Source organism: Euwallacea fornicatus, chromosome 6, assembly GCF_040115645.1.
Source record: "Euwallacea fornicatus isolate EFF26 chromosome 6, ASM4011564v1, whole genome shotgun sequence".
Taxonomy (NCBI): Eukaryota; Metazoa; Arthropoda; class Insecta; order Coleoptera; family Curculionidae; genus Euwallacea; species Euwallacea fornicatus.
Window position 1 is genome coordinate 2,838,741 of NC_089546.1, and position 72,089 is coordinate 2,910,829.

General features: G+C 34.1%; 1 protein-coding gene and 1 pseudogene across 1 annotated transcript; one reads left to right on the plus strand and one right to left on the minus strand.

Moving 5' to 3' along the window:
• Window positions 1-35,315: 35,315 nt before the first annotated feature.
• LOC136339668 (histone-lysine N-methyltransferase SETMAR-like) lies at window positions 35,316-36,488 on the minus strand (annotated as a pseudogene).
• Window positions 36,489-56,076: 19,588 nt separating this feature from the next.
• On the plus strand, window positions 56,077-56,664 carry LOC136339749 (uncharacterized). The gene has a single exon (XM_066283199.1). The coding sequence runs from the start codon at window positions 56,077-56,079 to the stop codon at window positions 56,662-56,664; it is 588 nt and encodes a 195-aa protein (XP_066139296.1).
• Window positions 56,665-72,089: the final 15,425 nt, after the last annotated feature.

Genomic DNA, 72,089 nt, shown 5'->3' on the forward strand with positions numbered 1-72,089 from the left:
AATCTGCTCCTTCTTCACGCTGTTGTGAAATACATTCTGGAGAAGTAAACAGGAATTTTCAAGGGTGCGTAAACATAATTAGCTAGCCATTTACATGGGAGTTGGATAAAGTGCAAAAATTTTGCTTCAATATTTATTATTTAAGATTTCAAGGGAACTTGTCAGAAAACTGCATTAATTCATACTCAAAAGAGAACCAACAGAATGCCCTACAGTTCCCGATGAAGTATACGGTAAAACAACAGGTCTCCCAGTAATATCTAAATCACTTATACCAGAAATATTATTATGATTAATTCTTTATTTTACCAAATGTTCAATATATGTGACTGTGCCTAAAGATTTAAACTTTTTCACTTTTTAGATTTTTATCTACTATTACTCACTAAACTTCCTCAATAATCGTAGATAAGAAATTATGGCCCTATAACCCCTATAAGGGAATATGTGAGGAATCAAGATGTCATAAATATTTCAAAAATATCAGTAACCTTGCAACATGCAACATGCTCCGTTCTTTATGATCCTATGGTCATGTTCTTTATAAAATTTGATTTTATGAATTTTCATTTCACACCTGCAATACGAAGCGAAGAACGAAGAGATTATAAGTCACACTCCTTTCTCGTTTAAATACGAATGAACGCATTTTTATAAATTGGTTGAAACCTGTTTCGAATAACCTCTAAGCCTTAATTCGAGATCGAGAACGTATATTTTCTTGTTCGCACCCTTATAACGTATGCTCGATGAACATTTGCTATACATATATTATAAGATGGTTTGAAGGGTAAGAATGGGGCCTCAGAAATCGATCCTCTGCCAAAAAACATTAAACGCAATTGTGAGTACTCTCCCGATCTACTGAAATATCTAAAACCTACGCGAATAGTTCTAGAATTAACTTCATTCAGACACGCCTGAAAACTTCTATTTTCAGGTCCATAACGTGTTTAATTGCCCCTATCACGCATTGGCTATACACATCTCATAAGTTGATTGTAAGTATGAGAACGGAGCTATATCATGGGGAATAGTTGAAATCGGTATGTGGGTGCAGATTGAAAAGTAGTAAAGTTGGAAGGCTCCGAATTTGACCTAAAATTTTCATTTTTTTTATATGTTGAAAAACTGTATTTTCTTGGGAGTACAAACTAAAAATAAAAATTTTTAAATTTTTCAAAAGGGATAAGATAATCTCCAAACACGTTAAAAAATGGCAAAAAGCATCCACCGATAGGGGTTCTCTACCTTCTCGAAAGCCGTCAGAAACTGTAAATCTTTCCCTATGTGCATCTAAATTTGTTAGTCACTTCACGCTGTTAATCATTAGTTCTCTTTTTTTCATAATTCTAATAAATTATACAGATTTCTTTATAAGATTTCAATCATTTTTTCATGAACTTGACTTCTTCATATATGTATTCAAAGTATTTATTCTTATATACACTAAGACGATATATCCATGCAAATACATAGAAAGAAGTGAATACTTGTCTTGAATGCCCAAACTCGCAACTGCATACTTTCTGTTGTTGCTTGTTTTATTTATTTTACTTTTTGTAATTTCTTTAGTTAACTTCAACAAACAAATAAATTTAAATTAGGAATACAGAACAAATCGAAAGTAATGCAACATTGATTTCACATAAAAGATCAATTGAAGTAGTAGTGTTTACTTGCAAGTACCGCAGTACCCTAAATGTACTGTAGATATTTTCACTATGATCTACCTGGGTAAAAACTGTTATTTTTGCACTCTTTCCATATATATTTCGAAATCATTAATCGAAATAAAATATTTAAAAACCTCAGTTATGTCTTAAATAAAAATAATTTCTCTAGAAATAAACCAGCCTTAGCATATATTGAATGTTTTCCATTTCCCAGCTTCTAACATAGTAAATTTTTGTATGAAATCACCAGAAAACGTAATATATTACATAAAAATCCTTTAGACCGACTAGAGAGTGATGCATTTAGCTTTAAAACGCTATTCGCTTCTAAAATTTGGAAATAGACCAGCTCGTTCCATGAGTAAATTGTTCATGGAAAAGAATATTTGTTTCTACCGGGGGAGGATAATAAATATTTTAATATTCAATCAAATCCAAATGCTATCGAAACTCAAAACTGCTTTCTGCTTGTTTCTTATTTGTATGTTCAACGAGTGATTTTATGCCAGAGAAGACATAACAAATAATGATCCCCCGAAGAGGGCTAAAAAGTGCAATTTTGAAGTATCCATGGTATGGCTCCGAAGAGAGTAACGTGTAATCAGGCAAAATGAGATGAAATTTTCTCCGTTAGCGACAGAGAGGACGTGTATATATGAAAACCATTTTCAATCTCGATCAAAACTGAATTTTATTCTTTCCCTTTGTTTTTCTTGTCTGACGATATTGGAAATTTGAAGAAAGGGAGTTTTTTAATGCATATATTTCGATTTTCGCTCATCTTTGTGTGAGAATTTCTTTGATTAGAAAAAGTTTCAGAACCTAATAAAACCTCCCCTATCCGATAAAAATAGGCAAACACAGCTAATGTTCTAAATAGAGCTCTGGAGTATGCTCGAGCAATCGTAAAGATAGACTTGTAGACTCCTCCAAGAGCACTTTGATAGTTTCCGGCCATTGTGAGATATGCCCCCTAAGGAGGCGCCATAAACACCGATCAAATCCGGAATCGGTTTAAACTAAGAATACAACTAGAGAGGGAGTCACAGATTTTCAATTCCGGCTTCAGAAAATCCCAATAATTCAACCATAAAATCCACACTAAATTTCTTAGTGATGTCTAAAAATTTGCTAAAACACCTTAGGTAGTAACTGGAGAACTGGAGCTAATTGAAGAAAACTTCTTGGAAATTAACAGTTACCACACCCTGTAAGTCCAAGTGGGAGTTGCAAGTACGTTAAAGTTACCCGGGACTCGTTTGATATTTATGGTCGTATAAGAGAGTTTTTGTTATCTAGAACTGCATAATTCATTCCTTATTCCCTGTTGTTTGTTTCAGGCGCGCAAATCCGCTCAATCTGGCAATAAAAGCTAGAAGAATAGAAAAAAGTTCTGAAAGCAGCTGAAACCGAGTTTGGTGGAGTTTATAGGGGAATTGGGAATGGGGGCTGAAAAGAAAGTGTATTTCGTATCTCAGTTGTGGATCCAAAATTAGCTGAAGTTCAGGCAATTATTTATTATTTTATCCCTTAAATTACTCGCTTTTCGCGGATTATAGCAAGCTAGGGGTTGGCACACACATTTACCCCAAAATGTCAATTTTGAGTGAAGTTTAAAGGGGAAATACAATACTTTACAGTCATGCGACGATGTTTCTATGCCCTCAGAGAACATTTCTTAAGTAGAACGCTGAAGTTGAAAATTTATACGGAGAGTTCCTTGTAAAAAAATTCAATGTTTTGGTTCTTCTACATTCTATGGTTGGAGATGATACATGACGTCTAAAATACTTGGAATGAATGAGAATTGGATTTCTTTCTGGTGAAAGAAATCCAAAGCTAAGTTCTATGGCTTTCGAAAAAAAAATCATTTTGGGCATTAATTTTGGGGTATCGTAAAATTGTTTTTATTAGACTTAAATCTTCTATCAAAGTATTATTATGTATCCGCATTCCTACTTTTCAAAGTATTCTATTACATATGTACATATAATAAATTACACATGTAGTATATAAATCTAGTTCTTCATTTTTTCCTTATAAAACCCCATGTATAGTATGCCATTTCTGAATTTTTTAAGAAATTCTGAACATATTTCAACAGCTATTGGAATTTTTGTGCAATATGGCTACTAGAGTGGCGTGTTAGATCGCCCGATCTCACCCTTATGGACTTTTTCACGGGGTTACCTAACACATACGGTATAGTTAAATAAGGCCCACAATATAAAAGAGTTCAAAACTAAAATTGCTCAAAAAACTCAGCAAATACCTCCTCAATTAATTAGAAACGTTCTCGAGAAATTTCAATTGGGGCTTGTTTCTAAAACCGTTGAATTTTGACATGGATAGGTTATATAAATTATGTCTAGAATTTCTCATAGGACTCAAAAATGTTATATTATACATGGAGATCCAGAACAAAAAATGAAAGAGTACATTTATATACTACATGGGTATACCTGCATGCATGTTCGCTACGTCAAAAAAGACACAACTGAAAGTTAGCGTTACAGCATTTTCATGAAAAATATTTTCTTTAATTTTCAATGAATTTATGTGGGACTTTTGGTTCTCCATTTATATTATACATATACAATTTGATTTCGAGTTGTATACTGTATTTAATTAATACAAAGAAATTCAACACTCAGAAGTGTAAATATTTGATATTAAATTCGAAGCCCCATGACTTCTTTACTCTCAGAGTCAAAAAGTTCCGCTGGACTTTCTAATGTAGTTCCCTTCTTACCCTTCAAATCACCTAATAAGATGTCTATAGTAGATGTTTCTTGAGGAGGTATAAGGGTGCAAAAGGGAACATTCGCCTTCTCAAGCCTAAAATTAAGTTTGGAGTTTTCGAAATGAGGAGAGCTCTAAAATTAAAACAGAGAGTTTTTGGATATTTCAGTAGATGTGAAATGCGGTTTTCAATATTTAATTTATTAACGGAAAATTTAACAATTTGAAAATTAATATAGAGTGTTTAAATTTCAGGTAAAACAAAATACGTGTGGCTTATGAAAGAGTTCATTATGCATTTTAATTATTTTTGCATAGACATAACGCTGGAAAGTTGCTTTTTTTATATAATTTTATTTAGTACAGTCGACGTTCTAACGAATGTAAAATTAAAAAGTTTCATTTTTTACATTGCAGTCATTGTAGTATACAGGGAGGCGCATCAAAAACGAAACAGAGGTATTTTCAGGAATTTGAAAGTTAACTTTCGAAAGGTATTCGGACACCTAAACTTTATATTCGAGAGGGACACATTATGAACGTACACTCGCTCCTTTCACATCAATTCCCTAGCCGGGGTAACTTAAACCCTTATAATCTTAAATGAAAAGTAGGATCGAGTAGTACCTTGTTTGAAAGGTCTTTCGATTCTTTTTATAACGATCCCCAATTTGACAAATTTTGATTCAGCAGTTTTTGAGAAATTTGAACAAAAGGTGTATCATCTGATATGCATTAACAACGTGAAATTGGCAATAACTGAGGTAAAAATATCATAAAGCAGGTACTTTTAACTCCTTTTTATTTTGATAAATAGATAATGCATCGTTTTCATATTTTAAATTCTTCTACAAAAAAAGAAGGAAAGGAAGTTGTTTGGCACGCACTCACAAAATAAACGCGTCTTAAACTACATGCATAACTCCATGTACGTTTTGCACATCAAAAATGGTTTATTCGATTGCAGAAAGAGTAGAAATCATTCAATTATTTTCTGAAAATCATCAGTGCTCCTAACCGTTCAATCAGAATCATGAAGATAATGAAGAGCAGGGGAAGTACATTTTGGAATTAGTTCTTAAATTTCGTCAGACCGGTTCTGTAGCTAATAAAAAAAGAAATGAATTCCAGAAATGAAGAAATCGATGTTGCGGTTTCAGGACAGGTTCATCTGGATGCCATATTAAGTACTCATCAATTGTATAATGTAACTGGAGTTAGTCGACGTACTATCCAAAGAATTATAAAGGGCCATCATTTTTGTCCGTATAAGAACCACTTATTCCAAGAATTGAACGAGAATGGTTGTGATCACCGTTTGCAGTTTTACGAACTTACAAGTGAACGAGCAATTGGAAATAATAATTATTTATTTAATATTTGCTTTTCTGATGAATGTTTGTTTTTCTAAACAGTATGTTGAGTCGGCATAACTGTCGATATTGGTTTGGTGAAAATCCGAATTTTTTTTATGTGGTATATTCCCAGCATCCAGAAAAATTAAACGTTCGGGCTGGCATATTTGGCGATCATCTTATTGGTCCTGGTTTTATCCGGAAATCTCACTAGTGACATATACTTAGAATTATTACAAAATTCCATTGAAAACTAGTGGATATTGCGGCAAGATGGTATCCCTTCCCATTACGCATTACGTGGCCAAGAGTATTTAAATGGGCGGTTTCCAGATCGTTGGATCGGAAGGAGAGGCGCTATTGGGTGACCCCTACGATCTCCAGATTTATCACCTTTGGATTTTTTTCTGTGGGGTCACTTAAAACACAAAATCTATGCAACTTAATCGAACTCTTTAGAAGACTTTCGCTAAAAAATAATAAATGAATGCCATCAAATAAATTCTCAAATGTTCCAAAATGTACGACAGCACTTTAAGCATGACCTGTGTTATCGTCTAGAAACTGGTGGTCGTCACTTCTAATACTTAATTAACTAATTAATGCGTAGGTAAATATTGGATGTGTGCTTTTTCAAAATTTTCTTCCATTAATAAATAAATAATTTATTCTGTTAAATAATTTGGTACTTTAGATTAATTGTTTTTTTTTTTAGGGTAAGTTTGTTTCTCCCAAGTTGTTGAAATTATCACAATTCTTTCGAAAAACTAGTCAAAAGTACTTGCTTTATGTTATTTTTACCTCAGTTCTTGCCAATTTCACATTATTAATTCATATCAGACGATGCATCTTTTGATAAAATTTCTCAAAAACTGCTAGATCAATGTTAGTCAAATTGGGGATCATTTTAATAAGAAACCAAAGATCTTTCAAACAACGTACTACTCGACGCTATTTTTCATTTAAGATATTTGGGGTTTAACTTCCTCTAGCAAGATAGTTGATGTAAAACCAGCGAGTATACGTTCATAATGTGTCTCCCTCAAATATAAAGTTTACATGTCCGAACATTTTTTGAAAATAAATTTTCAAATATCTAAAAACGCCTCCGTTTCGTTTTTGATGCACCACTCTGTATATGTAACACGAAAATTCACCAGAGAGAGAAATCGATTGTGTACAGTACAATCTCCAGTTACCGTTTCAATCACCATTGAGAGATAGAAAAGATCTCTTCGTCTATTACTTTAGCGTTTTTGATAAGGTCCACTGCAGGTGTGGACAAAACATCTGAAAGCACTTGCACTGGTCCATGGTTTATATGTCCAAAATATATCTTCAATAATATTGGGAAGGTAAGAGAAGAGATTATAAATCCAGGCAAAATTGAAAGAAGTGTACATATTTGAGGTTAATCTTTAGATGCCAGTATCTTTTGATCGTTAGATATAGAGATTTTTTTTGAGCATCACAATGTAATTTTATTATGAGATATCAAATCGTGTTAGTACATCTGTAGAATGAGTTACGAGGGTGAGTTCTTGGAGAGTGATGTTTTTCGCAATAAGAAACCATCTTTAACATTTGAATTTAATTTTTAAATATTCCATAATATGACTATCAAAAAAAAAAAAAAATATATATATATATATATCATGAGGCATACTAAGATAGGCACGTACATCAAGTATATGCATATTTTATTCTAGAGTTAATTTTAAGCAAAAATGTTCTTATAAATTTAGATCCACAGAAGTTTTGTTTAGAATATATAGACCGATTAAAGTTGATTTTGAATTTTTTTTTAGAGTTTTTCAAAGATGGTACTGTCAATTGGTAGACTGAATTATATAAAAAAAGGGGAGAATGTTGCTAATTTTAGAGTACGATTTCTTTTTTTTTATGCTTCAACTAAGTTACCAAAATATCTTAAAGATAGATCGTAAAATGTGTAATTTTTTGGAAATAAAATAACCTAACATAATTTTCTAATTTATTTTTAATATGTAAAAACAACATTGAATTAACAAGAGATTGCATCTAATCTACTATCTAACTTAAAACACAACAAATATCAATGCCACAAAATTGGTTTTCAAAAGTTTGGTCGCCAACTTTTATCGCCCTGTATATCCTACAAAAAGCCTCTGTGGAATTAACTTTATAGCAAATTCTTTGCTCAACATTAAATGCAGAATAACATATTTAAAGTGTGTGTCCCTCCCCTTGAAACATGCTGCATAATAAAAATCCAGAAATGCAGAAACGTTGCAGCATTCCAAATATGTGCAGTTGATGGAGGCGAATTAAAAGTATGCAAAGTAGAAAAAGCATCTTTTTTGTAGCAAAATTAAAATTTTGAAGCGTCTTCAAAATGGAGTTGAGTCATGAGGTAGGAGAAGAGTTTTTCGAAGTCGATCACATAAGGTGTTTAAAATTCGGTAAAATGGTCTAAAAATGTTTCTTCTATATCTTTTAGAAATGGAAAACAACACTATGATTTCTCTATTATAGAATTCGTTTTATGCAATGTTTCAAAGTTTTTTTGATGATAATTTAATAATTTAACACGGTTGCATTGATTTTAACAAAATTTTACTCAATTTAGGTGTATCGAAATATTCAAATGAGACGATTAAAGCACAAAAAAACTCTGAAGCAAATATTTCAAAACCTTATTAAAACTTGGTTAGGTATCATACGTATGCAGTGCAATAATAGTTATAGATTCCGTCAACATGTAGGTATGCAATATCGGAGGAAAAACCACTTTTTCTATCCCAACAGAAATTTTTTAACGATAAAAGTTCTATACCTGTTTCAATATCTGTTATTGTGGTTACAGTTGTTACTTAATAATGAAAAATCCGATTTTTAATGTAATACAGATATTGTATGAATTTCTCAAAATTTTCTCTTTTTTTTAAAACTTTCCAAAGTTTGAACTTAACATCGCGGGGATTCTTAAAGCATTTTTGAATAATATCTGAAATTAACCTAAACGATGAGGATCGAGTTTCCACGTAGTCGTCAGCAGTAGCTCAAACCACCGATGTCCATTTGTTCTACTGATTCCGACTGCTGATACCTAGCCGATGAATTTCCCATAGTTCCAATTCGCGATTGCATAATAGGTTCATTCTCTCCATGAATGACAAAGCTATTTTCCAACCAGCGGAGCATTTGTGTCAATCATTGAGTGATTAACGATCAACTCACTCAAATTGAAACTTTTTTAGCATATGGGAGCCCTACAACACTTAGTAAGTTCGTACATAGAAATTGGGGAGAAAACTTCAAAGAAAAGTTTCTTCGAAGACACGTTCTTGCAGTTAAAGTTCCTTCGGGGTGTAAATGTGCCTGGCAAATGTTAATCAAACGCACTAATTAAAAGATAAAATCTTCACATAGTGAAGATCCAAGGAGAAGCGGAAATGAAGGAAAAAAATACGAAGGACGAAGTTAAGAAAATTTTGAATTGGAGCACCCTTAGGATGTTGCTGTGTGCGTGATCAATCGAAGGTACTGAATCAAACTGAGAAGTGTGAAATATCGAAGACAAAGAGAAAATTTAGAAATAGAAACGGTATCGGACCACAAATTGACGATGACAACTTTCATGTATTTTATCTTTTCTTAAAACTTGACGAAATACATTATAAATCGAAAGCATCAAGTTCTGAGACTATAATCGGGTTATAGTTTGTAAAAAGATCCAGAGCAATATCTTGGCAAATTTACGGTTATGGATGTCGACGTCCTAATTCAATTCAGACGATGGGTGCAACTGCAGCCATCGTGGCTTGAAACTCTATTAGCAAGTTCATCGTATAGAAAACCCGAAGTTATTAGCAAATTAACTTTAGAACTTGCCGTTACGGTACATTTACTTCCACGGATGGGGCTGGTGTAAATTGTCAATGAGTGGTTTTAAAATGGAGAAGATGGGAAGGCAATGCGGCCCGTGTAATACAAACCTTCATAACGGAGGGTTGAATCTCCATTTTCCATAAATCATGCCTTCTTTTTATTATCAGTTGATTACCCATGGCTGACCGCAAAGGCAGGTCAAACCCATACAAATTATTTTCTATATTTTATCCGGTCCACAACCTGTCGACATCCGAATATAAACGATCTTATTTACAAAAACAAATATTTTCGTTTCCAGTCGCGCGAGTCAACACAAATTCTCGTTAAAAAATCATCGGCCAATGATAAATGACTTTCTGAATATTTAATGCTGATTAAAAAGGGTTTACAATTATTAAAATAATAATTTTGGCCCAGGGACTAATTGGCTTTTGGATTAGATTAATATTTGTTTTAATTGATTTTTTGTATGTTGGGCTTTTTGTTAGACCAGTAATTTTCGGAAGGCTCGTCTATTTTGACGTTTCAAATGGACTGAGCATTTATCTTCGGATATAAAAACTAATGACCAGGTTAAGCGATGTTTAAAGATCAATTAGAGATTACGGGGTGGCTGGGAAAGATTAATTTCATCCGCTATCCTTTAACGCGGCTTTCAACGATACGTTAAGTATGTATTTTTTTACACGTTTGGCAATTTTTCAAGTCAGACATCAAATCAAACAACAATATTATGCAATTAATCTAAATTTTAAATAAATATCATTGTGATAAATTAAACAACATACAAACGAGGGTGGAAAGTTTCCTTACTGTCTGTAATCCCTCGGCTCCGCAAGGTCGTTCCGCAAGATTAGGTCGATCCTTCCAGGTTACCTTTAGTCTCAAGCTAACTTTGATGCTGGGCCTCTCGATAAACTGTAGAATCTCTCGTCAGAAATGAAACACTTTGCACCTCGTTATACGTAGAGGACCAAAAGTCCCGCATAAATTCGTTAAAAAGTGGAGGAAATATTTTTCATGAAAATGTTGGAACACGTTAACTATTATTTTAGTTGTATGTATATTTTATGATCTAACAGGTATGTACAGTGCTAACGGGAATACGAGGGTTACCCATGTAATTGATACATGTACTTTTCAATTTTTTTCTTACGAAACCCCCTTTTATATAATGATACTTTTAAGTTCTTTGATAAATTTCAAACATATTTCATGTAACATATTAATGTCTAAATTCCATAATTATTGAACCATTTGCTCATTATGCCAATTAGAGGGGCCTCCTAGATTGCCTGACTTCACCCATCTGGACTTTTTTATGGAATTTTCTGAAACATAGGGTGCATTTAAATGAGCTCAACAACGTAGAAAAGTTAAAAAATACAATTACTTAAGAAGCTTAACAAATACTATATTATTAAATAGAATTATATAGAATTTAAATTGCGGGCTGGCGACTGTCAGGATGCCAACAGGGCATAGATCGCACATACAATACATGAAATTATACCACTTTATATTGTTATTTTTTTGAGTATTAATAGTTCTGCCATAATTTCTATTTTTCCTATTTTTTTCAAAACCTGTTGAAATTAGACATGGGTACGTTACTTGAAATATGTTCAGAATTTCCAAAAAAACTCAAAAACGTCATAATTTACGTAGAATTCCATGAGAAAAAAAAGTACATTTATCTACTATATGGGTACTGTACACATGTCTGTGACTTCAAAAAATGCACAACTAAAAACAATATTTCACGTGTTCCAGCATTTTCATGAAAAATATTTCCTTCAATTTTCAGCGACTTTACGTGGTACTTCTGGTCCTCTATGTACAATACGGTGTCTCATTAACCATTTAACCCTATCTAATTTCTTTATTTTTGACATTAGAGAAAAACTAGACTTCTATTTTAGGAGAAGACCTTAAAAATTGCCTCTTTGCCCTTGCCTTCACGATCCGTCCCCTTGGACGTGATATAAACTTCTTTATTTTAAATCAGACCCCCAATTTTTTTCAAATTTTCGGATTCTCGTTCAATTTTAAAGTTAGTTTATATAAGGCGTTCTATCTTTAAAATGTACAATTTTTGAATTATTTCGAAAATTTTAAAATTTTGACAACTGGAATGTCCCACAAAAATCTGTATTGTTTCCTGACTGCTGCGTATTTCTAAATCGGATTTTCCGGCTAAGAACTGACGTAATAAGCTACGTTTTGTCGTGTTCGAGTTTGAAAAATGGTCTTAAATAGGCCTCCCAATTTGCATGATTTTAAACGTCAATAACTTGCATATTTCAAATGGAATGTCTTAACTTTTTCAACGGGATCTTGTTCAAAAATAAAAAATCTACAAGTTTTATTAACATGACCCTATCCCTAATCCTGGCTATTTGTGAGTTTCCTAAAACCGTCCTCTTTTGTAAGTCAAAACTAAGTGTTAACAGTGATATTATGAATGACGTCCCAAATTTTGATTTCTGAAAAAAAAACCGAAAGATGACGATGATTCGAAAACTTGTATAATACATTTTTTGTACAATTTAATGCTTGTATTTGTCAAAACGGCTTGCAATATCGTTTATTCCCAAAAAGCGAAACAGGATATGTCTGAAATTTATTTTGAATTTGATAAATAACTACAAAGATGTAATAGGACGTATCGTAAAAGATTTCCCGATCTTTCTACATCTAGATTTTTGCATTCTGAACACGATGCCATCGACAAAATTGGGACATTCTATTTGAAATAAACAAGTTATTCACGTTTGAAATCATGCAAATTCGGAGGGGTATTTCGAGAGTTGTGGAAGACTTTTTCTCAAATTCAAATACGTCAAAACGCAGCTTATTAGCTCCTCGTTTAGTCCTGAAAGGCCGTAGCGATTAGGGAACAAAACCGATTCTCGTACGACATTACAGCGGTTAATATTATTTAATTTCCGAGAATAAGTTGAAAACGGTAAATTTACAAAATAAAATACCTCACATAAACTGACCCCAGAATTTAATAGTTTAAAAACTCCAAAAATATTGGAAATTCTATTTAAAAGATGGAAGGTTAAATCATGTGCGGGGGCACGGATCACGTGGGGAGCAAGTCAACGCAGCCATTTTTAAATTCCACCCTTAAAATGAAGGGGAATTCCCACTTGATCCTTTTTACTAATGCCAAAACTAAATAAATTAATTGGCGAGTAAATAGTTAATGGGACACCCTCTACATTATTAATAACGATGTCTATCATCAGAATTTGTGTTAAAGCTTCAGTTTCAGATGTCGCACGTATTCAGCTGTGCTGGCAATTGCAACCAAATATTTGTCATCTTATACTATGTATGCTTTAAAGGGTTCGTACTCCGTAAACTTTGACCCATCCCATATAATATATTCTACCAGGGTATTATGCAAATGCCTTGAAATGAAAAACGAGTCTTCCCGCCGTCCCTGCCTAATTCATAAAACTTTTTCGGTTTATCCACGTTCCCTCCTTGTGTACCTGTGGATTAAACGGAAGAGAGTTTATTACTTGCTCCAACAGAGGGGTTACTTTTATCCTATTCAAATTGCTAATTCACACTTCTTAGAGATCACCAAATAATTCCAAAGATTTGTTGTTTTTCCTGCGAGAATGTCGGAGAAAGCTACTCTTTCCGAAGTTGAGACATAATATCTCACATACGGGGAAAAAATTTGTTATCTGACCAATACAAATACACAAAAAACGTATGCCGTTTTTGCTCTCAGGTTTTGCCTTTCCTACGAAAACCTCTCGATTTTTTATGAATCTAAATTCACATACTGAAATTTGTCGCTATCTTTGTCTGAACTTCTCATTACCTAGGTGTTTCCCCCTAACAATTTTTTCTTATCTGTCTCTGCCTGAGATGATCTAATCGATAATATGAAGCGTTCTTTAGGGCCGCACAATTCAGATACAATTTGCGTGACTACGGTAGCCACATTGAACAGTCATAGTTCCATGTATCTTCACGGACCGGGTCTTCATGGTCATATTTCTCCATGGATAGGACCTTTGCGGTCATATGTGTACAAGGTGTTGCCAATTAGTAGACCAATCCGCTAATCACAGATTCCTTGAGCGAAAATAATTATAGACTTTCCTAATGCGACTTTTTCTTTTAACGCTTTATACTCACTATACAGAATGTTGAAGTTGTTAAAAATAATTTAATTTTTTAACCACTTCAACGTTTCCTGACATACTTTAATGAAATTTTATAGCGATTCACGAGCTGATGAGCCCCAATTTTCTTATAATTTAGTTAAAAAAATTAAACACCAAAATGATAGTGTTTTTTACCCTAAAATGTCATTTTAAGGTTAATTCAAGAACAACTTTTTTTCCAAATGGTAACTCTCTATTTTTTTACAGATCTTTGTAGACCTTCAAAAAATGAATATCTTTTATTTAAACAATTTTTTTATTAGACACTTAGGTGCAGAGTTATCCTTGATTTTTGTCCAATTTTTGAGATGGTCGAAATTGTGACATTCTTTTCTAGAAAAGTTTTGCAATACACATTCTGTTTAACAATCATAACAATACTTCTATCTAATAAAAAAAAGTATTTATATGATTTTTTTTATTTGGTAAATTAATTTAAGATCCTTATTTGGGAAACTTATGGAAATAAATGTTCGAAAGAATGTCCTTCCTGGTCCAAATACTTGTTCGAAAACAATTGTTTACTCTGCGTAATATCTTCTTGTGTATCAATTGACACGCATTTTCAATTCTCCTTTTCATGTCGGCTGCAGTTGGTACTTTTACATAAACTTTGTCCTTTAAAAAACCCAAAAGGAAAAAATCTAGTTAGGTCAGATCAGACGACCTAGGAGGCCAGTGCACTGGGCTGCCCTATCCAATCCATCAATCTGGATACGTTTCATCCAGGGCCTTACAAGACATTCTGGAAAAATGAACCGGACAGCCATCATGCTAATACCACATCACCCGTCTAATCGCAAGTGAAACTTTTTTTAACAACTCCTGAGGATTATTACGCAAGAAATTGCGGTGCGTTTCTCCATTCAAGTTTTCTTCAATGACGAAAAGTCCGATTAAGTATTTCCCAATAATAACTCATCAAACATTCACTGATCATCGTCTGTGATGTTTAACTGCCCTAAGTCAGTGTAGGTTTACAGTACTCCAAACATGCAGATTATGGCGATTCACTGCACTGTGGTTTGTGAATGTGGATTTGTCCAAAAACAAAACGTTGGAGAAGACATTTGCCTTTTTAGTTAATTGTTGCTTTGCCTAATAACAAAAATTTACTCGGTTTTTGAAGGTCTACAAGAATCTGTTAAAAAATATGGAGTTGCTATTTGACTAGTTGCCTTACAATTACCTTAAAATAACGTTTTGACTAAAAGTCACTACCTTCGTGACATGTCCCCCTCTTTACCGGACAACTTTTATTTGAAACTTTTTTTATACAACTTACCGCTTTTGAATAATCTTCAATTACAGTTTTAAATGGGACACCCTGTATAGGTACAAGTTTCGTGTTCCATTACGACATGCGAAAAATTCCCCCGTGGAACTGTTGTACAACTCTTAGAAATGTGGATCTAAAATTGCCCACCCTCTTACATGTATTTGAAAAATGGCACGTATTGTTCAGCAGAAATCAAAACAGTTGCCCAGCAGTTGACTCTGCTGAATACAGCTATTAAATCTATTTTACACAGCTATTCAAGTTAACTTTGACATAAAAAATAAATATAAATGCACGTAAAAGCTAACTTACCTTATTTTCTAAAGTGTTACATCTTAATACATGTCGAGATCGTTATATCCATCGTAAGCAAAAGCTCTTCTTACAGTTACGCTTTTTTGAGCAAACACGGACTTGTTGGTATTTTTGCGTTAAGGGTCTATATTTTTTCTTTTGGAAAAGTTACACAACTGTCATATCAAAACAGTTTACATCGAACAGAAGCCTTGCCAAACGACTACAAACGTCCTGAAGTATGAACAATAGCTGTCCTTTCGAAATTACACTTTGTGAGTGTAAGTATTTATGTTATCTGAGTATTCACGAAAATGCTAAAATACATTAATATTTTGATCTGTGGCATCAAAAAATTCTTGAAAACAAAAAAAAACAAGAGTATGGATGCGTTGTGATCATGAAATGAGGCATGAAGATCTTTGAACTGTGCATACCACATTGGCAATTTCTGATCACCACAAGCTCTTTCAAATTTCTTCGATTTTGATTATCATATCAGCATAGTAGCAAAATGAAAGCAAAAGCATAAATATTCATGGTACTTTGGTATTGTTAAACAACTTGCTCTCGGAAAGCTCTTACATTTGGCTCTTAAAGTACAAAGTGTCCCAAAAATATACCGACAAACTTTAACGGTTGTGGGAGAAATCAATACAACTTTTTTTCCTTAATAAACACATGCAAAGGCACCGCAAAGACGCCATTAGAGTAGTCGAACAAAGAAAATATTTTAAGTTACATCAATTAGATACTCCCGTCTTTCATTGAATATTTTTTTATCTCACCTACGTTTGTTATTGACGAATCCAAATATTTCTTTATTACAATTAGAAAATCCAAAAATGCCAATTGTAAGACGGTAGTGAATATTTTTTGCACAATTCGATTATTTAGTTGGCACAGTGGCACTCATTCTGTTGATTTTTAAATTAAAATTTGAATTAAAAAGGGATGTTCATTTTTCATTTGAAGAACTTAGCGATTTGGCACCCATGGATTGGAACTGGAAGTCTTGTCATCTGGCCCGTACATTCTCCTGATTTCAACTCCGTCGACTTTTTCTTTTGGTGCTAACTCAAATCTCCAGCATATGAAACGCCTATTCGTAATGAGGAAGATCTTTTAACAAGAATAACGACAAGTTGCACATATCTAGAAGCTATTCTCGGAATGGTATTCGTGAGTTAATCAGCCGACGGTGCAATCTTTGTATCGAAGCGAACGGTCAACTTTTTGAAGAATCATTGTAAATCGTCGATTATTTATCAATAAAACAACGTCTAATAGGGACAAAAAGGAATTATAATGACCAAAACCACATTACTTTTTTCTGCTAAAACGGCTTATTTGCAGGCAAATGTTCAGTTAAGAAATAGAATTTGTGTTGATGTTTTCCACAACCTCTTAAAATTTGTCGGGATATTTTTTGAATATCCTGTATATCAGACAATTTTATCACGAATAGATTATGTGGCATTGGAACCACACAAAACAGATGGCATTCCGAAGGCTTGAAGGCGGAATGCGAAATCGAACTTCAGAAAGCTTTTGTACTAAATTAATGTTAAATTCTCAAGGTTATTGTTTGTGTATAAAACATTTCCTTTTGATAAGTATCAACTTAGGCACCAAATGGTCATAAAGAGACTCCAGTTACCATCTGCCACATGACCCAACTTCTGTTTTAAGCCATAAGGCGGCAAATTCAGACGAAAGAGACATGCTTGCGTCCAATTACCTCCGACACGGTTTCCGCACTTATAAAGGTATTATTTCAGGTTATTACAATACCTCCGGCATTTAGGTAGAAAAAAAATTCAAACCGGCTAATTTAGTTCCCAAAAAATCCAACAGATTACATGAAAAAGTCTTCTGTTGCACCTCAATTTGTGTGTGTTTCATGCAACGGCACTTTAGGAAATTTCACAAAACCGGACGGTTAGTATTGCTTAATTTAACTAAAAATGGGTTTTTAATCATTTGATCGAACCCAAACCCGCCTTTACACAAGCAAATCTAATTCAACGTGGCAGTGGGGCATAAATATTCAAGGGCCATAAATAATACTTACTCCGATTAACAGGGTCGAGCACTATTTACGTCCTTGAGACCGCGTAATGTGCCAAAATGGTGCTTTAAATTACATTAGCAAAAGGGCACTGGGCCCGATATTAATGGCCCTGTAAGTCTATTAGAGGTTTTTACTTATTCAACTTCGACAGTCACGTGTTTCAAACAGAAGGGGGGTTTAAATTTTCATCTGTGTTTTGTCGAATATTCATTCAATTAGGGAGAATATTAAAGGGCTGAGAAGGTCAATGGTAGAATTACGAGGATAGTCCTAGAAGTACCCGACTTAACACTTAAAAAAAAAGTTTGGAAAATATTACGTTATTTTTCAATATACTTTTCTTTGAGATTGACACACTTTTCCCGGTGATGCTCTGTTCCTTCTAGATTCTGTTTGAAAAAAGAAGCTTCTGATGTTTCAAAATAGGCATCAACCTCGGATTCTACCTCTTCATTATTGGCAAATCTCTGTCTATCGAGCAATTTTTTCAAGTTTGGCAATAGAAAATACTGCCAGGAGGCTAAATCTGGCGAATAGGGTGGCCGAGGAAAAAATTATAAATTGAGTTAAAGAATCTTTGACATCGAGATAACGAAAGTGTGAGAATCAAAACAAGACCTCCTTTTTCCCCAAATGCAGTAGATTTTCATGATATCTTCGCTCAAACGCTGTAATAAATCTGTACAATATTATCTGTTTATTGTTTTTTCTTTAGGAAGATAATCAATAAAAATTACCAAGTGCAACCCAAAAAAACCGAAGCCATCACCTTTCCTGTAAATATAGCGGTTTCCGCCTTCTTTGGAGGCGATCCTCCCATTTGAGTCCATTATTTTGCCCGCTCTTGCGTCTCAAGTGTGAAATGATAGAGCCACGTTTCATCCATGATTATGGATCGGCACAAAAACTTAGTTTGATTACTGCAAAACTTTGCCAAACAATCCCTTGAAATGTCCTCACGGTGCCGTTTTTGTTCAGTTGAGAGTAATTGCGGCACCTATTTTGCGCACAGTTTTGTCATATCCAATTGTTTGGTCAAAATACGACGTAGAGGACTTTTTGAAGTACCTACATATCTTCCTGTACATTTTTATGAAATTTCACGAAAGTATCTAGAGTTGTGAAATCTGGAGTGTCACTGGATCCATCACTGTGGAGTTCGTCATTTCAATCTCGGCAGACAACAGCCTCAAACTCAGCTACCCCACATTTTGCAGCTATTTAACGAAGGTTCAGATTCCCCCACAGCAGAGTCTGACTCCACTTCGATGTTGGATAGACTAAGACCATTTAAATGAAAGCATTGAATCACGCATTGATGGATCATTTCTTCCATGTTCACAAAATCTCTAAGAGCTTCCACTAAAACCGGCTCCAAAATACACACAAATTAAATTAGCACCCTCAGGCTTTAGACATAAGCTGTTTAAGGTTAATTTTTTTTTAATACAGACAAATTTGTAACAAAAAAAATGCCATCTATATGTTAGGTTGCGGACTGCCTGGGACCATCCTTGTATAATGGAAAATGTGATGGAGGCAGAAACACCACTTCTTACCCCTTATCATAAAGTTAAAAATTTTGTGTTGTCAGTAGTTGCGGTGGTTATGAGACGTGTGAGATGCAGAGAATCTCACATAAAGTCGAAAAACTAAAACATTCTTAAAAAACATACTTATTTATTCGGAATAATAATAAAAACCAGTTTTGTATTGTCGAGATCTCAGATTACCGATCTTTTGATTGGAAATTAGTACGATGTGCGTTCCACTTCCGCATTTTAATCCTGAAGAATGAAATGCTGTATGAAACACTTGAAAAAGTTTTATACTGTGTAACTCTGCATTACTCTCCCACCCCTCCCTTGTTAATTTTTTAACATTTTTTTTAAATTCATAAGCAGCATTAAATAGGACAAAATGTACTATCTTTCGATATTTCGTTTTGTTTTTGCTATCAGTAGCGCAAAATGGTCGAATGGTCTTTCAAAATCACATTGGATAGTGTATTGCGATTAAAAACGTATCAAATATTTTTTAGAAAAACAGCTATAAATTTGGTCGAAAATGCAATAGAAACTCTATTAAATATATAGTACGGAAAGAATGAAAAAACTGGTTTGTTGATAGGAAATTGGTTTGTTATCGATTTCTTGCTTATAAACAGCATTTGGTAAAAAAATAAATAAAGAAATAAATAAAAATAACCCAAGACGGTTGGCGAATACAAAATGGTAAACAAACGAATTTCTTATCAACGAACGCATTTTTTCGTTGGTTATGTGTTATTTAAAGTGAATTTTTATTCAATTTTTTACGACGATTATAATTGTTTTTCTCAAAAACTAATCGATAAATTTTTTATCGCAACACACCAATGAATATAGTTTATAAAGACCTTTAATTTGAGGTGGTCCTTGACCCATGTTTCACTGTAAAAAAAATTGAGCCATTTTGCACTGCCAGTGGCGTTAGCAGTATTTAAGAAAATAAAGAAATGTTTAAATACAGTGTTTTGTGTCGTATTTAATAATGTTTTAACGAAATTGTGAAAAAAAATTCGTGAAAAAATTAAGAGGGGGGGGGGGGGTGGTGGGAGAGTGGAGGGGAACTGTTTACAGCGGTGCATAATCTTCTCTACAATTCCTCGAATATTATTTTACAGCAGCCTGAATAGCACTGTCAAAATTGAGATCTCAGAACCAGGTACTGAAAAGGACACGTTATCAAAAGGTCCCATCAGTATTTGCGATCAGATAGGCAGGCCTGTCGCAAGAGGATCATGATGCAGAAGATCTCACGCTTGATGGATGTATCAGTTTGTCAAAAGCACCTTTAAGTAGGGTGTTAATCCATCTGTATTGCTTGGGATCGAGTTACCACGAGAGATCCACTTAAAGGGACAAGAGGAGACGTTAATTTATATGACAAGATAGCGAGGAAAATTATCAAGGGGCAATAAGGCTTAATCCACTGCCCTTTCCGAAGCAGTGGTATTTAATCAGACTCTGTTGATTCTAATGCTGGCTGAATCTGACGATTAAGAAGTCCACCACAGAAACGGCAGGAACACTTCCCCGGAACAAGTCTTTATCCTTAATCGGCCTTTAAGGGTTATTTTTGTGCCCTTTCCGCAAACGCGTTCTATTTATCAAATTGCGTGCTGGGCCATTCAAGGCTGCTCGGAAAGAAGGAAACACTTTATTTGGTACAAATGAAAATTAATGGATGGGGCTAAGCTGTATTGACACCTGCTTGCAACGCCATTAATATCGGTTGGAGATGTTTTCCTCCAACCAGGTTTTGTTCTTCTCATAAAGAGAATTTTTGATTATACGTATGTGCCTTATTAAACCTGAATTACCGCTTGCCGTCAATCATTCTTAACAACAACACGAAGTTCATTCACAAAATTTACATTGAACACAATAGAAATACAGGAAGTGGACGATTTTATCTCAACACCTGGATTCTTACTTAACTATTGGTTCTCGGCTGAAACTCCTTCGTTTTTAATTGGTCATATATTAAGGCAGCAACTCGTTCAGCTAACACCTTTTGCCTCCCAGATATTAATCAAAAACAAAGAAGTTAGGAGGGTGAAGTTTCATAACCTGACGACGAAGCATAAACAGATTAGAAAACGCGAATAAGACCTTACGGGAGGTATTACAATTTAATGGGATTAGCGTTGTTAAGTGAAATAATGTATGAACGTTGTGGTATTCTGATTCAAAATAATGAGCTACGGGTCGGGTTGAAAGTCTTAATAATCCCCTGTTGCGGTATTGTATCTCGAGCACACGAGCAAGGATTCGGTTACCGAAATATCCCAGATTAATCTGTAAATTTTCCAATATAGCTTGTGGTTAATTGCACTTTTATCTTGATTTAATAAATAGAAATTATGCTAATTTCAAGCAAAGAAAATCCCATTTAAAATTTAAAGTGAACAAAAACTTGGCCTTGTCATGAAAAAATGAGATCCTACCATGAAACAATGGGCTCGCTCTGATAGCATCAAAGTGAAAATTTATGACTAGCTATTTTTTTCCGGAAAAGAAGTGTTTATTATGGAGGGCCCACATTAAAATCGTGAAAATTACTCGGTAATTAATGAGACAGCAAACAAAAACAAATATTTAATACAAGGTTGCACGTGCCTGCCTCAAAGTATTCTTGTCCGTTAAACATTGTCTAATAAATGATATTTGGTTTTGAAAACTCTGAATGACGAAAATAAATGCTGATAGTTAAACCCTGGGGATGTTTCGAAAAACGTAAAATAAAAATTGGCAAAAATTACTAGGACCCTGTATAATTCTCCAAGAGATTATATTAATCAACAGTACACTTCCATAAATATTTCAGAGGTGCCATCGCCTCATCAACCTTCCAAAGGGTTGATCTTTGTGCTGGCACAAACGTCATACAAGGTGTCTCATAACATTATGCCATAAATTTTACCATGTCTTCTAAATCCCAAAATATAACGAAAATTTCATAACACTATATAGCGAAAAGCACTTCCTTAGTGTAAAAGGTTGGTTCCTGAGAATGTCTTTTATGAATATTTTCGAAACGTTTTGAGATCACTTACTAAAATCTTGTGCTTTATCATAACATTTTGTGCTCTTTTTGAATTTCTTTAAAGAAATCGTCACATTGTTCCAGGGGTAATGTAGGTAATGCTTAAAAACTACCAAAACTTTTTTGTACCTAACTTTATTCACGATTTCATAGGAAAAATATTAAGTTTGAACATTTTTACAGGAAAAAAATACTTGTCGAAAGTCGATAAATCCAAGATTTTTCGAGAAAATTGAGATTTAACAAATCGCTGGACACTATGTTTTATTAAATAAATATGATGTTTAAAACAGTTTTCATTTTATTCTATTTTCTTTCATCATTATCATTTTCCTCACCAAACTTTATTAATAAATGCTGTCAAATGCGGGAATGTCAAAAATATTTTTTGTAAATCTGAAAAATTATTTAAGTATTTAGCAAAATATATGTAACGTTCGACGAGTTGTTAAATGTCAATTTTTATCGAAAATTTAGACATTTTGACTTTCCGCAAGAGTACTTTTTTATGTAAAAATCGTAAATTTAATATATTTTTTATAAATGGTCCATAAAGTTAGGTACTAAAAAGAATACTTCTCACGCACTACCCCCCTATATTACCTGCCTCTGAAAAAATGTGACAATTTCTTTAGAAAAAAAGTCAAAAAGAGCATAAACAGTTAAAATAGAATAAAAAAATATTATTAATTTATTTCAAGACGTTTCGAAAATAATAATAAAAAATATTCCGAGGAACAAACCTTTCACACCTTGTATATCAAAAATAAAGTGTCTTGATATACGTTTATATGTAGTTTTTGTCATGTTTTTGGACCTAAAATATGTGGTAGAATTTCTGACACTATGTTCAGAACTACCTTGTATTATCACGATTTTTTGTGAATGATCGAATATGTAGCTCTAAGATTCGGATCCCTACAAAAAACCTACATGCAGTAAATTTGTAACAAACATGAATCTGATAACGCTTTTCCATGTGAAAACCAAGCATCGAATGGAAAAACGATATATTTATGTTAGTAATTAATTTACTTTATCTAGGTTTGCCAGACATTTTGAAAAAACTTTGTTGTTATTGTATATGTCGGAAATGTATTTGTTTCGGCAAGTTTCCACGAGAGAAAAACACCTTTCACTACATCGCATTTGTTCGCTTATTCAATAGGAAGAAGTCGCGATATTTTCTAAAGTGGACTCATTTCAATTTTATCCATATTTCTGAGAAATTTCACAAAACAAAATCTTACACATTGCGAGCAGTCTCGTTTTCCTTCTTTCCCCTGCTTCTAAAATGTTGAAACGTCCATCCACTTACACAGGTCAAAGATCAGTTAGAGGTCGCCTGTATGATTTTCATGTTTTTACTTAAAAAAAAAAACGTTTTCCGCGTTTCCAGTTATCCATGTGGAGTCTCATTTCATAGAATTTCATTCGCTTCAGGCCTCTGGCTGTCTCTCTATTTTCGAAATGCACGCAGATCTCCTAACATGTTTCACGCGAAAAACGTGTTTACACTAATTTTTGTCTCTAAATTTTGAAAAAACCTCATATTTTGAATAGGAGATACGGAAACATTAGTTCAAATAAATATAACGTGACTAAGGGCCAAAGCTAAAGCGATTGTGCTATATTGCCATATGTGAAAATTGCTTTGTTTTAAATATACAAAGCATATTTTAACGTCGGTATATTTAACGTTTTCGCAAGTAGGTAATAAAATTCCAAATAGAAATTTGCAAATAAATATTTTTTGCAGTCAATGATTCCACTAACAGTGGCAATCGATTATTACAGGTAGAGAGAGAATTAAATTGAACATAACTAGCCACAAAATAAAGCAGACAATTAAAGAAATTAACCAAAAAATTAAATCTGGTATTGATATTTGAGGCAGTTTCGATATATGAGTTAAATGGATAAAACACTTCCATATTTTCGGACAAAGTGACTGTAAAGATAGAAAAAATATTGTAAAAAGTTCATTAGTAGTTTCGCAATGACGTTCTCATTAGATTGAAAATACATACATATATGGAAGATTGTGTTTTCCGTAGACCCTTAAACAGAGTTTAAGAATAATTAAAACTTAAATTGGCACTTTCATATCCAAAGTTTTAATTTATGCCACGCATTATACTGAATTCAGTTTGTTGAGTTAAGAGAATTAAAGGTTAATTTCCAAAAACCTCGGTAACGGTTAGAGGCACAAATGTATTTGCTGAATCCTTTTTTAGTGCGAAAAGCTCAGAGCACTAGATTTCATAAATATTCAAATTTCGGCGTTGATAAAAAATAGCTTGATTTTGTATCCATCGATAATGCACAGGCCGCATCATCTATCAACTAGCTTGAAGCAGCGATTTTTAACTAATTTGTCGTACCCCGCGAGATTTATTTCCAATTTGTATAATAAAAAAAACTTGGATTTCCTTTTGAATTACAACAAGCAACTGGTCTATTTCCGTCCGTCCGTCCATCGTGACTGATCATTTTTTCCAATGTTTCTGGACCACCCCGTAGACGCGTGGTGTCTCAACAGTGGTCAACGTTTCTTTGAATATTTCAGAGTTAGAGCGAAAACTTAACTAAAAGACTTGTAATACTTGTTTACAGCAATTTCTTATCTTGTATTCGAGATATGGACATTAATAAAGATTATGTGAAAATCTTGTTAGCGATTTTAATAAAAAATTCTCTTACATTTTCAGGTCTCTTCTCTGAATCCTAATAAAAATCTGTTTCAGCATCTGTCCAATTAGCGTCCCAAGATTCCGATTACGAAATTAAGCAAAGGTAGCGTGTAACTAGAGTTTAATTAGTTTCGCGATAACTGACTCACCCTTCCTGCCTTTCAAGTCAGGGGAACACCCTCTCGTTATTAGCTCGAACGTCTGTATTTTGCATGGCACATTCCGCCAAAAAAAAATTAATAACCAAAAAACCTTAATTAGTTTAACAAGAAAAACTTCTGTTAATTGTAGCTCAGTGAATTATACTTAAACACCCTTTGTATTATTATTTTCTCAATACGGGCCTTAGAAATAGAACTCTGAACATAATACTGATGTTGATGAATGAACGGGTTATAACAAAAACCCCGCTCTTAGGTGTATGTCCGTCCCCTGAAAGCAAGCGATCTTAAAATGGGTTTTTAATGGTATAGAATGCAAAGATGGGTCTTCTGATACTGAGCCCAACAAAGCCCGGGTGCGAGATTTGCCAGTTCGTACACCGACGGCAAACACAAATATCAGTTTTGGTGATCGGAATCGGGTTTGATAACGATCTTTTATAAGCCAGAGTTGCTTGGACTTGGTTGTCAAAGGGTATAGTCCTGTCTACCTCTATATTCCCTTGAATGAGAGACTAAAACTTTCCTGCTTATGATCCGTGTTGAAGCTAATAAAGAGGTTTCGTGTCAGCCACATTTACCTTCTCATGGTCATTAAGGAAAGAAGTTATGCCGCTAATACCCGCCTAGAACTGTCATTAAGGGTATTACCCATTTACATTACTATAAGAGGATTTTCCCCTAGCGTTTTGCGGGAAAAACTGTTTTTATTTTACCATTCATTAAATATACAGAGCTCGTAAAAAGTATTGCAATACATTTGCAACTTTTAAACATCTGATATATTTTTAAAACCCCTACACCCGTATACTTTTATTTTACAACAGGCATTTTATGCATTAGTTTCGACGTTCAAAATTTTCAACCCTACTACCTTTTTATTTTCACATGGATTTCTTGTATTGTACTTTATTATGTACATCAAATGAAAGATTGTTCAACAAGGGATCCAACGGTATACGCAGAACTAAAAACTGCAGTTTCTTTAAAATATTAAATTTTTTTAGATGCAAAATAAGGTAACTCATTATTACATAAACACAAAATTCAAATTAGTTTCAATTTAGCAATGACACAATCAGTCGTTCCTCGACCTTTTTTTTATGAAAATTGCCCAGTTTTGCTTCTGTTATTAATTCTAATTCTGTTTGAATTCTAAGATCTAAATTACCTAAATTTTGTGCTCTATTTTTGCAAACGGAACCTTTTAAATGATCCCCAAAAATTGAGGAACGTAAGGTCCGGGGATCGTGCTGGTCAATCCATTGCGCCTCATCTCCCGAAGAAAATCTCATCAAAATCCTCTGTTACAGCCATGGCATAATGTGGTAGGACACCATCTTGTTGGAACCAAATATTGTTGGCTTCTTGTTTCCTATTTTTCCTAGAAAAATTGCGGCTATTGACGACACTGCATATTTCGTTATGCAACAAGTGCGTGTATGATACGTTGTGTAAGTTGCCCTCTATACAAAATGTACCAATTAACTGGATTATACCCATTCGTACGTTGAGCTTTTGCAGATGTTGAATATGCAAAGGTTGCATCCAATGAGCATTGGTTGCAGACCAGTAGCTACAATTATGTCGATAAATACATCCATATAAGCAATACGTTGCTTCAACCTGAAAATAATATAACTTTGAAGGCCTTTTTCTTGCATTAGTTCACAAAATTCCATCCTGCGTTTAAAATCTTCAGAGGTCAACACTTGGGTAAGGAAAATTTTATATACTAAATAAAATATTTCTCATTTTGAAAGATTCCTTACTGATTTTACAGAAACATCAAATTCGTGCTCAAGTTTGCTGGTAAACTGTAAGGAGCTTTGATCGATATATAAAAGAATGTCTAGTGCTTTATGGCCAGCAGTGGCTATTCAAAGCCTTTCAAATTTCGAAGAAGCTTTCACACTTTCAGTTTGTTGAATTTTTTTTTAATCCGACAAACCACACTTCCATCAATGGGTCGGTCTAGATATTTCCCATTAAATATGAGACACATCTCTTCGTAAGTTCTTTTCCGATTTCCCTCCCCCGAAAAACTGAGGTTTGAATTTTTTGCTTCTAACGTAAACGGTCAATTTTTTTATATTCTAACTGTGGTAGATGTCTGATAGCTGATTTCGATTAATAATGATTTCTATGGAAACCTAAATATTTAATATTTAAAAACTTGCTTACATTGAAAACAATTTGGAATTTCTACGTCTTGTAATTTTTTCACTCTCTTTCAAAGTGAAATAAGAATGGTTTATCTATCTAGGGAGCAAAGATTAAAGCTTTTAATATCTTTAAGGTATGAACTTTGTTCGATTTTTTACAGGAAACTTTAGATCCAATTTTAATTGAGTAAACTATGGTATCCCTTATCGAATTACCTTTTATTTGGTATATTACAAGGGGTACCTTTCAAATTGAAAATACAAAGTTGGTAGGGGTAGGTGGATAGGGCAGAAAATTAAACATTGTAAATAAAGTATTGAGTGCCTTTATTGAAATAAAATTATACTCGTTTTAGCATTTGTTTAAATTATCGGGTGTACGAAACCTATAAACGTGTTTTAATATTTTTTACAAACGCTGTATTCAATTTTTCCTGTTTTAAACCACCCCCTTAAAATGAAGGGACAAATGCCTCGTTTATCAAATTTAAACTGGGACTTAAATGCATTTTGAAATATGGGGTAGCGACCGACCTAATCAACCCTACTTACGTCACTAAGTAGAATTTATTACTTTTGCATATCTATTGGGCAAGCTCAAACCAAGAACATTAATTTATGTGTGAAACGACTGATAAAGACCCTGAGCCACGTGACCTCGCAGTTTTAAAATAAGGGCGTGGGGATGCAAGTAAGCCCTTTTTTAGGCTTTCAGCCACGATTAGTTTGGATACAGTGTCTGATTTGGTTCTAGGGCTGTAATGATTCGACCAACCCCCGTAAACATAAAGGAGATTCATAGGGGTCGAAGGAAAGACATATCTAAGCCCTTTTTTCGACAGGCTTTCTAATACCCCTATAATACATTTCCTTCATTTTATTTTTTGTAAATGAGATTAAGGCTCTAGTTCGCAGATTTATGGGACGTTTCGGGTATCCCAATGCAAACATTATTGTGTTTTGTGATAAACATAGTTGGAGTGATCGTTTTTTAGGGTGCGGCGATGATTTGTTTTAAACCTACAAGCAGAATAGGCGGGGTTGGATGGTTGTTGTGAGTGGGATTAAAATTTATGCGTAATGGAGAAAGTCGTTCTGTGGGAATCTGTAAAAAGAATTTAATTGGAATTTATGCCCCAAATGGTGGTTCAAGAAACTTTGAGCCAGATGAACTGCTCCGATCGATCTATACTGGCACATGTCTGAGTCGACTGGTTTTTGGTCACGTCTTTGACATTTTTGCCATAGTTTTCGCCATGAAAATAACTGTCAGAAAAGCACCATCGCTCGTGAACCTCAACTCTTGCATGTACGCCACTGTACTTTCAACTAAGTAGTTACTGCCGTGACTCACTTCAACTATGTTTCTCGCATTTTTTGTGATCTATGCCTGGTACTAATATCTATGAAAGATTTATGCCCAGTCCCAACAATTTCTGTTACTCATGAACTATTCCAGATTAAGGAAAAATGGTCTGAACTTTCCTGTAAATTTTTTTAAAGATCTATAATTTCAGAAATTTAAGACCTTTTAGGAACTTATGTATCATTCTAACTCTGAAGTTAAATGGAAAATTGTAGTTTATGTAACTGTGTAAATCTGGTATCTAGTGCACATTACCATTAAATATTTAGATTCTTATAGGGATGGTGAATCTCACCCCGCATTTCCTATTGTCTACGAAGAATCTTATGGTAGTTGTTGTTTAAGGTATCTATAAACATAGTGCCGTATGTTCCACTACGTGTTTTAGATATAAAAAAATGACGGAGACTTCATATACATATACGGGGTGTCCCTTTTAAAGCTGCAATTGAAGATTACTCAAAAATGGTACGTTGTATGAAAAAAAGTTTCAAATAAAAGTTGTGTGGTAAAGAGGGGGACAAGTCATGTAGATAGTGACTTTTAGCTAAAACGTCGTTTTAAGATAATTTTAAGGACAACTTTTTTTCCAAATGGTAATTCCTTATTTTTTCCAGATTCTTATAGACCCTCAAAAAAATGAATATCTTTTATTTAAACAATTTTTTTATTAGATGCTTTGGTGCAGAGTTATCTTTGATTTTAGTACAATTTTTGAGATAGTTAAAATTATGGAATTTTTTTTCTATAAAAGCTTTGCAATGCATATTTTGTAAAACTTATAGCAATCCTTCTATCTAAAAAAAAAATAGTTCTATTAAAAAATAATTAGGTTTTTTAAACTTGGCAAATTAATTTACAATCCTGATTTAAGAAACTTATAGAAGAAATGTTCAACAGAATGTCCTTCCTAGTCCAAATACGTCTTAACTCTTATTCGAAAACAATTGGTTACTCTGCGCAACATCTCCTCATTTAGCAGTTGACACACATTTTCACTTCTCCTTTTCATGTCGTTTGCAGTTGTTGGTACTTCTGCATCAACTTTATTCTTCAAAAAACCCCTGAGGAAAAAATCTGGCGAGGTCAAATCAGGCGACCTAGAAGGCTAGTTCGTTTGACCGCCCCGTCCAATCCATCGAGTTGGATACATTTCATCCAGAAACTCACGAGACATTCTAGAAAAATGGGCCGAACAGCCGTCATGCTGATATCACATCACCCGTCTAATCACAAATGGAATCTTTTCTAACACTTCACTGTAGCAAGTGACTAGAAATTATTTTCACTAAATGTTTTAAAACATTCCGGATGGATATGACTGTCAGCATCACCTCATTGCCCTTTGGGTAAATATAAAATTATTTACTTATTTTAGAGAAATTTGTAAATTATTTGACAGCACAAATTTGCATTCTATAATACAGTGTCCATAAAATATTCTGGATTTTATAGAGATGCGCAAAATTAACCAACTAGAAGATGAACATCAGCTCGTTTTGATTTTTTACTTTGTGTTAAAATATGTTTATTTAATCTCTTTTGGAGAAAATTGTAGGTTAGACAATTTTGTAAATTTGAATGCAGTTACAGATCTCTGAGAAATATTTTGACTTTCGAAAAGATGTGCCAAAGTATCTCATTCTGATAATAACCCTGCCTCCTTTTTTACAAGATATTCTGCCTTCTACAGAAATGTAGTAGTAAAGTATTCAATATTTATATCTATATCATGAAATTTTCATGTTGTAGAAGAATGAATTTATCGAACTTGCTATGGAGAAAATTGCAAACTATTGAACCATGTTAACACGGCTACCGTAGCAGATCCCTGTGACGTGTTCTGACTTCTAAAGATATTCTATTGCACATCAAACGTAGAGCTAGAATAAGGCATAAGGTCATAATAGGTCTGAATCGTTTCAGATTTTCCCTATGACGATTGCATTTACCTTCAAGACCAAGACAAAGATAATAGGAAATAAAATATTTTAATTTTTCGAAAATTTGAATTTTTTTCTTAGTTCTAAAAGTATGGTTTAATAGATTTTGTAAAACAAATTTTAAAAATTAGAAGCTGTTGCGTTAGAAAAAACGGAAACTTGTTCTAACTCTAATGCTACGAGAGCTACCCACGGACTACACGCCGTTACACGCAGGATATCCTGTATAATTTGATATGGTCGCGAGTGAAAATGACACTACACGAAAAACTAAAGCTCTTTCAGAGAATGCATTTAAAAGCACATATTTTAAATCATAAAATAGATTTTTAACATGAGTTTTCCCGAGAGGAAAAAGTGTCTCATTACGTCTCCAATTCTGGCGTCTTCAAATTTTTAACGTTTTCGCACGAGGAAGTATAATGAATATAAAGTAATAAAATCACAAAATGGAAATTTTTATGCAAATCTATGTTGCAGTTATTTCATTGATTGCAACTGATTATTACGGTCAGGTAGAGATTGAAATTGAACATAAATAAGCACAATTGAAGAAATAAAGCAAAAAATTACGTTTCGTTTTGAAATGTGAGTAAAAATCAACACGTGGAATAAATGGATTTTAAAAAATTTAATTTTTGGACAAAGTGACGGAAAAATCACTTTCTGTGGGCGTATAATTGCGTCTGCTTCATCAATGCCCATTTTCTATCTAAATTTGAATAATGAAGTTTTAAATTACGTTTGGCTTTGATTGACCTTTCAAAGCAGTCAAAGTTGACATTGAAAAAAGATTAGAAAAGACACGACAGAAATAAATATCAAGTAATAAAAGTTGAAAATTTACAAATAAATTATTTTAGCGTCTCTTTTATCAGTTTAGGCAATCAACCTGCATTACCATTAATAACGATATTTTTTAACATATCAATATCAGTATTTTTCGATTGTCTGGAAAAATGGTCATTAATCAAATTTTACAATGCCACGCGACGCCAAAGTGTTCAATTAAGATCTTTCCTTCTCAACAAAACTCAACGTCGCAGAAAGAAACAGTCTTTAGGCACACCTAAGTTAATGCCTGACTGCCAATCACATTTTTAGAATTTAAAGTTTATTATCGTAGCATTTTTTGAGTTACCCTGTATAAATAAATTTTAAAACAGAACATACAAAAAATTTGATGAATTCGTAAATGAAATAAAAAAATAGGCGTTTCCATTTAAAGAAATGAACTTGATGGTCCTAACTTTTTTTGGGTCACTCTGTATACATAAGTTTATCATTAAAAAAACCGCAAGAAAAAATAAAAATCAACGGGTTTGAGCGTTTTTCCAAAAACCAAAACCCCTGATTTTTAGTTGAATTTGTTGCACTTAATTGCCGCCCACTGTAGCAACTGTTGCAACAAATCAAAATGTCGCAACGCAGATTTGCCGACAAATTTTTAGTAAGTAATCTTATTACTTACTTAATACTCATTACATATATTTCTGCTTTAACGCTACATATTCGAACTAACCCAAATTTATATAGTATGATATATAAACTTTTTGAAAATTAAATGATCATGATATTCTTCAAACTCGATTCAACGCTTTATGATATCTAGATCTTTAAAATGGTCAGCGAAAAGAGATTTATGTGAAAAATTGTAATAAAATTTCTTTCAAATTTACAAAATAAATTATTCCGTAATTAAATCAGACGAACTAGTTCAGAATATTAATGAATTTTTGAAATAATTCGAAATTATGTGTTAGGCAATTTGTGACTTGATTCGGAATTCTCAGAGGATTTCAAAGCAACTTTCATTGAAATAGTGGACTGATATTGACCAATATGAATAGAAAATTTTTTGAATATTTATTACTTTTATTACCTATACCAATACATTTTGTTGCAAGAGAGGTCATCTATACAATCTTATCTTAAACATTGTCATAAGATGTTTTCGAGACTTAAAAGAGGATTCCCACGGGTCTTAAAAATTCTTGCTTAAGCACTGGCAAATAAGGATTTTGAAAAGGGGAGTGAAAATATATAGCTCATTTACAAAGGGGTTGGCTACAGATTAATTTTCACGTGTTATCTTTTCGCGGAGATTCTCGCCTCATAAATATTTATTCGCAATCGGGCTCAAAGAAAACGCAAAAACCTCACTCTCCAGAGAAATTAAACCACTATTAAATTAAGAGCTTTTTAGAGGCACTTTTAGGAAAAATTAAAGCATCTTCGAGGGCGAATTCCGAAGGTTCCTATGAACAAATAGCTGTGGAAGATGTCGCATCTGGATATCTGTACAAGGAGAACGTTTCTCTCGAAACGATGCTTTAAAGCCAGCCAGAAACGAAAAACACGAAAATAAACTGGTTTCGGGGGGCACAAATGGAAGTAAAACGCATATAAAGTGAAAATTGTTGTTCGCTACTGCGACACACTCATGGAGTGAACATTGCGCCTCGTCGCACAGTTGTCAATATTCATTTATCAAGAAAATGACTCTATGGAGGGAGATAAGAGTCAAATTTATCGATCTCAGAGAGCTAGAGGGACTTAAATCAACTGCAAATTTATTTACCACATTTTTATGCTGCTGACGTCCTCCAAGTTAATACTAATCGCACAGAGACTCCTAACTGAGGAGAAATTATACTTTGATTATACCCCTTTGTATTCTGGCAGAGATACCTCGTTGGAATTTTGAATTGATAGAGCCTCATACTTCGTGCAAATTCAATGGCTTGTAAGGCCGGAGACGAGGCAACTGGGGAGTTCATAAGAAAAGTCAGGGTATGTTCTGATCCATTTCATCGTCAATATATTGAAATCTGCATGAAGGGCGTCATGAAAAAGGGAGAGAATGAAATATTTCTCCTTGCCGAAGGAATTGTCTTTCTCTCTCAATTTAGATCACACACTGCTTATTTCATATACAAAGTATCCCAGTTTTTTATAATAGGATTTTAACCGTGTATTTTATGGATAAAAATAACATTAGTTTGCTATATAAACTATATTCGCGAATGCTTTGTTACAGAAATAGAGGACGTGGCAGTTTTATATTTTATTAAATTTATTTTTTATAGCTCTAAAAGTTCTCCAGATATATAGCTCAAATTTTGAACATAAATCGCCCTTTAGGCTCTACTTGATTAGATGGTACTAAATGATCCTGAAAATCTACAGGGTGATATTTTTAGGGGGTTATGACCCATTTTAGTAGAGTAGGTTTGATGGATTTTTGAGATTTATAACATTCTACTGACATTATATTTTCTGATATACTACTATGGTGTAAACCGGAGTAAGAATTGATTTACTGACGATCTAAGAGTAAAGTGGATTTTTAACAAAAACGAAATAAGAAATAATAGTAGACAAAGGGACAACGGCGACTTTAAGAGCAGAATTAACTGGACAGCGATAATTTATTCGATAAAAAAATAATTGAAATCAATATCAAATAATTATTATAACGGAAATTGTTCGAAATAATCGCCATTTCGTTTAACACATGAATTAGAACGTCGCTGTAAAGACTGCCGAACATCTTTCGAATTCTGAGCAGTTATTCTAAGAGCAGAATATCTTATTCGCCTTCCTTCATAAACCCCAAAACACGAAAATCTAGAGGGGTTAAATTGGTCGATTAAGGAGGCCGCTGGTGCAATTTGTCCTCTATAACCTGTCCATATCTGTGGATGGTTTGCACTTAACCAGTTTGGCACCACCAGGGAATAATGTGAAGGATATTCGTCAAATTATACTAATAACTTACGCTCAAAATTTATGATAAATATCTCACAAACATTGGAAACTATAAAAAATAAATTGAAAAAAATATAAAATTTCAACACCTTATATTTCTATAACAAAGCATTTTTCGAATATAGTTCATATAGCAAAATGATATTATTTTCATGCGAAGAGTAAAAATCCTACATAAAAAAAATCGAACATCCTGTAGCACCTGGCAACAAGGTTTATATTTCGAAAATGTGCATCTTATCTCCCCAAACAAAATTGTTATATTCAGTGAACTAATAGGGCTGATTAGGTAATTTAATGATTTATCGTTAGGGTCTTAAATGAGAATTTATTGGAAAAGTTTTCAAAAGTGTAAAATATCTTTCAAGTTTGATATTGAGAAATTTAGGAAAGTATCATTTCGGGGTTGCCAGTCTGGATAGATAAGGGAGTTTGGTTTCGCAGTATTGTATTAATTTTCTATTCTAATTTAAACTCAAACAGATGGCGAAGTTTTTATGACAATAAATTATGGCGATCAAAAGCGACATAAAGCACTTCTCCAGCAAATTGCATTTCGTCGAATTAGCAAAGTTGCTCTGTTCGCACAGGACCCCTTCACGAATCGCTTTGAGGGGATCCGGGCTGTGAACTCGAAAGTCGTTTATTAAAATCGAGTTTGTAAATTGCAAACATTGCTGCATACTGATTGATGTTTTCTAAGCCCTTAATCCCTTTAAACGTCGAAGGAGATTTTCCAGAGGTAAACATTAACAACAGTTGGACATTTATTTCCTAATTTTATAAAGCGAGCAAGAGCGAAAATATGGGAGCGATGTAGTTGGCACTTTTATACAGCCAACTTCTTCAAATTCAAGTGTTTTCGCTTTAAATTGGGTTGTTCGGACGCTTTTGTAGCATTATTAGTTCGAGTGTCTTTAGGAGGCCGTAAAGGGTAGAAAAGAGTGGCAAAAGCACCTGGAAATAATCAAGAAACAAGGAGTGAATTTGAATTTTTCAGAGAGTTGGTATAATTTTTCTTATTCGTTCCAATGGTCACTTCTCATCGCTAACGTACAGCCACACTGATTTATATTAGGTCGTGTAGTATGAAATGAGTAGAATTGAATTAAAACTTTAGCCATTTTTTTTTTTTTCATATGAAATGTTTTTATTGTCAATCGAAATATGCACCACCATTATCAATACACTTCTGCCATTTAACGGGAAGTTCATTGATTCCCCTACTGTAAAAGCCTGCAGGCCGGGAGTCGATAAACTCGTGGAAGGCAGCTTTGACAGCCTCGTCGGAGTTGAATGTTTTCCCTACCAAGAACTTATCAAAATTTTGAAAGAAGTGGTAATCAGTGGGTGCTAAGTCGGGTGAATACGGTGGATGACGAAGAGTTTCCAATTCCAACTCCTGCAGCTTGGCCAAGGTGACTTGTGCGGTGTGTGGCCGAGCGTTGTCGTGCAACAATAGCGGTGCACTTCGATTGACTAATCTTGGCTGCTTAACCGTCAGTTGCCTCATCATTTCGGTCAGTTGTCGGCAGTAGACATCAGCCGTAATCGATTCACCAGGTTTCATGAAGCTGTGATGGATGACACCTGCGTTGGACCACCAAACGGGCACCATAAGCTTCTTTTGATGAAGATTTTTTTTCGCACAATGTTTTGGTGGTTCATCTTGATCCAACCACTGCGACGAACGTCTGCTATTGTCATATAGGATCCATTTCTCATCACAAGTAACAATCCGTTTCAAAAATGGATCGTTATTATACCGGCACAGCAAAGAAACACAAGCTTCGAGACGTCGTTCTTTCTGTATGTCGCTCAACTCATGCGGTACTCACTTGTCCAGCTTTTTCACCTCACCAATTTCAGCCAAATGAGTCAATATTGTTTTTTTGGTTACACTGAATATTAACGAAAATTCGAACGCACTTTGACGTGGATTCGCTTCCACCACGGCTTTCAGATGATCGTTATCCACTTGAGTTTCAGGTCGTCCACGCGGTTCATTTGTTAGGTCAAAATTGCCAGAACGAAATTTCATGAACCAACGAGATACTGTTTGCTGTGAAGTGACTTAAGTACCAAACACATCGTTAATATTGCAAGCCGTCTGAGCTGTTGTGGTTCCACGGTGAAACTCATATTTCATTAACACACGAATTTCACTATTTTGCATGGCTGCACAAAATTTTTTATAAAAATAAAAGTTTTCAATAATTTTTAACACTTTAAACTCTGATCGAAAGAGGAAGAATGTGCCTTTTCCACATAAAAAAGTGAAGTCCAAATATTGATTTAGAGTGAAGTTATTCGCAGTTGAATGTGGCATTTCAAGAATCTACTCATTTCATACTACACGACCTAATACATGTTTCAATTGCTGCCTCTTGCTAACACCTTGTAAGAAACTGGTGTGTTATAATCTTTCTTAACTTTTATTTTAACTTTCACTGTGGTCAATTTTACTCGAATTAGAAACGACCCTTCTCCTCCGTCTGAGGATGTTTACTAACTTTTACTAAAATTTGCAAACAGCCTCTTTCATGTACCTCAGAAGTAGTTTGCTTTGGTAAATGTAAATTTTGTAAAATCAATAAAATATCGCTGATTACCAGTTGAGCACTAACTGCGGATGGTTCGAATTTGAAAATTTTCCTGATAATTCCAGGCTCTCTTATGCTATTGCTGAAAGATAGTATGGTTTATGTCCCCAAAGTCCACATTCACGCAGCTTAATTTTGCCTGCTCGTATTCTAGAAAACGATTAGCGATCAAGCAATTTAAGGATCTTAATCTACGGAGCGTACTAATACTAAAGCGATTCTGATACTTACCGTTATGAAACTGTTTGCAACCCCCCCGTGATTTTTCGATAATATGTACTTAAGGTTTCATCACTGAACTGTCTCTCCTGCTGAGCTTTAGTCTGCTTCTTGGTGCTTATGTGCACGTCCGAATGAATTACACTACGGTTGATCAAGTAGTTTCCTTTACGACCCTGTTCTGCCAATGTAACCGCCTCTTCGTTTCCTCGAATTCCTGAATGTTCTAATGCAGTTTGTCCACCATTAGTTGTTCTGTCTTTGAAGTTACATGATCGAATCACCCTATATTCCAGGCTTTGTAATTTTATAGACAACACTCTTTGAAATAGATATTGAAACGAATTTAACTGCAGCAGGATTAGATGTATTGATACACATGTGTATTGCCATCCTTGAATTTTAGACGAAGCACATTCCTTAACAGCTCTTTTTCCTGGTAGTAAACATCTACTTCGCTAGACACAATAAGTTTCCAACGACACATACCGTGTGTAACATTGAACCTGGAACATCGTAATATCTCCAACAATAGTCTTTCTATAAAGAACTGTTTAATATCAAGTTTTAATCACTCTGAGGGGAAAATGTATTGGTGCTAAAGTCGAGTCCTTTCCGCCCCCGTTTGGGCGAAGAGGGATTAACTTTTTAATTTCAAATGGCAACCCCCATTTCTTTTACAGATTCGAATAATGCTGCCAAAAATAAGTTTTAAATATTTTATTTGATTCATGCTAGAAAAAATTGTAATTAACGATTCATATCAATTCATATCTTAAATGGCAACCTCCACTTTTAAAAAACTTCTATGAAACGAAAAATAATCCATATTAATAAAATGCGACAAATAAACAATAACGTAAACAAATAAAATATTTTATTGTCAATATTTTTTCACGTCGAAGTATTTGACCACAGAAGAGAAACTCGAAGTGGTTTTGGTGCATGGAAAACCTGGTAAGTATTGAAATAATGCTGTCAATCTCTACTCTCAGAGTTTTCCTAAAGATCTAGAATCCCACGTTTCTTTCTATCGTGCGATTAACAAATTTAATAATGTAAGGACTGTAAATCAGAAAAAAACACTCTTCCAGCTACTGTGTGTGGAGAAAACAATCAGATTGCAGTCCTAAATGCTGTGGCTTTTAACCCAGAAATGGGCACAGAGAAATAGCAGAATTGTCAGGAATGTCTCATATGAGTGTGTGGAGAATGCCGAAAGATGCACAAGTTTCATTCTTATCATTTTTCTTTACGCCAACGTCTCTACGAGGTAGTTTTTCTAAATAGAATAAACTTTTATGGATGGGCATTTGGATAGATAGAACGAAATCCCAATTTTGACCATTGTCAATTATTTTCTGACGAGTCATCATTTACAAATCATGGTACCGTTGGTAGGCATCACATGCATCACCACAGTGTTGAAAATCTGCATTGGCTTCGACAAGTTGAGCACCAGCGTTCTTGGATTGTCCAAGTGGAATCATTGGCAGTAAACTCATCAGATTCGCTGTAATTGAAGGCAACTTGAATGCTGAAATGTATCGGAATATTTTAGAAAATAAACCGTCCATATTACTCCAGGACTTCAACGTAGAAGTGTGTCAGAATATGTAGTTTCAACATAGAGGTTCTTTTGCTCATTATTCTGCTGTAACACGGGAAGTTCTTGACCGTAATTTTAATGGTTGGTGAATCGGCAGATCGTGTCCGGTGAATTGGCCTGCTAAACCTCCAGATCTTACTTCGTCGGATTTTTTTTTGTAGGGACATCTCAAATATCAGATTTATAAAGAAATACCTGCCACACGTGAGGATATGATTCTGCGAATTTAAATGCTTGTGTCGATGTTTCAGAAGACACACGTCGTAGACGTGAAGAGTACTTGAAAACACGCATAAATAAGTGAATTGAAGTTCGAGAATACAATTTTGAACATTTGTTTAAAATAAAAGCTATACAAAAATCCTCGTTTTAATTCATTCTAAAGCAGACATCATCAAACCTTTCAGTAAATCATAAGTGAAAAACAAATTGAATTTCGTTAATTACAGTGTCCTCTATCATGAATCGAAGAACATGTTCGAACAATTTTTTCGTATTTTTAGCCGTATTATCCGAATTCATAAAAAAATGAGGGTTACAATTTAAAATTAAAAAATTAACACCCACCCCTCCCACATGGGAGTCGGAGGAGAGTCGCCTTTAGCATCAATACATTTCCCTTTCAGAGTGATTAAAGCTTGATACTAAGCAGTTTTTTATCGGATGCCTAGTATTCGAAATATTTCGATATTTTAGATTAAATCAGACACACTGTATGTCTTCTCGTATCCTGATTTTTTTTTATTAGCTCAGCCAGCTCATTCTATACAGGGTCTCCTCGAATTACGTGGCCAAAATAATACCGCAGATTGTTTGAGTGAAAATAAGTCGATTTAACTAAACTTCCCTCAGTCCAAAAGTTGATAATTATGGAGCTACAGGGTGTTAAAGTTGAAAAAAAAAATCACATTTTCTTTAATATCTTTCGATTTCTTTGAGTTAATTTCACGAAATTTCATATTTGAGGGTGTTTTAGGATACGAAATTCAAATTTATTAACGATTTAGTTGTTTCTTCTAGGGGGCGCCACAAGCGACCATTAGGACACATTTAAATCTCTGTAACTTTTTCGTGCCACGGTGTATATTATTTTGGTATTTAAAAACCTTTTTCCCTACCTTTTATACTTGGAAAAAGGTATACTTTATTGACCTCGTTAGAAGCAACGGTTTTGGAGAAAAATGCATCTAAGCCTGTTGATGCATGCAAATTACCTTAAAATTATTTTCCGTTAAAAAAAATAAAGTTTTTCAAAAATAATTATTAGTAAAGGTATAACAATAAGTTTTCAAAATCAGATATTATTAAATAGAAAACAAAAATAATAATTAACAAAGAAACAACAACAAGCGAGAATAACACTTACTAATTAATTAAATTATTATTGGCCATACTTATGGATATTTACAGGAACAAGAAGCGAAACTGAAAAGAAAAACTGAGGGCTAAATAAAAAAACTGACATTTAAGAAACAAATTCAAGTGTTAAAATGTCAATTAAAAACATAGCCAACTGAGTTATTTACTTAAAAGCGCTAACGCAAATATGCAGCGCATTAGAATTATGCGTTTTTCTCCAAAACCGTTGCTTCTAGCGACGTCAATAAAGTATACCTTTTTCCAAGTATAAAAGGTAGGGAAAAAGGTTTTTAAATACCAAAATAATATACACCGTGGCACGAAAAAGTTACAGAGATTTAAATGTGTCCTAATGGTCGCTTGTGGCGCCCCCTAGAAGAAACAACTAAATCGTTAATAAATTTGAATTTCGTATCCTAAAACACCCTCAAATATGAAATTTCGTGAAATTAACTTAAAGAAATCGAAAGATATTAAAGAAAATGTGATTTTTTTTTCAACTTTAACACCCTGTAGCTCCATAATTATCAACTTTTGGACTGAGGGAAGTTTAGTTAAATCGACTTATTTTCACTCAAACAATCTGCGGTATTATTTTGGCCACGTAATTCGAGGACACCCTGTATAACTTTTGAGTGATTTTCAATTTTAGAATCGATCGACATCAAAAGTTTTAATTGCATGTCAAAACATAGACACTACGACAAAGAAACCTACCTGAATATAAATCCTGACTATAGACGTAGGGATTGCCTACAAATTGCAATCTTTCAACATTAATTGGTGGTACAGAATTGGTTCACCCGACAACGAAACCTAAACGACTATATACCTGACAAAGCAGATCTTATTTTTTTTTATTTGAGCAATCGCTACAGATGTCCACCTACTTCTTTAACGACTGTTACAGACCAACAACCGTTTTTTTACGCTCGATAATTTTAAATATTTTCAACAAATTGCGACTTTTTAATGTTGATTTATAAAGCAAAATAGTTCTACAGGCGAAAAAATCTACACGACTACAAAAAAGTCTACTTAAATATGATAGAATAGAAAAACGACCTATTTACTACTCGATAGTCTTAACCAATATTTATTATTATTTATATTTTATTTATTATTATTTATATGTTATCTATTAGTATTATATATTTCACTAATTTTTGACCATGTTTTGTACAGCTAAATTCGGAGACCCAGACCAGAAAACCTAATCGATTGCAAATCTGACAAGATAAGCCATATTAAAAAAAATCAGATTTTCCATTCGATTAGAATAACTATTTTTTCCACTTGATAGTTTAAAATACTTTCTACAAAATTATGAATTTCACCAGTAATTTGACGCTCAGAGTAAGAAACTTGAACACACATGTATCAAGAGTTGATCAGATCATAAATGTGCCAAGATGGCTAATAATTTTCAAAAAATCATTATAGTTTATGTTTTTTGTTATTTTGTGTAAGTAAAACTGAAGTGAATCTTAATTAAAAATTAGTTCCAGTTGTGACTTTTTTACTGCTGAAGACTTCTGGATATTCACTATGAAATTACATGTTTTCAATATTGATTTGAGGAGCAACAGCTACTCGAAAAGAGGAGGAAACCTAAATAACCACGTGTTTAAAATAATGTTTCTAATTTTCAAAACTTATAAAATTTACTAGAAGTGAGGTAATATAATGATTTTATGCTGCCACATTGCTGTAAATATTCCTAGAAAATTGCAAATATTCTACAGCGATTTTTATACCAAGACGTAGTTGTTCAGACTAGGGAACCTGAGAAAATAGAAATCGGCCCAGACGGAATATAATTTTAAAAAATTCATAACTCGTTCAACTTTCAAGTAAACTTTCAATATTGATTTGTCGAAGGGTGGAAAAAACGACGAAACCTAAAGGATTACAAATCTACGCAGATGAACCTTGATTGTCGAAAAATGTTCCATTTTATAAAAAAATAGTATAAACGAACTTTTTACTACTCTATAGCTCCAAACATTCTCTATAGAGCCACAAATTCTCCGACAGGATTTTTAAAGAAATATGTATTCGCGTAGATAAAGAAACGTGAATGACCACAAACCTTCCAAGAAAAAGCTACTCGTATCTTCTGTTTGCATTGAAATAGAGTTACGATTTTCTACTGGTTGATAGCTCTAAATATTATTTACAAGCTGCAGGATCGATATTAATTTTAGAGCAAAGTATAGTCGGGAACACGAAAAAAGCTAAATAACTACAAATCAAAGCACACGACTTAAAAATAGCAAAATTTTTACCACCCGAAGTCATTAAAATTAGTAAATTCACTGATGTTATATATTTAAAGCCCTTTCTTATCCAATTTCCTCAAAAAACCCTTTCCACAAATTCTTGTTTGTGGAGGGTAAGCTTATCATCCCTATCGCTTATGGCCCTTATTTTAATCCTATGCAACTTAAGGTTAACAAAAACACGTCAATTTATTAAAATTAATTAATTAAATTGTGTAAATTCAGACTTTCGTCGTTATGTTCCTAATTTCTTGATTATCTTTCATCATTTTTATCGGGTAATATGTGTTGATGTGTATTACGCCCTACGCCTCCAATTTGGTCATATTTAAATAACATTTTTCAGGCTGCAATAAAACACACTAATCTATTAAAACCCATTAATTTAATGGCATGGCTTAGGAGTTCCTTTAACAAAATTTTGTGCCTGAATTTTTTTACTCCCCAAAGATTTTCGTATTAGTCATATTTAAATGCAGAGTTCAAAAAAACATATGAAATCCATCGAAATCCATTTATCGAGTGGCGTAACACCAGAGTGAAATATAACCGTATAGAGAAAGAACTATTGACGACCATTAATCAGAAAGTATAAAAAAATATTTTTAAAATACAGGGTGTTATTTAAGTGCATGATCAAACTTCAAGAGGTGATTCTTTGAATTTCTAAGACGAAAAGTTTATATAAACATAGCTTCGAGAATGCTTCATGATCAAAATATACGATGTCCAACTTAAAAAAAAAAATCGTTATTCGTAAAAATATTAATAATTCTTTAGCCGATTTTGTTCAAATTTAGTAGTGTTGGTTATGATTAGTAGTGTTATTCACGTGCCACCGATTGTTTAAACTTTTATATATTTTTCGCATTAAGCATAGTCATGGCCACCCAGATCACCAGATTTAAGTCCGTTAGATTTCTTCGTTTTGGGGGCATGTAAAATCTTTTATTTATAGAACTCCGGTCAATACTGAAGGACAATTAATCCAACGAATAGGAGATTTATATAATCAGATGAGGTACACATTCACTGGGAATATTTAAACATATTCGGCAATCGATGTTAAGACGAGCTAATGTTTACATTGAAGTTGAAGAAAGATATTTTTAGCAAATATTGTGAGTTTCGTAAAACTTATTGTTAAATAGTTTTTCTACAAAAAAAATTGCGTATCGTTCGTTTAAATGTAGTTTTAATAAACCGTTCATTACCGTACCTATGTTTATATATATATATATATATACCCTTCAAATTAAAATTACTTAAAAAATCATTCCTTGAAATTTGGCCAAGAACTTAAATATTGTACTGTATGTATCTAATTTCCTTTCTATAAATGAAAGACTTTACATGCCCCCAAAAGAAAAAATCTAACGGATTTAAATCTGGTAATCCTGGTGCTATGACTGCATAGTGCGAAAAAAGTATTAAACGTTTAAATTAGTCAGTAGCACATAAACAACAATAATCACCATAAATAACATTGCCAAATTTTAACAAAATCAGGTAAAAGATTATTAAGATTTTCATGAAAAACCAATTTTTTAATAAAAGTTCGACAGCCTGTATCTTGAAAACGAGGCATTACAGGATCTATGTTTATATAAGCTTTTCGTCTTAGAATCACGCATAGAATCACTCCTTGAGGTTTGGCCATTTACTTAAATAACACTCTTTCTAATTACTTCTACTAGACATGTTATGGTAACGGAACTTGCAATGAGCGATAATCCTAGATGTTCTATACACAATACTAATTTTAAATGATTATTTATAGAGCAACATAGAAGGACTCAAAGAGAGACATGCAGCACAAGAGTAACCTTATCTTCAATTAATCTTTGGTACAGTGAAAAAATGAAATGAAACCAAACTCTAGCTCTATCCTCAAAGTTATTACTACCCCAAAATTGGGGAATTTCACAAACACTAAACAGGACGTTTCAGCTTAAATCTCTGGATATTTATGGGCAGCCATAAAAGAAGTTTTCCTTATCTGAAACTGCATTATTCATCGGATGCTGTTTATTCGGGACAAAATGCCGGATTTGGATGGGGCGGGTAAAAACAATCCAGAAAGTTTCCGGATTATTAACATGGTTCAATTCATTGCCATTTACTGTGCCAATGGATTAATATTTATATGACCCCAAGAAACTTGCAAAATATAGGCATTTCTATATTACAGTCGGGATATAAAAAGGGCTGATTCAGATGAATATTTTATTGAAACGCCTCGAGAATTGGAATAAAACTTGGATGTTGCTGACAAATCCCGGAAATAAGTTGAAATTTTAGAGGATGTATGAAAGGGAGTCTTACTTTTTGAATGTAATGAAATCAACCCCCGGGACGGGGTGTCGTTAAGAGTGGCACTTTCAATTTCAAAGCGGCCGCCAAGAGTAAACACAGAAAATTACGCATTCTCCGTAATCCAAATCTCATCCAGTGTAGACTCTCGAAGGCAACAACCACCAAATAAACATCCAAAATTTGCATGTCTAGCCGAAGAATTAATCTTTCCACTTAACCGAATCCTGAATACATTTATAATGAAGTTGGCTGGATTTGAACAGGAGTTTTTGTCCTAAAAACCTAAGAAACTAAATTGATTGAGCTCTGAGAAAACAATTTTCCCTCCACAAGGCTTCAGTGATTGTTTCGCTGGGAACTAGACAAGCCATCAAGGGAGAGTGTGATAATGCTTTTAGACACATTTCAGGAGGTAAGACGAGAATAATACATGGGCGTAGGAGGCTTTTCCTTGTTTATATACATATGTATGTAATTTAATACTTGAGGAATTCGTACGTATCCTTCTACACAAATTAAACTCATATTAGTCTGGGCATGTGTCGGAATTAAAAGTTTGAGCCAAGAAGCCCAGTGAAGCGTCAAAATCAATATAATCATGTTATGGTGACGCGTATAGAATAATGAGATATGATGGAACTTGAACAAGCCAATTGAATAAATAGTCGAGATTCTATATAAAATTTGTCGATAGAAGAAAATGTTAAGTTTGAAATAGAACTAAATTCACGATAAACTTACCGTTGAGAAAGATTTTCCCTTTTTTCTGTACAAGTAAAAAGTGATTCCCTGAGCTCAAATTGTGTTGGACAGAGCTAGTTTATAATGCTTCCAATTAAATGTAAGTGATAAGGTTTCCTTCTTTAAAAAAAAATGTTCCGCCTCTGGAAAGATCCTTATCGAAAATCGACATCATACCATACAATGTTGACTTTGTCATCAGATACTTTCGTTTATGTTTGATTTTCCGGCGAAAAGGATTTAATTTCCAGCATTTCCGGGCCTAAGAAACTAATTCAGACGTTTTTCTGTTTGCCTTCCCTCTGAAATTTCCTGCGTAAGGTAGAAACAACTGATATCTTTAGCAGATGGCTTTTATACGAGAACTAAAAATTTTCCAATAATGTCCATTAAACGGAACAACTTCCAGCAATTTTTTTCGATCGGAGGTGTGTGTCCCTTCCCGAACTTTTATCAAAAGGGCACTGCGATAGGACCTTTTCTGCAGACCAAGGGATGCTAAAGTGGAAGGGTATTTTATTTTTATGTGCGTTTTCTGACCTCTGACACTGGATAAAATGCCAAAATTTACGGACTGTGCGAAAACATCTAACTCTTTACAGACTTGACGACTTTTGTTGTTTATGGTCCATTTTTCTTTTATAATACGTATTTATGGCCGCTGGGATGGGTTTTCAAACACTTCTCTGAATCTCAATAGGCATAAGAATGGAATGAAAGAAGATACAGGGAAATTTTACAAAGGAAAAACGTGTTTTCTCATATCCAATTTTCTTTAAGTTCTAAGAAGCTCAAATACTTTTCGAAATCCAAATGAGAGACTTCATAATCACAATCTCCCATTTTAGTACGTGCGTGGGCTAACAATGTAAAGCAATTTTCCACCAGAACCTCATAAACCTAATTAATCATTAAGAGTACCTACCAATTAAAATAGGGCTTAAATAATTTCTAAGTGAGTAATAGTGAAACCTTGTTAAATCAATTCAGGGCGAGAAAGTTTTGAAGTTGAATAATGGATGTTGGCCAATGAATTAGTTAAATACATAGTATCAAAATTATTTTGGGTAGAGCTTAAAGTTATGTTCTGAATATGGATTGGGCTTTAAATGTAATTCCTTTAACTTTAGTTTTTCTGGAAAGGAGTAAACAGATTTTTTCCTGGCAGCGTAATTAACATTGAAATATCTAGTAATTTATGAGAACGAGGAAAATAAAAGAAATGAGAGAGAAAAAATCGTGAAACATAAACCCTGCTTTGGAATTAATTTTAACTTCTGTGTATAAAGGAGCTAAATAACCATCAAAATTCGTAAAATTTGATAGCCCTGAACACTCTCTAAACACTCTCTAAATACTTTTCTTTCAGAACACCCAACATTGAGTGTTATTATATATCCAGAGGGGAAAGGACGAAAGACCTTCTGAGATGTACTTTCCCCGACTGCTATCGACACCGAGGTATGGCAGGGGCAAATTTCGATGCTTGCATAAGATTTTACATAAGAAATCTCGGTAAGTATACGAGATCTAGAAGTTTTTAATTTTGAGGAAAGACAAAAACATTCGAACGCTATTTTCTTCGACAATAAATCGATGGCGATTTCGTCCAGATCGAAATGCTTAAATATGCAAGTTTTTGGTCTTAACATGTTTTGAATGCTACATAATATTTTAATAGATATTGTCTTCTCTCAGGATATCGCTTGAAATATCTTCGAAACGCAATGTCTAAGTTACTGTTATTTTGAATACAGCAGTTCCATATATCTCTTTTTTTCTTTTCGTAGGACATTTCGACGATAAATCAGATCGATTAATCAGCATGGAATTTTTTACAATTTGTTTATTACCGACAATGGATAAATAAACCACTATTCATATCCTAAAAACGTATTTTTGCAAAAAAAACTAGCTTAAATAAATATATATAATAAATATACCTTGATTGAAATAGTGACGATTGTTGATCAATTTTGCACGAAGGAGTGTCGCTGTGACTTGCAAACTCAGGATGGTCCGAACGTGGTATCCAGTCCAGCACCATTTGGGTTACCGCTTTGTGGAGGCTTCATATTTTTGCCAGACGAAGGATCAAGTGAAGTGAAGCTCAGCGTCAATTCCGATTGTGATGTCCGATTCTTACAATCGGTCATCATAATAATAACGCACGGACACGCAACGAAACCGAAGAATAACGTGAAGTACCTGTGAATAAAAGTGGACAGAAAATTAAAATTTACTAAACATGTACAAAACATCAGACTGGAAATCACTAAAAAGTTGAAAAATTTCCGAAAATCAACATACAAGGGCAAAAAGGTGAGCATTAAAACTGCAACAAACATATACAAATCTATCCTCAGATCACTGTTATGTTACGGACACATATTAAGGACAAATGCAGCAGAAAAAACGAAAAGATACATACAAACGGAAGAAATAACACTAAGACTAATTACAAAAATGAGACACCCCGAAAACCTTTTACATAAACTACCCCATTAATTAATAAACAAACACACACACACACACAATTTTTTTAATATTAAGCTTAATGTTTTTTCGATGAAAACAGGAAATATTGTAAAAAAAATGTAAAGTTCAAAATTAATATATTTAATGTACAAATGGTCCTCTATTATCTTCTAAACAACGAAATAACCTTCTTTCCACCTCTTCTCGGATTCTACTGGAAGATCCCTTTGTAATTTTTTAACATCAGCAGTTATTCGATTTTCTAAATTATTAATAATATTGTGTACCCACCTAATTCGTTATATTTTACTTATATTTAGATCTATAATATAATGAAAAACTAAAAGATTAAAATTCATAAATCGCTTAACTTAGGGGTTGTCCTGGTTTGCCTGAGAGAGACTATAGGAAGAAATACACATGCTACTTATAAATGTTGACATTAATCATGACTCTTCGCAGAGTCAATTTGTGAAAATGTTAATTACAAAATTCTTTAACGGTTTGCACTTAAATCATTTTGACTAAAACTCCAAATTCATGGGAACTAACTGACCAGTGTTCTGATTGGTCAATCAGAACAAGAAAAGCAAATACCAAACCATGCTCACTTTTCTCCAGAGTTTTCTCAAGTACATGGACAATTTGAGATTTGAGCCAAAAGGTAGTTATCCACATTTTCTTTCTAACTCAATCTTAACCTTGATTTCGTTTCCAAGTTACATGTAAAAAGTAATCATTTTAATCTCAATACAGACAATTATGGAAGTAATGTTTTTCCATGGTTACCATTCTGATTTCCGTAGCAGTATCCACGTACAAAATAATACCTTGTACCAGAAGATTTTTCTTAAAGACTCCAACAATATCCCGACAAATTGTTTTCTAAACTACAGTTTTAAGATACCTCCAAAAGAAAAATATCAAGCGGCTTTAAATCAGGAAATCTTGCCGGCCATTCCATCGCACCTTTCGTGCCGATCCACCACCATTTCATGATTTTTGTTATTTTGAGCACTAAATCTAATAAAATTCCGATTTCATGGGATCCTTTCACCAGTAATGTAGTTTTTTCGACTGCAAACTATCATACCACGTCCATCTGAAGAGCTCCATGCAACACCCCGTAACTACTTCGTTTTACGTTCACTGCAGATCCAGTCATTCTAAATTTTTGCAATGGCTAAATGACGTAAATATGCGAAAATATTTGTCAGAATGTCGATCATTGAATTCCTGTTCCCTTTTACCTAAAAGATACATTATTTGCACTACAAATTAATAAAATTTTCTACTCTTCTTTCTATGAAATAAACAATTTTTAATAATAGCAGTAAATTATTTATTCGTCACTAAACAGTAATACATATTCAACATTAACTGGGTTTTGTCAAATTAGCTTATTCTGTTAAAAAATTTGTTTCTTTGTAATTTTCCTAAAATGACTTTACACATTTTTTAATTATTTACATCAGAATAATGTATTTTAAATACCGTTTAATATGAGGTACATATTAAGGTACGTGCGATTTAAGATTCTAAAGTTGGGATGGCTGGGGGCGAAGGGGTGTGAGTAATATTAATATTGCAATACTGCTGTTGCCAAAAATGTTCCCTCTTGAAATATTTCAGATCCTCACAAACAACATTATAGAATTTCTTTTCGTTCTGAATTTATTGTTAAGTTTTTAAATGAGTATACTGTATATCGAAGTTTTGAGAAATTGCTAAATCGTAGCTTAAAGCCACATGGACGAATTTTCTAGAATGCTTAATAAGTATTTAAAATTTCAGAAGAATTATTGACAAATGTTAAAAGGGAATAAACAAGATTTTCTCATATTCTCATGATTTTCTGATTGAAATAATTACTTATAACTAATAGTAAAATATCGTTGGACACTAATATCGAACCTGATTTTGGTGCCTTAAAGAATTCGATAAAAGTATTAAGATAAACAGCGAAACTTTTAATAAAATTTTACTTAAATATTTTCTAAATTTCATTCTCTACTTTCTGTATAGTAATACAAGGAAATCTTGAAAGGCAAATTTGGACTTAACCTAAGTTTTGATTAACGAGAATTCTTGGATCTCTTATTTGAATAGATTCATTTTCTGCGAGAAATAATTAATTTTCTTCCTATTTACTGTATCTGCTATTACGTAAACGTTAAAAATTCCAAAGTGAAACTTAGATGTCTTAATTAACATTTAGATTCGAAGTAATATTGAGTAAAGTGATATTATAATTTAAAAAAGAAATCATCCGAATAGCAGTGCCACGACTCCTAAACAGTCTTGAGAAATCCCAGAGAATTTTTAAGGTACACATTGAGAGACTTTAAGAATAAGTGTTTGACGTGTTCTATAATATTGTCAAAGAGTTTCAAAATTGGAAGTGAAATGTAATCAGTTCTAATACCCGCTATTATCCTTGATCCAGATCGAAATTCGCATGTATTCAGGTTATTCGAGCCCCCTTTGAAAAATTAAATATTCAGTAACGCGAAATAAGTTTCTTTCAAGAATGAACATCCAACGATTTCTAATGTTAATAATTCTCAAATATTTTCCCAATTTGCATCACCTTTAATAGGAAAATTGAATTCAGGTTAATTCAGGTTTGTTTGCCTTATAGAACAGAGCCGCTTGAAAGGCATTACCGAAATGTTTCTAGAGATAGTAATATAGAGCATCGCTTGCGTTCACTCGTAGCATCCTCGTTCAACTAAACGATTCTCGTTTTATTAAACATTATTTTAATCACCAAAACTACCGCTCATTGTGATTCTATACCTGCTTTGATGCTATTACCTTGTCACTGAGGGCTTTATACCAAATTTACATGTATAAATTAGCATCCAAACAGTGATCCGTGCATTCTGAGCCAACGAAATCCCCTTAGGAGATTAAGGCAGTGTACATTGTGTTTAATTAGCAGAAATGGCATAATATAGGGCGAACAATCAAAGCAAATCAGTTGCCATGGTGTCAACCACAGAGACCCCCATATTAGCACAAAAGTGCAAAGGACTTATCTAGCAACATTTCATATTCATATATCGATCCAATTTGGCCTGGATTCTCTGTTCTGCAAATAGGAATTTAACACAAATATGTATAAACTAGAATCAGATTAGGAAACTACCAAACACCTATGCTGGCTTCAGGGAGACTAGGTTTTGTAACTATGCGGCAGTGAATAATTTCTGATGATGAGAAGGACTAATGAGACTTTCAAATAGATGTTAGAGTACAGTAAGTAAATAAATCAAGGATACACTATGGCATGAAATTAATTAATCCATCGGCAAATACAAATCTGGTCGACGATAGAAGCGAGTGGGCTGTCTCTGAAATGGCGTCTCTTCAAACTTTAAATTAAGTCTGATGGGGTGTAAAATGACGACAGGTGTTGAGAATCTGAGGGTTTTGTTGAAATTCTAGAAGCGCATTCAATCGCTTGAACTTCATTTCGGGGTGTTAGAAAGTCACAATCAACCACCGAAGTTGGACATACGAGGATAGTTCCAGAAGTACCCGACCTAACGCTTAAAAAAAAAACAAATTTTGGATAATGTCGCATTATTTCGCTCAAGAACGTCTCCTTTGAGATTGTGTTCCTATACCTCGTTTAAACTAAGAAGCTTGGAAGGTTTCAAAACAGGCATTGACCTCGCACTCCGCCTCTTCGTTATTTGCAAATCTGTTTCCGAGCCGTTTTTTCAAGTTTGGAAATAGAAAATAATTTGAGGGGGCTAAATCTGACAAACGGGAAGGTTGAGGGAAACGTTCAAAACCAAGTTGATTCGTTCAGGCCATTGCGATGATGAAAGCGTGGACTGGTGCGTCGTCTTGACGGAACAAAAGTTCTTTTTCGCCAAAATGCAGTCGCTCTTGCTAATTTCTTTCCTCAAACGCTGCAATAAATTTCTATAATGTTCTCTGTTTATTTTTTTTCCTTTAGGGAAATGATCAATAAAAATCATTCCACGTGAATTCCAAAAAATTGGCGTCATCACCTTTCTTGCAGATGGAACGCTTTTTACCTTCTGTAGTGCCGATATTCCCCTTTGAGTCCACTGTTTTGATTGCTCTTTCGTCTCAGGTGTGAAACGATCAACTCGTGTTTTATCTATGGTTGTGAATCGACGCAAATACTCAGCTTTATTGCTCCACCAACTTTGCCAAACACTCCCGTGAAGTATCCTCACGGCGATGTTTTTGTTCGATTGTGAGCAATCGTGACAGGTATCTAACACATAGCTTCCTCCCATCGAATTGTTCGTTTAAAATACGAGATACATTACTTTTTGAAATGTCTATATTTTAGTACAGTTTTGTAGATTTTCAACGCAATATCTGCAGCGGTCAGATCTGGAGTGTCATTGAGTCGACCACTACGGAGCTCGTCTTGGCAGCTCGTACGACCGCTCTTAAACCCTGCCACCGAATATTTTACAGTTGCTAATGAAGGACCAAATTCCTCCAGAATGGAATCTAACTACGTTTTGATGTTGGCTGGATCAAGACTTTTCAAATGAAAATATTGAACCACGTATTTGTGATCAATTTTTTCCATGTTCATAAAATCTCTAAAAGCGTTCACTAAAAACGGCTCAAAAACAAACACCCATCAACGGAGCACCCTCAAACTTTAGACATAAGCTTTCTAGCATTAGGTCTTTGTAATAAGGGCAAATTTTTATCGAAAAAACCGCCATCTACATGTCAGATCGGGTATTTCTGGGACTATCCTCGTACATCCCCATAACTGATTTTTTGATGAAATCGCAAATACACTCACGAGAATTCGAGGGGTTGTTAACTGGGAACCCGATATTTCTTTTACTCATACTTCTTGCCTACTAGCAGTAAAATCAATTCGCAAGTTTCTTGTGTCTTGCGGAGTTTGTTACCTACAGTTTTTCAACGTTATTACTAACGCCTTAACCTTAGTAACACTTTGCTTACCCTCCCATGAGATTGAATTAATCATGCTGCTACAAGCCGATGAATAACGCAGCGATATCTTCTATTCTCTGTGACCTAAAAACTCCTTATATAATCATCTTTCAATTGCTTTAGAATTTGTGGTCGATTACTTCCAGTAATAACAGTTATCAACCTCGATACCTCCTCGAAGCTTAAGAATCTTCGCTCTCTGACAGCCAGCAATTTCTGCACCAAGAATAATGCCGTTTCGGAATAGAAACCCCTCTATCTTGAAGGAAAATCAGCTTTCGCGAAATTAATGGCGCACAATGCAAAATATCGTTAATGCAATGCATTGAGGAGATTTATTGTCGAATTATTGGCAGCCGATTTATAAGTACGCAATTTGGAAACTCCTAGAACCGTCAAACTTTAGAGAGAAACGTTATATCGAATTTAGCTATATCCTGCAATCCTGCATCGAGCAGAGATGTATTTTCTACGTTCTATGTTTGATTGATTATGGCAAGAGAAAAGTTCTCGGAACTTTCTTGGATAATTCAGTAATTGAAATAAATTCCTGAAACAAAGAAAATAGCAAGAAAAAAAGGCTTGATTTGAGAGGATAATGAAGTTTGACATATTAGTGATCTCACACATTTTTTTTCGATAGCTATCAGATTAACCTTAATCAAGAACACGCCTTGAGCGCCTCAAGTAATGGAAACGCCGCGGGTAAAATGAAAATTGATATGCCTGTTATGGACTGGTCCGATTCCCGAAAACTTGTTACCTTTCAAGTGCAGAGATACCTCCAGAAACCGTCTTATTACTGTCATATCGTATTAAGATTAGGTTTCAACCCTGGCTGTTAAAAATATGTTCTTATCTTGGAGTAGAACCTCCGCATAAATTAGTGCTTTACAGTGAAGGGCAAAAGTATTAGCACGGCACAGTTTCTAATATAAAATAATAAATTTCATTGTAATAATGACAGAAATGAAAATTAAATGTATTTAATATTACTTATCATAAAGGGGATTTTTCGACAAAATTATTCTTATCCTCAGGGTGTTTAAAATAAAACAGGCAAAGTTACAACTCAGTTATTTATGAACGGATTTTGATGAATCGAAAGCTAAATAAAATGTTATTTTTCAGACCATCAAGGGACGTCGAAGTAGATTCTTTAAATTCGACCTCCGTTTCGGGTGTCGACTTCGGAACTTCAAATAAAACATATGTTTTTTACATTTGTTGATAGAAAATATTTTTCTGAATTTAATTGTGTATGCCACGTTAATTTTAAAATTTTTAACGAAAAAGAAAATTGAAAAATTTGAACAATATGAGTAACTTTTGAAGCCACATCGTTCTTCTTCATAATTTTCTGTAAGTAGTCACGTTGCAACTTTGATTAATGTAAATTGGTTCTGAAGAAAATACTTTTCCGAATCTGATAATGTGACAAATTAATGTTAAAACAAGTTTGAACTGAAAAAAATTAAAAAATTCGTTTCTTTGTGCACTAATGCATTGGCTTGAATATTACAAATGAGATTTTTCTTGTGCATTTAACGACGCATTTAGAGAATTGACACTTGATAATTGTCGACAACAACAACACTTATAACTATTTTTATTACACTAAAGAGCTAATTTGCAATAATTACACTTATATAGTAACTGCTCACATAAAATTATGAGGAAGAATGATGTGGTTCAAATAGTTAAGGGCAGCTTTATCTTATCCTTTGGCGCTGAATATGATATGAACGCCACTTACCCATGACGCCAGGCGTCTTTTTTACCAAATGATACAATTGGCTGAAATGAAACGAAATGCAAATGATCACAGAGTATGGTAGATGGCTCCATGACGATACAGCTGACTGCATAACTCATATTTTTCAAGATTTTCAATTTTTTTTAGTTAAAAATTGCTTTAACATAAACTTATCATACATCATTAAATGCAAAAAAATATTTCCTGTCAAAACACGTAAAAAAATATAATTCTATTTGGAATTCTGTAGTTGATGCTTAAAACAGAAAAACTTGAGTTAAAAAAATCAACTTTGACAGTACTTAATAGCCTGAAAAATATGACTTTATTTCGTTTTGAGTTCATCAAAATCAGTTCATAAATAGCAAAGTTATAGCTTTGTTCGCTTTTTTAAGACACGATGTATATAGAAAAAAATAAAATTTACAAAAGATAAAATAAAGTATAGAAAATCCATCGACGAAAGTACCAATATTGGTATTTTTCATAATAACACTATGTTCTCAGCCTTTATCGTAAGCAGAAGAGAAAGATTTAAAAAATATTATTTTCATTTTATTTAGATTGCACAAACAGTAAAAGAATACAATCTACATTAGTAACTTTATTTTTATACCGGCTGTCTCATAAAAATTGGGCGAAGCCATACCTCAATTATTTATAAATAAATTTTGATGAACTAAATATCAAATAAAATCCTACTGTTAAGACTACTAAATTACATCAAAATTAATTTTTTACTTACTCAACTTCTGCTTCAGATAACTACTTCAAAATTTTAAGTAGAACTCCGTATTTTCTGTGCATTTTTCAAGAAAAAATATTTTTCTGAATTTGATGATGTAGGAAAAGTCAATATTGCAACAATTTTTAACCGAAAAAAAAAACAATATGTCATAATAAGTTTTCGAAATGGATGTGATTATTATTATTAATATTATTATTAATATCGCTAGTTAAAAGTCTTGCAGTAATTCTTTTGAGGTTTTTAAAAGGTCCAGTGTCTTCAAGTGCCTTCTAAACGTTTAAATTTATTATGATTTCGTACTTTTCTATTAGTAAAACGGATAGAATAAAAACGTATTGCTACGCCGGAATTCTTATTGCTTTGAAAATATGTTTCAAGCTTATTTGCAAATTCACTGTTCATTTTTCAATGTTTTCAACTGCTATTTGTCTAAATTGATAATTGTCGCCAATAACAACATTAACAACAATAACTTGTCGATACTGCGTTGTAAACAAAAATAAAAACGTCAATTTTAAACACTTAATGTGAAATATTGTTCAAAATTTCCAATTATTTCAGTTAAAAATTACATATTTTACTTTGTCATACATCATCATATTCAAAAATATACTTTCTATTAAAAAATACGAAATTCTATTGAGAATTTTGAAGTTGCCACTTGAAAGGAAAGAAATTAAATTAAAAAAAAAATCAACTTTGTCTCTATTTAGTGATCTACATAATACCATTTCATTTGCTTTTTAAATCATGAAAATTTACACATAAATAACTGAGTTATAGCTTCGCCCGTTTTTTATGAGACAGTCGGCATCTGAAATGAAGAGCGAGGACGAAGAAGCAACACTTTCTAAGCGAAATATAATTAGAAACTTAAGACAAGAGGGTAAATCCTATTTAGTTATTGCCAATATGGTAAAGAAGAGCCATTTTATAGCACGAAGTGTAAAAAAAAGGTTTGAATATGAAAATAACTTCCTAAATAAAGCTCAAATTGGGCGATCCAGAAAACTGCCTGCTAGGAAAGACGGAAAGCCAATAAGAAAAATACAACTCAATCCTCGAACCAGTATCTCAGAAATTGCTGCTACAAAATTAAGAGAAGAAGATAATAAAAATATCAGCTCTAACGCTGTTCGCAGAGTCCTTCATCGGACTGGATATAAAGCTAGAGCAGCCAGAAATAAGCTTTATGTTAGTAAAATAAATAAAAATAACTGTTTATATTTTACCAAAAAACATATTGATCGGAATAATGATTTTTCGGATAAAGAGTTATTTTTTGATGAAAGTAAATTTAATATTTTTCGATTTGGCGTAAGGTGTGCGTTTGCACAAGACTTAGCAAATAACTGGAATTCAAAAACCTTCATAAGGCCGTTAAACATACAGATGATAGCGTCTTAATGTGGGGATGTATGACTTGCAATGGAATTGGAAATCTTGTATTTAACATTATAATGGACAAAACTGTTTATTCGAATATTTTGAAAAACGATTTAAGGCAAAGTGCTGAAAAACTACAAATTACGACCCAGATTCTATTTCCAACAGGACAATGATGCGAAACATACGACACATGTTATAAAGCAATGAATTCTATGTAATACTCCTAATTCTTTAAAATTATTATTTTTTTATTCTCTCAAATCGCTTAATCTTAATCCCATTGACAATCTTTGGAGTGCACTGAGAAAAAGAATAAAAAAACCTGATATTTCTAGCAAACTAAAATTTACGGACATTTTACAGAAAAAATGGAATATTGAAGCATATTTTACTCAGAAATTACTTCATTCAATATCAAAACGACTAAGGAAATTTATTAAGAGAAAAAGTCTCCCAACAAAATACTAATTATAACAACTTCATTTGCAATAATTAGCTGTGCAAACAGTTTTGTCCATGGATTTTCTGTGCTTTATTTCAACTTTTCTAAATAACGTTCTGTTCCATATGAATCTTTTTTTTTGTTGGAAAATCTTTGTTACGTCTAGTATTGTTAAATATTTTATTTTCATTTCTGTCATCATTTTTCAAACTGGAAAAATTAATTCGTTTATGTGGAAAATCGTGCAGTACCAATACTTTTGCCGCTCGCTGTATGTTGTTTTGCTAGTGGTGCTACAAAAAAACAAAACCTGAAATAATCAGTAACTTCGAGAATTAGTTATGGCATATGAGTATTTATGACCCATATCATTAAAGTGCCTTTTTAAATTCATCATTTTAATGACGGGGTTCGGAGCTTTTAGGATGTTTTTAACGGCACGGAAGGGCTAAAATAATGAGGGGCCTTCCCACTGAAATGCCAGGTTACTAAAAAGATAACTATGGCCATTGGCTATTTTTAATCTACCTCCGAAAGTCGGTTCTTCATATGATTTGAGGCTTTTAACAAATGATATTTAAAAAATGGAATAGTTTTACGAGCGTGCCCCAGGAAATGCACAAATCGCTGCGTGTAAGTGCTTCGCACACAAATTACCTATAAAGGCATGGAAGGTAAACTCTAATTCCGAAACAAAAACCTGAATAATTAGCCCTTTTACCAAACCCATCGCTGCGAATAATTTCAAATGCATAAAGTGCCGCCAGTTAGTGACGACTCAGGTCACGGTATTGAATCATCGGGAATTCAAAGTGATTAAAATTCTGAAATGCTCCCCCAACCTGATTTTAAGGGCTCGCACTTACAGAACTTGCCAACCCCAAAAACAGAAAAAGGGCAGAATTTCTTTGCTGTCTTTATTAGATTTCGCTGAGAGGGGCTGTTTGCCATTAGCATTAGGTTGCCGTATTGATGGGTTCGGCAAGGTATAATGTTAGGTTAAATTAAAGAGAGGTAAGAAATATTGATTTGTTAAACATTAGGGAGAATATACAAAGTAGATCAAATTTAGCTCATGTGATGTAAGAAAATGTTTAGGTAATTATGACTCCCTTCAAGTTCAACTCTCGATAACACCTTCATAGTGTAGAACTGAAATAACTATGGAAAGAAAATTTCAGGTTTATAATCAGAGCTCTAAATATTGAGGCCGAAATTCAAGTTGAGAAGCGACACTTCACTATGAATTCTTACTTAAATACCACACGAATTTTACAACTATTCCATATACCCATTTTAAATTGGAGGAGAACCAGTATTCCTTTATTACTGTCTGAATCGTAGCTCCACATATTGGAGAATAACAAGAGATATTTTCTAGAAGAAATTAATTAATCTTTCACTAAAATGTATTAACTTTCTCGCCTTCCTAAAACACCATTCACTGTCGATGATCTACATGCCCGAGTTCCACAAGTGCACCAATCAAATCGATGCACGATCATTATCAGAATCGTCACCATTAGTGGCCGCATTCATCACAAAGTTATCTTCTTCAGTTTGTCCTGTGCTGCGAAGTACAAAGAATCAAATCCTAGTACCTTCTGAATCTTAATGTCTCCTCAATTTGTGCTACATCTTTATCTGTTTATATCTTCAGTCTTGAGTTTTATGCTGAAGAATTGCTTGACATTTCTTTTCAGTGTAGCATTACGCTTGTTAGATCCTTGCATCTGCTTGACCTCAATATTTGTCTAGTATCGTCAACTGTTGCTGTACCTTTCTTGGTAGAGACCACAGGAGACAGGAAGAGTCCTGTCTTCAGTGATTTCGATGTTTTCACAATACTGCTTTGTCCTTAGTCAGTTCTTGTTGTTTCATGACATCCGCACTTGATAAGCTTGACAAAGGTAGCCTGCTCTACAAACGACAATTTGATCAACATTAAAACCGACAATAATATAGAGAAACGTCAAAGTCGATAAACAACAAACTAGGCGCTTCTCATGCCTTTTTGGCCATTGTTGTCTCCATGGCTGAAAGCATTTTTATTCCTTCTTGATCTCAATACTTCACAAGATTTTTGTTCTTTATTAATTTCGACAGATAGTTGCAGTCTCTCTTCTTCTCTTATTGGTTAGTCGATTCCTCGGTCCTCTTCAACCTCAAAGAATTTTGAATCTTTGGTTTTTTAACTAGTAGTAACATTTATATTTTTCTCGAATTTGACCCTTGTCAAATCTCTTCCTTTTTTTTATAATTATCGTTTGCTGAAAATAGCTTTAACCCTTGTCGGATTTTCTTCATTATTAACTTCGGGACTTATTGTAGCTTATTTTCTCTTATTGGCTCCAGTGTTAGTTGAAACCATTATTCATGTACATTTTGCTTTCAAGGCGGTCAGCTCGGACGCTTGTAGGATCTTTATTACTTTTTAATTAAGACACTTGTTTAGAGACGCATCAAGACTTTTTTCGCCTCTGGGTAATGAAAACCATTTCGCCCTATAGTCATGCTTCTTTTCATTTTGCTCGTTTTAATTTTTCGCCCCCTTTGACTTTTCACCCCAGGCGATCGCTCCTTCCGATAATATTGTTCAAGCACCCATGCAGAGTGCGTTCTTCTATTCTTACTTCGATCTATTCTATTCTTAAATTATCGAATTCTTGTTCATTCTTTAACTTGGAAATTTGTTCTTCTGTCGAAGTTCCCTCTAGTGCTTATCCAATTCATAATCATTTTCAACTTGGCACTTGTCGTTCCTTCTCTTGTAAGTTGCAATTCTTCCAGCTGGTGTAGGTTGTTCTTTGATTCTTGTTGTATCTTGATTTAGTCGCTTACCCAATGTCTTGCTGGTGGTAGCTCTAGCGCTTGTTGGTTCCTTATCTCTTCTCGCTCTCGGCCCTTGTCGCATGTCTTAATATTTGATGGTTCTAACGCAAATGAAACTTTTTTCCTCTTGAACTCGAGTTTTCCTAACTCCTTTTCCTCTTGCTGTTTTTTTGATCGTATCCTTCGTACTAATTCTTATTCGTATTGCCTCGTGCCTAAAATCTTTAGCTTGCTTGTTAATTTCAAATATAACTCCAACTAGCTACTCGGTGCCAAAGAAATTGTTCAACATGCGACGTGGCCAATTGGAAATGGCGAAAAATTTGTTGAGTGAGGTCGTGAAGTTTACAAAATTAGTTAAGTTTATCTTCTATAATAAATCTAAACTGCAAGTGATGCAAAGTTTGCGTTAACTTAATCGGATTTGATACAACCGTAACTACACTTATCGCGAAATTCGTCTTGGACTCGCTGGCACTTTAAGGATACGAGGATAGTCCCAGAAGTACCCGCCCTAACACTTCATAAATTATTACTTTATCTCTCCACGAAGTTTTTTTTTTAAGATTGGCACAATTTTCCTAGCTATCTTCTATGGATTTTATACCCAGTTTATAGTAACAAGCTCTGAATGTTTCAAAATAGGCATTAGCTTCGGGCTCCACTTCTTTATTATTGGCAAATCTCTTTCCAACGATTCATTTTTTCAAATTTGGAAATGGAAAATAATCCGAGGGAGCTAAATCTGGCCAATAGGGTGGATGAGGGAGGAGTTCGAAACCAAGTTGATTAATTTGGACCATTGCGATGACGGAAACGTAGACTGGTGCGTTGTCTTGATGAAACAAGACTTTTTTCGTCAAATACAGTCACATTTTGCTCATTTCTTTGCTCAAATACTGCAATAAATTTACATAATACTCTCCTTTTATTGTCTTTCCTTTAGGGAGATATTTAATAAAAGTAATCCCACGTGCATCCCAAAAAACTAACGCTCTCACCTTTCCTGCAGATGGACTAGTTTTTGCCTGCTTTGGAGCCGATTCTCAATCTTGAGTCCCATTGTTTTGACTGCTCTTTCGTCTCAGGTGTGAAATGCTGGACCCATCTTTAATCCATTGTTATGAATGGACGCAAAAACTCGGTTTTATTGCTACGAAACACTGCTGAACATTCCCTTGAAAAGACCTAACGGCGCTGTTTATGTTTTTCAATCGTGAGTAATCGCGACACCCATCTTACGCACAACTATCTCATATTAAGTTGTTCAGCCAAAATGCGATACACAATACTTTTCGAAACATTTATATTCCAATACAGTTTTCTGAATTTTCACCACAATATGTCGAGCGATCAGATCTACCATACAGTGTCATTGTGTCGACCACTGCCCTGATCGTGTCAGCTCGACCGCGTTTAAATTCTGCCACCGAATATTTTACAGTTGTTAACGAAGGACCAGATTCCCCCAAAGTAGAATCTAACGCTTTGAGGTTGAATGGACCAAGACCTGTTAAATTAAAGTATTCAATCACGTATCGTTAATCGAGTCTTTCCATTTTCACAAAATCTTTACGAGAAAAAAGAAAATACATCACACGACATAAGCTCCTTAAGATTAGGTCCTTGTTATACAGCCAAATTGAAAGGAAAACGTCGTCTATGTAGGATGCAGTAGTCAAATCAGCCACCTGGTACATAATTTTTAATTGTATTGCATTGTGTATTTTGATCAGGTCAAAACTCTGTCTAAAAGGTGATAGATTATAAATAATTAGGGTTAAGTTATTGTTAAGGAAATGATGCACCCCTTTGGCACGCCCATGGTAGACTTTGGTTGGTGCGTGAGAATTCCCACCGAGTTACTTTGTCGGCATGGGAGTTCCCCGCGGAAGACTTTGTTGGCATCGGTATTACTTATGATAAGCTTTGTCGGCACTTATGATGCAGACGAAATTACCATCGACGAAGGACTTCTTATCAGCTTCAACACCACGATCCAAGGCGACGGGTAGTGTACGAGGCGTCGATGGCACCCCCCAAGCAGGGTACGCCCATGGTGCGACGCCAGAGGATTTAGTATTGAAGACTTTTCCGAAGACAAGGAATGCCTATACTATTCCAACTCCGATTCGTGCTGATATTCCATTCGATTTCAAAGTAAAGGCAGAAGCCGCGTCCACCCTCGTAAACACAGCTTTAAATTATTTCCTAGACTAACGAAATAAAAACCTACATGTATATGTCAAGTTGTGTGGCACTGGTTCTGGCACTAACCCTGTACGTAAATGGTGGTTAAGAAGCTTTAAAAATAACGAACTTGATGCGAACAAGGAAACATATTATTAATGTCGCTTGCAAAAATCAAAATCAGACTCGTTGTGTGGATAATAAGAATCAAAAGTCCATTCTAAAGCCTCTTCTTGCATAATAAAACAGAATAGACGTTAGGGGAAATACACTACGTTGCCTTTTAGGGTAACTGGCGCTGACACGGTATGAATGCAATAATGGAACAAACCTCCCTGGTGCATGCATTCTGAATGGAACTAAAGTGCATTTTTGCCTGCGACAGACAGTTGCATGTTTTTAGCTTAAACGGCTTCACATTGTTCCAGAGTTTCTGTGCCAAGTGAGTATAAGTTTTTAATGACGCATCGAAACTTCTTGAACAGCCAAACATCGAAACACTACATATCTCGTGTCGACATCAAAGCTCCTCTAAACTTTTCGAATTCTGTTTGAGCTTCGCATGTCCAAGAATGTCCTGCTTTGTAGTTTCTAAACTAATTTCGTCAGGTGACAGAGGAAGCGAAATCTCAAACGTGACTGATCAAAGCTCTATAGTTAGTTGCACTCTGGGTGTTCTGTTATCAGAAATTTGCGCTTAGAAATCCAGATTAATGTTAGCATTGACGCAATTTATGACCCAAATGAATGACGGTATTTGAAGAAATAGATCTTGCTAAGTTTGTGGGCCAATCACGAAATTGGCTGTCCATTAGCGGCATGTCAGATTATAAGAGAAGGTTCCGGGTGTCTGGACTGCCGGAAACGAGATTGGACGGTCCAGGTTTGTTCCGGTCGCCAGTCTAGCTGCTAATTAACACATACACTGAACTAACATAGCGCCAAAGGGGACATGTTGGTTAATGTATTTGTTTTGGGTAAAATTAGCCCTCACTGTGGGTTTTCGGAAGCAATTAAAAATCAACTAAGCGTGTGGCTAATGGAACTTAAAAACTTTCGATCGCTATATTTTAGGGGCAATGAAACAAGAAGTTAATTGCCGTGTTCCCACGTGCTAAATCAAAATTCGGGAAGAAGTAATGCATGGCTCCACTGTTTCATGACCATGGCGCCATTGTGTTTTATAAGCTGCTATTGCAGTTTAATAGTCCAATGTAATTTTTCGGTTATGTTGATGCAGCTCCAAGCATCAATATCTGAAGAGGGTCAGTAACTTACTACAGATTTGCGACATCTCTTGCGAAGATCTAGCCTTCATTTACCCTGATGACTGTCGAATTCTTGTTCCTGCTTGATATTGGCATTTTGGCGCTAATCGAACGTGCAATTCGCTTGTTAATTTGGGTCAGTTCATTGAATAATTTTTTCTACTTTATTGAATTCTGCGATTGTCAAACTGGATTTTTTCTTAGTTGTCTGTTCTGTCGCTTGTCGAATTATTTTTCCGTCTTGATTTCAAAAGTTCCCGTCAAGCTGTTGCATTTTTTTTTTTGTTTTTAATTCAGCTCGATCGCTTGTGAGATTCTTCTTCCTTCTCGAGCGATTTCATCTCTGGAACCATTATCACCCGAAATGTTATTCTTATTTCTTTCTTTTTAAATTCGATGTTTGCCTGATGATATTTACGTATGTGCCTGATACTTCATTCCTGTTAAATTTCCTGAAATCGAGCATCTTCGTTTTTTCATAAGCAGTGAGTGTCCTTTCCGGTTTACCTTGTAGCCCGAATAATTTATTTTCTTGCCACCATTAGACTCGACAGATCCCCCTTTCAAAACGTTGAGTAACAGATATAGGAACACACAACTTAAAAGACTATCTACAATGTGTTGCTTTTGGAAATCTGAAAAAATGCGGAGCGGCGGGGGGGGGGCTGAAATTTCAAAAATCACACTTTGCATCATTGTAACGTGAACTCACCGAAATGGTAAATTTAATTAAAATCTCTTAAAAATACTGCCTGTAACGCTTTGTAACTCTGTATCGGTAACAAATAGTTATAGAAACGTGTGTAACTTTAAATAATCTGTATGATACGCCGTTATTCGAAACCCGAGCATATAGGGTGTCGTTTTGAAAAAACACGTTTTTGAATGGTAAAAAGGTGAGAAGATTGAATGGAACTTCTGAAGAAAATTAAAGACACGCATATTGAAGAGAATCTAAGAAATTAGGCCTCAATGATGTCTAAAGTCAGCATTCAGGGAGCAGCAGCGCTGTAGCGCTTTACTGCAGTGGTTGCGTTTCGCTGTAATGTGAACTTACAGCGTATTAAGATACAACTATGAATCTTCAATTTTTATAGGATCAATTTTCACAAAGTCAAACGAAATTGTCAGATAAAAAGCAGTCAACGAATTCAAGTGCTGCAGCGTTCGACGGCTGCAAATTCCTTGAATGTACCCAATACGTAAAAATGATGAATTTTCAATATGCAGAATTGGAATTCTCGAGAAAACGTGAAACCAGACCTGAAGTTTATCTTCTTTATACGTTGAAAGCATGTAAGGATATGAGCTAAAGATTTCTGAAAAATATATCTAGCAGAGATGGATCTTAACCCTCCGTTCAACGGGTGCCTTATCAGTTTCACGTTCGCACGGACGAGATCTCTAGGAAACAAAACTGATAAGGTCGCTTGTGACACTTGATTTTTTTTTCTCGGGATAATTTAATACGAATATATTTACTATGAGTCTTTTACGAAATTATGTTTTTGTATGTCGATCAAAATTAAGAAATTTCCAATTTTAAGACATGTTTTTTTTTTCAAATTTGGAACAAAAACCTTAATGAAAATAAAATTGTTTTAATTATTTATTCGCGGGATTCACAAAATTCGGATCTGCAATTGAATCAATGTAGGAATCATTAATTTAACTTTTCCTTGCAATTTCTGCATAAAGTGAAATTAACCTCTTTACTTCCTCTACATATGGATCCATTTCAGATACTAACACATATAACATACATCTGGTATGGGAAATCAGATTGTTAAAGTTTTAAGGAATTTAGCTTTTCATAACACGTAAACACAATCAAATATGATTTGCAGTTCTACTCAAGTTTACTACTCAAAACCAATAGAAACGCGGTAAAAATGATATACAGTCCATCTTTATTTAAGCTCGAACTGAACGGCTGGGGGAATCACCAAATTATTTAGTGAATTCCATGCTTTAGAAATAAATCCATTGTGGCTAACTTGGACCTTTTTTCAAAAAATATTCAAGCGGGCGCGGTCTGTCAGAACAATGTATCATATGAAAGCTATTGACATTTTTTAAAATTATTTCTATATTAAGAAAAATAGTTGCTTCTTATGATCCCAGAAGATACTCTAAATATCGGAATTTGCAAAAAAATATTTAAAAAAATAAAAGGAATTTCGGACTCACGGATCCAATGCCTAAAGCAGAGGGTTAAGAAAACTCTGTTGCTTTCTTAATCTTACATCTTTCTGAATTAGTATAAAGTACGTTGAGTTACGCCTATCAATTTATGCCCCTAATACTGTATACTTTCATAATTTTTTATGGGAACCTAATGATAATGTTACAACACGATTAGGCCATTGTTTATTTAGAAACATATACCTTTGCTCAATATGTTAATATCATACAAATATAGTTGACTTCAACCAAAGATCTGGAACTTCTTTAAACTACTAACTACCCATAGTAATATATTTCAGATACGTTTATATTGTCAGTTGTACCTATTGGTTCCGGTTTAACGTAGGTAGTTTAGCACCCTTCTGTAAAAATTGTAGTTGTAGTTGTCCGATCATCAATCATATTTTCTCACTTACTCTTCCTCAAAAGGCTCTGTATCTTATTTTAACTTTAATGCTCCACTCTTGTATCCTTGAGAAGTCAATAAATTGTTGTATCTTAACTCGTGTATAAGTATACCGTACCGGCACAATACATTATCTTCAAGTGTTACTGATCAATTAAACCAGGTGAACTTGCAATAATACGAGGATAGTCCCAGAAGTACCTGACTTGGCAAATAGGTGGTGATTTTTTACAAAGACTTAACCTTAAAAAGCTTATTTCTAAAGGTTGAGGATATTAATGTCCCTTCAATAAATGAAACCACGAAAACACACATTGGGTTTGCCAAAAAGGACTGTATTGATGTTTACTTATTTGTAACAAAATGGCCTAAATACTAATCAGGAATTTGCGGAGATAGGTGTTTTCCGAGTTAAATTTACCATACAAGATGCCTGATGAGGAATACAGAAAATAAAAAGAGTTTGGGGGGGGTAAAAATCTTATCGTCAAGACGGAGCCCATGCTACCAGATTATGTGGGGTTTCACCTACTAAAAAAACCCATGTTTGTAAATGGTTTGAACCCCGTGCCCGAAAACCTCAATCTAGCTTTTAGGCCGCTTTTATTGTTTTACCTTCAGCTCGCAGAGTCAGACGGGACTAACGCTTTTTTACTCTGTTATCGTTATACTCTAAGGAGATCATTTTTTGGGAAAATTTAGTTCCTTTTCGTCTATGATTCATCCTTTCGAGTGTCTAAGTGCGAACCGTTTGCGTTTTTTGCCCCTGGTTTGAAGTTTTTCCTGTCTGATTTGGGGACCTTCGATTTTCTTGTTTTTCTCCTGTAGTTTTATTCTTAATCGACTCTCTTCTTGCAAGTTTTCTATTTGAACTGACGATGGTTTTAAAATTGGGAAAGACAATCTCGCTTTTTTCCAATCATCATTTTGGGATGTGAGAAAAAGAGTACTTCATTCGCCCGTTAAGTACTAAAACTGAGTACTTCCATTCAGTGGCGCGCTCCTATAAGAAGCCATCATAGGTTATCCTTGAGCTTAAGGTTGTAAAGTGAAGCCTTCGGGTTAATACTTTACCAGTGACTTAATTGGGTTATTGCAAATGTGAGGAATTACAGATCTCAGTAATGACCCAGTTTAGAAAACGGCTATTGAAAAGTATAGTATAAACGACCTTTGTGACGTACCGATGTACATGGGCGTGACTTAAAGGCTAGAAGTACGAGTAAATTAACAAATAAAAGTAAACAAAGTCGTTAACAGAGGGTGCTACGTTGCTTGGTATTTGTTTTGGAGCCTATTTAGTGAAGGCTTTTAGAGATTTTATAAGCATGGAAAAAATTGGTTATCGGTACGTGATTCAATACTTTCATTTGAAAGCTCTTAGTCCATCCAACATCAAAGCGGAGTTGGATTCTTCTCTGAGAAAACCTGGTCCTTCGTTAACAACTGAAGAATATTGGATGGCAGAGTTTAAAACCGGTTGTACAAGTTACCAAGACGAACTGCGTAGTGGCCGACCCAACGACACTCCAGATTTTGTTATAAAGATCAATAAAACCGTACTAGAAGTTAGGCATTTCAAAAAGTACTGTACATCACATTTTGACCGAACAATTGAATATTAGAAAGCTGTGCGTAAGATTAGTACTGCGAATACTTACAGTTGAACAAAAGTAGTTCCGTGAAGATGTTTCAGGGGAGTATTTAGGAAAGTTTCTCAGCAATAAAGCCCAGTTTTTGCGTAGATTCATAATCATGGATGAAACATGAGTCCATCATTTCACATCTGAGATGATATAGCAATCAGAAGAGCGGATTCAAAGATGAGAATCAGGTCCGAAGAAAGCGAAAACCGTCTCATCTGCAGAAAAGATGATGGCGTTAGTTTTTTCAGATGCAAGTCGGATAACTTTTATTGATTTTCCCCCTAAGGGAGAAACAGTAAACGGAGAATATTATATAAATTTATTGCAGCGTTTCTACGCTTTTTTTATTGCACTGATGCATACTTCCGTCGTCTTGATGGAGCAAATCAATCCACTTTGATTCGAACTTTTTCTTGATCCACTTTAATCGCCAGAATTAGCCTTCTCAGATTCGTTTTCGTTTCCAAACTTGACCAAATGGCTTGGTGGAAAAACATTTGCCAATAGCGAAGAGATGGGGTCCGAGGCTGGTGCCTACTTTGAAATATTCAAAGCTTCTTACTAAAACCAAGACATCGAAGCCATAAATAATCATCGGAAATAGCGTGTCAATCTCAAAAGAGACTATGTTGGGAAATAATGTGATATTTTCTTTAAGTTTTCAGTTGGGTACTTCTGGGTCTAGCCTCGTAGAAGCGCTGCGTTATTGGTATGATGTTGCTTAGTTGAACGCTGCAGAAGTTTTCGCCGGTCCCTCGTATTAACAATCCCAGCTGACTCGCAGGAACTCCGTATGTCTGCATACACGTAGCAAAGACCATTGCACACCTAAAACCTCGTTTATTGTCGCTTATGGCGCTTGTCTTTGACCGTGCGATGCGCTGCTGCGTTTTGACGCGTAGGAATGCTCGCGGTCGGGTTTTCTACCAGGGCAGCAGGAAACTCGAAGAACGAAAGCGAAATTCCTGCCACTTCGCGAGATACGCGAGACACGACCTCAGGCGTATTTGCATATCTCACATTTCGCATCAGCAGGAAGATGCTTTTCGAGTTCCAGCATTTTCTCTCTCTATACACAGGGTGTTCCGTGAAGAACGCGCCAAAAAGGAATCTTTTAATTTAGACATTAAAATAATAAGATTTGACCCAACTTGACTTTTGAAAATGTAGTTTATTTAGGATATACGGGGGATTAAAGTTAATTTTTATATTTGAATTTCTTTAAATAAATCGCGTAGTTTTGAAGATATCTTGTTCAAATTCTGAATCAATTTTTTTAGGGCGTTTAAAAGAATTTTTTTTCAGATTTGAGTTTCGAAAAAGAGAGCGCCAGTTGCAGCCTATAGGGTGCAAATTTATGCTTCTATATATTTTTTAATGCAATAATTGTGATTTTAAGCAGTACTACCGATAGATCTCTCATTTCTAAAGATAGAAGGTATAACTTATTTATTTTGCTAATCCAAGTCATTTTCAAAATATGGCGAATTTATCATATACGATATTAAGTAAAAACAATTTATTGATAACAATTATTCATTTATTTAAACAGCATTTTTCATTTTAGCAAATGTGCAAAATGTCAACCATTTACGCCAATCCATTTTCGCACACCTTTTATTAAATATTTTCTTATTCTAAATAAGTACCCGTCATTATTTTTAACCACTGTAACAACATCCTGGATACGTTGAAATAATTGGTCGCGCGTATTTAGCTCTATATCATTGAGCTAATACGATAATAATAACTAAGAATTTCAGAGTATCTCACTTTCTCGTCCAAACCATCCATTAGGAAATTGTCTATTCAAAAACTTACGAACTAGAAATGATGTAATGTGGAGGAGCGCCGTCTTGCATAAAAATGATATTTTGTTTTAAATTTAACGATACAGCCTCAAGTAAATACTCTAACTCAGTTCTTAAAAATTCTAAACATCATTCTGCATTAAACGTTGTAGCTAACTCAACAGGTCCAACTATGAAATGGTCCAAAATTCTACACCAAACATTAATAGAAAATTCATGTTGGAAGTGATACTCTTTTACTACTCTTGAGTTCTCAGAGTCCCAATAATGGCTGTTTCTTTATTTGAAAACACCACGCCCTGTAAAAGTTGCTTCATCGGTGAATAAAACCGAATTAATGAAAGTTAGATCTTGATTTTGATGATTAATAACATTAGCTTACACAACATCTGGTGCCTGAAAGGTTTAAGTTGTCGCCGCTTACTAAAGATACGCCCAATTCAAAAATACAAGTAGATTTTTTTTATCAGATCTTGTTTTCGATTTAAATGTAAATAAAGTTAAGAAAAAAAAAACAAGATTTTAATTAAAAAATATTTTATTAAAATAGTATCAATTGTTAGCTTCTAAAAAGCTGATTTTTAAAACCTTTCTGTTATGTGTAATGTTGGACAAATGACGCGTCAGAGACCAGCAATGGTAAAACATCATACGCATATCTCAAAAATTCTCAATGATACGTAAATCTTGATGCATACGTTCTCCTTGCCCTTCACTCAAATTACCTGAGTTGTCAGGAAACTTGTCAAGATGACTATGAAAAAAGTGAATTTTTATACTCATACTACATCCCATATTTTTAACCATAGCAGCAGATTTTCTACAAGTTGGATATAATTATCTGATTTTCTATCACCCAAAAAATTTTGCATCACTAAAACAAAAGCTTTTCAAGTATTTGATTCAACATCAGTCATCGAATCTACGAAGTTGGTGGTATCATGCGTAAATTGTCTAATTTGAGGATTTATACATACATGTAATGAAGGCAGGATGATTTTATTCCGAGATTTATTCTCATTATGAATCACATTTTGTTCTGTAGGTGTTAAATATTCTCTCAAAGGCCAATTCCTTCTTATTCAATGATCAACTTTGGCTCTGTTAGCCCAAAGATATATGAAACATGGAATGTTAGTGTACTCATTTTGCTAACCAAGAAGAATGTTAACCATTTTCAAATCAATACATATTACCCATTGATGTTCATGATACTTAAATTTTTCCAAAATTAATAAAACGTTACAATATTGCTCCTTCAATTTTATACTGTGCGCAATAGGTATCCCAGTGTATTTATTTCAATTCCGTAACATAATGCATTTAAAGCTACGTTTTAAACTGTCAATAAACAAACGCCATTCACTTGGTTCATATTGAGCCCAACCCATTTTTATCAATAAACTCTTTATATCTAAACAGAATACAATTTTCTCAACTTGGTCAAAAAAAAAACAGCGTAAGTCATTCTCTCGTTCTTTTTAAAAAGTAATTTTTGCGTCTAGAGCAAGTAAGTTTTTTTCTTTTAACCGTGATATCAACAATTCCGATGATTGTTTAGAAATATATAGATCTCTCATTATCTAATTCATTTTGCGAAAAAGATTGAGATTTTTCGTTTGATAAACGTTCAAAATAATTATCAGTTTCTGTTGATGCAGAATCTACGTTTTCTTATATTTCATGTTCAGATATATTTTAATTAACTGGAACTGAAGAAATTGAAACTTCAACCGAATGTTGTATAGAACGCTGCGCAGGCGTAGTGTTTGGACACTGTCATTTGATTCTATTTCGCCTGTTCACACCTTTTATATCCACACTACAAAAATAACAATCGTCTAAATGATTTTTTGGTTTTTGCCAAATAACTGGGCGTCTGAACTTACCCGCACTTCTTTTTCCACTTTTCCATAATCTCAAGCATTCAATACACGATTTGCATAAAAAATCAGGAGTCCAGGGTGTACCATTTTTATCCAGCGTCAAGCCAAAACATACCAAATAGGTATTTTTAACGTAATCGGTGATAGTTTTTTTTTAAATTTTTAAACACATATTCGCCACATATGTAACAAAAATGGTTTTTATTATTTAAACAACATCTTTTCGAACTACTCATAATGCCAAAACACTGCTTCTGGTTGCAACACGATGACTTTGGTTAAAAGATGCACGTTATAAGCAAATAAATAAAAATAAGCAAAAACCAAATATTGACGAAACTGGAGATGTACAAAAAAAGGTTGAGAAATGTAGAAACAGCATGTTATATATAAGTTTTGTCAGCTATAAGATTTCCGGCAACAGAGAAAAAGTTATATTTTGTAAACCAGTGTAACTCTTTGACAAAATTCAAGTTTTGCAGATAGATCGTGTTGCAGTAAATTTTGTACACGAGTAAAGTGATACGGATGTAAGTTTTCTTGTTTCAAAATTTGAAAAACCGTTGTTTGTTTTACTCCAGTAGCTCTTACCAACAGCTTAATGCTTTTTTGGGAATATTCTGCAACGCGAACTAACACTTCTTGTCCTAGGTGAACAACAATTCTTTTTAACGGGTTCATGTTGACTTTTAGGGCGAAATGATCCAGTTTTTTCTAACGTGGTAAATAGTCGTTGAAAAATATTACGTTCCGGCTATTATCATTTTTTCAGTGT

What these genes read in the sequence shown, in the direction of transcription:
- LOC136339749 (XM_066283199.1), top strand. Translation starts at nt 56,077, where the DNA reads ATGAAGAGCGAGGACGAAGAAGCAACACTTTCTAAGCGAAATATAATT.